This window comes from Typha latifolia, chromosome 15 (genome assembly GCF_019914945.1).
Source record: "Typha latifolia isolate L0001 chromosome 15, TyphaL0001v2, whole genome shotgun sequence".
In the NCBI taxonomy this organism is placed as follows: domain Eukaryota; kingdom Viridiplantae; phylum Streptophyta; class Magnoliopsida; order Poales; family Typhaceae; genus Typha; species Typha latifolia.
In genome coordinates, this window is record NC_133100.1 from 5,364,935 (window position 1) to 5,432,256 (window position 67,322).

Here is a 67,322-nt window from a genome sequence, read left to right on the forward strand (position 1 = left end):
TCTTTTGTTGAGAAATTCATTTTTTGAGATATATAGGACTATAGCTACCAAATCAATAACAAGTATTTTGTATTTTCTCACAACCATGATTTTTTTTTTTCTCTCTCTGTTTGATTCAAAACTCAACCATGAAATTAAGCACAATGGAAAGAAAAGGAGAATCATCAAAATGAAATAATATTCAAGAAGCATATCTTCATGAGAGTACTAATACTCCAAGTAAGCCAAGATGATTGCAAATCTACCGATCAAAACCAGGGAAGAAAATCTAAAGAAAGTGCATTTCCAATGAAGTCCCGTTATCAAAATTTTTTTTTAAAAAGTAATGATAATTATACTAAGAACTCGTAAACTATTACCCATTTCCAAGAACCCCTCATTTTTTTAAGTACACATTAAACCTATAAACTATGAAAAATCTCATCCCTAATATTAACAAAAAAATATCAAATAACTAGTTTACCACCAACTTTAATCTCTTTTCTTTTCCTCTAAAATAAGAGTAAAATATGTTATGGGTGATTTAAAACTTATGTAAGGGCATACTTGTCCAATTTTATTTTGAGGGCTCTTTGATTATTCCCCAAAATGAAACGCCCCCGCCAGGCATAGGCACGTGCACGCCCACGCACCCACACGGCACGCACGGCGCACGCGATAGGACGGGCGGGGCCCGTCACGCACAAATACACTCCTATGCACATATAATCATGACATCATCAAATAATACATGCTAACATATTCATACTCACATAATCCAACACCAAATGAATCATATTATCAACCACATAAATCTGTTAACATATGAATATCTAAGTCCACAATAATATACACTAGACCACTACCTAATCTGGCAGGATCCACACAGGCCACAATAAACCATCAAGATATAACTAAACAAATGATACACGAGTGCACTATAATCTGACATGTACTATACAAATCATCGTCTGATACAATAAAGTACAAATATAACAAACAACGATACAACTCAATATCTAGTTAAACTAGCTTCTATACCACCTCACGTCTATAGCTCACCTCATCTGCACTCTAAAATATCTTATCAGAATATCTCAAGTTGGTGTCATGTACTATAATATCTGTGGGGGTTAGAAAAGAAATAAAGAAAGTCATGAGCAAAAGGCTCAGTGAATATACCTTACCCCAAATAAGTGATGCTAAATAGAGAGTAAATCATGTACTAGATAATATGAATTAGAAAGCAACATGATGTCATGTATGAGCATGTATATATGTATCTTCAATGACATATATATGAATGAAATTAATTCTCATGAATGAGCATATTATATCCTCAACCAAAACTATATCACATAATGAAATTACCATATAACATCACCGAATATAACAACATATCATGTATAACAATCATGATCTAATGATACTAGTCACATCAATGATGATACATGATGCATGCCAATCACTAGATAATCGTATATGTCAGAGGCAGATATAATCCACATATCTCTCACAATCACAATCATCTGTCTCAACTCTAAATATCATCCACCATGCTGAACTACGGTACCCAGCCCCAAACTCGATACTCATCATGCCACAAGCTCAGAGCATACCCTGTCATACGCTAAGAGTACCTCTGTAGATAATTCATACACTGCCATACGCTAAGGGTATCTCTGTAGATAAATCATACCTTGCCATACGCTAAGGGCATCTTAGAAAAAGTAATTATACCCCTGTCATACGCTAAGGATATATCAATGATAGTTGTACCATATTATACGCTAAGAATACAACCATCAACCATCACCATACTCTGCCATACGCTAAGAGTATGTCTAGTACCAGTCCGAACTAGATACTATTCCATTCATCACATCATATCACATCACATCACATACACATGTACTTTTATTATTTTCTATACATGATAAATCATATGCATATATCCAGTATTACAATTGATTATACAACTCAAGAATTTAGGTGGTAAAAAAGCCAAGAGAAAAATGATGTAATGCAGACTCCAACTATGTATCTAACACATGCATACTCCTGCTAGTCATGCACACTCATGATAGAGATCATCTCGATATAAAATCATAACAGTATAATCATCTCCAATCATCTCTATATATCACCAATGTACTCATATCTCGGATCAGCCTAATTAAATGCATGATAAAATATGCTTGACTCAAATCATCTCTAGATAAAGTCATATAATTATGCTAAAGGTTAAAACATGCATGTATATAATATATAATATATCCTAATTCGAGAAAGGCGTCTAGGGAATAAGGGAATAAGACTACTCATAATTTGATCAGAAGACCCAATACACATATCCCTCACATCCGCTAATCAACCGAGTGACAACTCATTGCTAGTAAGGTCCACGGGGTCTCACATAAGGGGGTTCGAGATCTGAAAATATTCAAGTAATATTAATTAGTCGTTTATCCAATTAGAATTAGTTCAAGCATAATATAAAAGTTTATTAGGTTTAAAATCACTTCTTTTATTTTGTACATAACTAGATTCACATTATAGGTATGATTCAAATACTATAACATACTATTATCATAAAATGCTAGTTATAACATTAGGAGAAATGTTTGTTTCTTTTTATTTATAATATTCTAAATATATAATTATAAAGTAAAAGCTAAATAATTATAAATGAGATATAAGTATAGATAAGACCTATTTATAATAAATTTATAATTCTTAGTCTATTTTGATTAATTAGAAGTTATATAGTATTTACTTAATTATGCAAAATAAATAATTAATTAATTAATAAGACTAGTATCTTATTCTACACACGGTGGTATATAATAAATTGTTAAGATTACTTAAATTGCATATATTATGAATATCAGTACATAAATCTAATAATTATAATTTACAACACTATCTATTAATCTAATAAAAATATAAATACATAACTAAATAAAAATAAGTATTACCTATATTTATGCATAATAGTTTATAACCTAGTTAATCATTAATTATACTAATTATAATTAATAATCATCATGTTGAAGAATATACATTATTATTAAAATAATTAATGTCTAAATAATTTATCAGCATTAATTAAGAAAGTAATACCTAATTAAATAAATAAACAAACATAAAATAAAGTAGATAATAAAAACAATGTCACCAGTGCTGGGCTCGGCCCAGCATTGCTTGCTACAGTGCTGGGCCAAGCCTAACATTGTTCTAGAAGCAGAGGAAGGGGCTAAGAGAGAAGAAGAATGGAAGAAGAAGAAAGAAAAAGAAGAAAGAGAAAGAAGAAAGAAGGAAGAAGAAGAAGAGGAGAGGAATAAAGGAAGGGAGGAGGAGGACTTGGCACCGGCGGGAAGGGCACCGGCCGCTGGTGGCCAGCCCGTGGCTGGCCTCTCGCCGGCAGCTCAGCTCCGGCAAGCCCGAGCTCAAGAGTGCAAGCGAGAGAGAGAGAGAGAGAGAGAGAGAGAGAGAGAGAGAAAGAGAGAGAGAGAGAGAGGAGCCTCACCGTGTCAATGGAGGCGGCGGCGGCTGCAGGCCGACGTCGGCAGAGGGAGAGAGAGAGAGAGACTGAATAAAAGAGAGAGAAAAAGAGAGATTTGGAGGGAGAGAGAGGCGATGGGGGGTTTGACGGCGGTGCTGGGGCTCACCGCGGCCAGCTGGTTGCAGCCGAATGGCTGCGGCAATGCTAGGGGGTGAGTGGCACCCCCATGCTGTGCTCAGTTGCATGGGCACGAGGTTGGCCATACTGTGGTCGGCCATGTCGTGCCCATCACAGAACTTAAATTTTTTTTTTTAAGGATAGGTTGTTACACAAAATTTATAATAGGGTTTTCTAACCCATCCCCTTCTTGATGTCTAGATAGAGAGGATTTTCTCTTTTAGGACTTGGGTTTTATTAAGAGAGAAAGAAAGAGCGAGAGAGCTTGAGTTTTGGGTTTTCTTGAGTTAAAGGGATACTATTAGTGTTCAAGGTCTTGAACATAATCTTCTTATTTGGCTATTTGAGGAGGAGATGGTGGCATTGTCTCTTATGGTCAGAAACTTTTCTCATTCTTATAATCTATGAGCTCTATTAGAAGGATTGAAGGCATGTAGTGAAATTGAAGAAAAAGTTTAATATCTCCATCTCTTGATGTGAATGGTTAAAAATTCATCAGGCGAGGTGGAGTTATTAATGTTTATAAACAGGCTCTAGTTGTAATGAAGAGAATCCAGGTTGGAAATTTATATAAGTTATTAGGAAGCGCTATTGTTAATGAAGAGGTAAATGTGAGGATTATATTTATGAAAAACATTGTAGGAGAGTATTCAAGCTAAAGAAACATACAAGCAAGGTATACTTGATTATATTCACTCAGATGTGTAGGGTCCTTCTCCGATAGCTTCCTAGAGGGGTGCACTATATATTACAATATTTATTAATGATTTCTCAAAAAAGTTGTGGATCAAGACTCTCAAGTCTAAGAATAATATGTTTTATGCTTTTAAGAACTTCCAAGCAAAAATAGAAAAGTCTATGCAAGTCAATGCATTAAGGTTCTTCAAACGGATAACGGTGTAGAGTCTATATATATGAAGTTTAATAAATTTTGCAAAGAGAAGGAAATTACAAGATATTATAACAGTTACAAACTAGATCTAGAATGATTCATTCATAGGATGATCCTGAGATTTTGAAAGGTAGTAATCTCGGAAGTTCCGGATCTAATGGTTTTGCAATGAAGTCAATCAGGGATCCGGATGAAATGTTATGGTTAAAATAGTGGAGCAAGGTCAAAGTAGGGTATAATAGTAATTAATCGACATTGCGGCGGTTGTCAGAGAGTGATGGACAACCGTAAGATAGGGTGGCTACTAGAGGAAGATGGTGGCTAGGGTTTGGATGCTTGAATTTTTACGGTTATGATCTACTCATATAAAAATAAAGATAATTTAACGGCTACGATAAAAGATAAGGAAAGAAAATAATAACTTAGCTAAAGTCAGATTCCTTCAATGATAATTATCAAACATGTTCACTCCTATTTATAGGAGTAAAAATTCCTAACATATCGGATCCACATGTGGATTATCTGATTTATTTGAAATTCAAACAATAAGATAAAGCTAACTAACTAACTTGATTCGACTCGACTTGACTCGACTTAACCCATGTGATCGGATCGTAATAAGTGCCTACACTCCTCAACAAAATGACTTGACTGAAAGGATGAATCGCACTCTTATGAAGCATGTTCACTATATGCTAAGCAATCTAACTTATAGCAAGAGCTATGGGCAAAAGCCATATCAATGGCTTGTTCTCTTATTAATCATTCTCTTTCAGTTGCATTAGAGATAAAGACTCCAAATGATGTTTGATATTGAAATTTAAGTGATTATTTAGATTTAAAGATTTAGGGTTGTAATGCATATGCATTTGTTTCAAGTCATCAAACGAACAAGTTGGATTCAAGGTTAAAAAAATGTATCTTTATGGGCTCTACCAAAGGAGTAAAATGTTATAGATTATGGGATTCAAGTACAAAGAAGATAATCACAAGTCGAGAGAGTCCTCCATGCTAATAATAGAGATTGGAAAAAATGGTAATGATTAAAAAGAAGATAATAAATCTCAAGATTTTGAAGCTCATCGAGAATTGTCTTTTGATCATACTCATAAATATGAATGAGTATGATGGGGAAAATGAAGATGATCAAGCAAATGATGATTAGAATGGTTGGCAAATCCAATCCACTCTACTTTTACAATGTTAGGTTTTTAATTATTGGCAATTGTGTATAAAATATTCTAAGTGTATTTTTACATGTATATGAGCTTTATACAAGTCTAGAATATCTCTGGTTTGAAGAATTGTAAGATTATTGGAGAAAAGCTGTTGAGTTCACACCGTGTTCACAAACGCGTTCGAACGCGGTGCGTTCGCAAACGCGTTTGAACGCGGGTATGGCGTTCACACAGACAGAGAGCTGCATTCACAAACGCGTTCGAACGCAGTGCGTTCACAAATGCGTTTGAACGCGGGTATGGCGTTCACACAGACAGAGAGCTGCATTCACAAATGTGTTCGAACGCGGGTACTGCGTTCACACAGATTAAGAGCTGCGTTCACAAACGCGTTCAAACGCGGGTACTGTGTTCACACAGACTGAGAGCTGCGTTCAAAAACGCGTTCGAACAGAACCTGAAGAATTCAAGTTGTCGCGTTCGAACGCACTCGGGCCTATTCGAACGCACCTGAGATCAAGTCATGCCGTTCGAACGCACCCGGGCCGCGTTCGAACGCAACAACGAAGTTTGAAAATTTTGGACTTTCGTGAGTATGGATAAGACTTGGATTTGACTCTATCTTGGAGATCATATATAAGGATTGTGATGCCCTATCTCTAGGGTGATTGAAGATGTATTATTGAAGGAGACTTCTTGAGGCTATATCGGTTCTTCAACTAATAAGGTTCCACTCATCTACAAAACTTAATCTTTCGTCTTAAGGGCTATCTAGACGAAGGATCAATCTCGAGGGTTACTAAGATTGGACTTTAATCACAAGAAGCAGTGAATCGTAGGTTCTAGCGAGCAAGACTGAGAGAAACAAAGTCGTTTGGATCGACGGGTTGTTTTGTAAGTCAGTCTTGTAATTGCTACTATTCTAGTGATTGGTTTTGATTCGAGTTTGGATCCATGATTTCTTTCCGTTTGGGTTTTTCCATATTAAATTCTTGGCGTTCATCTATACTTTCGTTCTTAATATTTCTACGGACTTTTACTTAAGCACAAACGAGTGATATCATTGCCTAATATTTAGATACATACTTGTGTCTAGGAGTTTTTCATGCAACATTCTTTAATAAAAGTTCATGCTCCTAAGTGGCATCAAAACTATGTAAATTCTATTACTTTGTGTGCTTTAACTATTGAAAATGAAGATTTCATATCTTATATTGAAGCCATGAAATGAGCTAATTCTAGCCATTAGAAAAGGGCTATAGAGAAAAATAATTAGCACTTTATAGTAACAAGACTTGGGACTTAATTTAGTTTCCAAATGTGGAAAAGCAATTGGTTGCAAGTGGGTGTCCAAGACAAAAAAAAAGAGGACGGATGGAAAGCTTGAATGATTAGCACAAGATTAGTAACAAATGGATCTTTTTGATACGTTCAAGCTCGGTTAGGAAGAGCTCGATTAGGGTAGGTTAATGGCGATGTGGTCGACCCGTGGATGGTGAGGGTGGTAGTAGTAGTTAGCTGAGATGAAAATGATAATGGCATTGCTGGTATGTTGGTGAAGTAATAAAGTGACTGAGGAAGAGAAGAAAACAAAGAAGAAGACCATTTCTAAGGGACTAAGTGGGTTCAGTCAGATGGAGAAGAAGGAGGTGGCTATGCTAGTGCTTCCGTAGAGGAGGGAGCGAGGGTTGAGAGAGAGAGAGAGAGAGAGAGAGAGAGATAGTTAGGTCAAGATAATCTAATAATCGACAATAACCCCGAACCACACCATAATGTTTCATAGGTGGCTACTGGTCATAGTTGGTGTGGCTAGCCCAATCGATTGACCTGACTTGACTCATTCAAATAGCAATAAGCAATTAACTGAAACATAGATATTGAAGTGCAAATATAATAATCAAATGCAAAACAATAGAAGATAACTAGGGACTAATGCTATCCCATCCGACGTGAGGTGGTTTGTCCTCAAAATTGACGAAGACTACTTTGGCACCTCATTTTAAATTGTCCTCAAAACAATGTTGAAAGACTAAAAAGATGAGCAAAGTATGGCGAAAATGTCTTATACTAGTATAATTGGATGTTTAATATTTGCAATGATATATACAAGACCCAATATTAGATATGCGGTAGGTGTGTTGAGTAGATTTATAAAAAAAATCCGGTAAAGCACATTGAGAAACTATAATATAGGTGCTTCTACATTTAAGAGGTATTAATGACTATGCTATTACATATAGAAAGTGTTCATTTTCTATGTATAGTTTTGTTGATGCTAACTTTACTGATGATCTTGATAAACGGAGGTCAACTCGAAAATTTGTATTTCGGTTTAGAAATGGATCGATAAGTTAGATGTCAAGATTGCAAAGCACCGTAACTTTGTCAACCATAGAGACGGAGTATATGGCGGCTACAGAAACATACAAAAAAGCAATATGGTTTTAAGGCTTAATAGGTGAGATTAGTTTTGTATGTAACCCTGTAGAGATATTGGGTGACAATATGAGCGAGATACATTTAACTAAAAATTTCATTCATCACAACACTATTGGTGCAATTTCATTACATTAGTCAAGTTATAGAAGATAGAAGAGTTCAATTAGTGAAAGTGAAGATCGAAGATAATTTGGCAAATATGCTTATGAAGCTGGTGTAAGTAGAGAACTTGGAGCAAATCATTACTTCTCTTGACTTCAAGAAAATTTGAGCTAAATGGTAGAAAGGCAAGCATGCATTTTCAATCAAGGTGGAGATTATTTTGGATGATTTAAAACTCATGTAAGAGCATGCTTGTCCAATTTTATTTTGAGGGCTCTTTGGTCATTCTCCAAAACTTGTAGTACGGTTTTCTAATCCATTCCATTCATAATGTCTAGATAGAGAGGGTTTTGTTCTTCTAAGGCTTAAGTTTTAGCAAGAGAGAAAGAAAGAGGCAAGAGCTTAGGTTTGGGTTTTGTTGGGTTAAAGAGAGACTATTGGTACTCGAGGTCTTAAGCATAATCTTCTTGGCTATTAAGGAGGAAATAATGGCATTGTCTCTTGCCATGATGAAGCTTTTTCATTCTTATGATCTCCAAGAAAGTAACCCTAAATACCATATATGTAAAAATTCTCCAATTGATAGTTGATATATTTGTCGATAGACTTTTGATGTAGCCAAGATATGGTTGAACCACGTAAATCTTGTATTAAAATGGTGTCATGATTCTCTATTGGTATTCTCTTTCAATTATTATGTATTGAGTGTGATTCTTGGGTTCTTAATTCAAATTAGTTTGTTCATAGTATTGTGGCAAGTCTAGTCTAAGTGGGCTAAAGATAAAATATCTCTTCTTTTTCACAAAAGATTTCTTAAAGGGCCAAAATTAATCATGTGGTACATATTATATTTAATGAATAAATTTGTTAGGTTTTTAATTGTTGGCAATTGTGTACAAAATATTCTAAGTGTATTTTTACATGTATATAAGCTTTATACAAGTCTAGAATATCTCTTGTTTGAAGTATTGTAAGATTATTGGAGAAAAGCTGTTGAGTTCACACTGCGTTCACAAACGCGTTCGAACGCTGTACGTTCACAAACACATTCGAACACAGGTACTAGCGTTCACACAGACCGAGAGCTGCGTTCACAAACGCGTTCGAACGCGGGTACTGCGTTCACACAGACTGAGAGCTGCGTTCACAAACGCGTTCGAACGCGGTGCGTTCACAAACGCGTTCGAACGCGGGTACTTGCGTTCACACAGATCGAGAGCTGCGTTCACAAATGCGTTCGAACACGAGTACTGCGTTCACACAGACCGAGAGCTGCGTTCACAAACGCGTTCGAACGCAACCTGAAGAATTCAAGTTGTCACGTTCGAACGCACTCGGGACCGTTTGAACGCACCTGAGATCAAGTCATACCGTTCGAACGCACCCGGGCTACGTTCGAACGCACCAACGAAGTTTGAAAATCTTGGACTTTCGTGAGTACGGATAAGATTTGGATTTGGCTGTATCTTGGAGATCATATATAAGGATTGTGATGCCCTATCTCTAGGGTTATTGAAGATGTATTATTGAAGGAGACTTCTTGAGGCTACATCGGTTCTTCAACTAACAAGGTTCCACTCATCTACAAAACTTAATCTTTCATCTTAAGGGCTATCTAGACGAAAGATCAATCTCGAGGGTTACTGAGGTTGGACTTTCAGAGCAGGTTGTGTCTAGGGGTTTTTCAATTGGTATCAGAGCAGGTTCTCTCACCCTTTGAGAGAGATCAGATAGGCATGGATTTTCATAGAGATGGACCATCATCTATTAGACCTCCTATCCTAGATGGATCAAATTATGGATATTGGAAAGCTAGGATGAGAGCTTACTTGAAGTCTATAGATGAACGAGTATGACTTGCTGTTATGAACGGTTGGAGTCCACCAATGTACATGGTGGATGATAAACTTGCTGAAAAATTGATAGAGTCATGGGATAGGACAAATTATGAAAAAGTTGGATGGAATAGTAAGGAAATAAATGTAATTTTTAGTTGTGTTTCCTCGGAAGAATTTTAGAAAAATTTCTACTTGTGAGATAGCAAAAGAAGCTTGGACAATCTTTAGAAACTACTCACGAAGGACTATGACCGTAAAACTTTTGAAACTTCAGAGATTGACTACTAGTTTTGAAACTCTACGTATGGAGGAGAATGAGACATTTGATGAGTTTTATGCAAATCTGAGTGATATAGTCAACTCCAGTTTCAACCTAGGAGAGAAAATTCTTGAAAACAGAATTGTCTGTAAGATCCTTAGGTATCTTCCAGAAAGGTTTCAAGAGAAAGTTACAGCTATTGAGGAAAGTAAGGACATCGATTCTATGAAAGTTGAATAATTGGTAGGAAATCTACAAACATTTGAGTCCAGCCTTTCAAGACCGAGAAAGTCCAAAGGGATTGCCCTATCCACAATTGAATAAAATATAGAGGAGTCTGATGATGAAGGTGATTTAGATAAAAACTTGAGAAAAGTAAAGTCTTTGTGAAAAAGAAGAATACTCTGAGTTCGAATACAGGTGTGAGCAACAATAGTGTCAAACAGAAAAATAAGAATTCTGAGAATAAAGTTCGATGTTTTGGTCACATAGCACAAGAATGCCCTAATCGCCTTAAGAAGAAGGGTAAAGCTATGAAAGTTACCTGGGATGACTCAGATAAATCTGATGATGATTCTGGAAAAGATGAAGAAAACTTTGTAGCTTTTGCCTCTTCTCTACTTAATATTGATTCTGTTGTTGATACTGATAGTACAGATGATCAGGATATATTACCAGCTGAGGAAGATGAATTTGAAATTTAAAAGGCATATAATGACCTATACCTAGAGTCGTTTAAACTCAAGAAAAATAATCTTAGACTACTTCAACGACTCAAGGTAATCGAACCAGAAAGAATTCAATTTGAGGAGAAGTACAAATTAGAACTTGAACGTGTCAAAGACCTTTCTGAACAACTTGACAATGCAAAAAATAAAATGAAGGCTGATGAAATTGAACTAGAGCGATTGCATAAGGAAGTGACATTTCTTAAAGGGAAGAACAAACTTGACGAGATTCTAAAGGCTCAGATCTCTGGAAAAGATAGGTATGGTGTTGGATACACTAGTAATTCAAATAATAATAAAACTATCTTCGTTTCTGCAAGTATACAAAAGGAAGAATATCTGAAAGTCATCAACCACATTTACAAAGCAATCCTGGATGAATGCTTCTAAACTAAAGTTTAATCTATAAACTGATGAATCTTCAATGGCATCAAAGGTAAACTTTAGTCACACTCTTCGACAAAAGATGAGTAGAAAAAGGTTTGTTCTGACATGCTATCATTGCGGCATTCTAGGGCATATTCGATCTCATTGCAAATTTTTGCAAAAACCTAGAAGTGTTTTCATTTATGGGATGAAAACAAAGGCAATATGGGTCAAAAAAGTGATTTGAAATGTTATGTTGTGCATACAGCCTTGAAAGCTTTAAATTCTGATTTGTGGTATTTAGACAGTGGCTATTCAAGACATATGTCGGATGACAAGTCGTTATTTTCTAATCTTGAAAAACATGAAGGGGGAGTTGTGACATTCGGAGATGGTAATTCATCAAAGGTAATAGGTAAAGGAAAGATAAGTTCTCCGGGGTTCCTATTCTTGAAAATATTTTTTATGTTAAATGCTTGAAAGCAAATCTTCTAAGCATCAGTCAATTTTGTGATGAAGATTATGATGTAAAATTCTCCAAAAATGATTGTACTATTATAGATCATGATGGTAATATTATATGTTATGGATCTAGAACATTTGATAATTGCTATGTTGTTGAAACGTCACATAAACTGAAATGTAACAGTGTCTCTTTCGACATTGCAGATATTTATCATCAACGTCTTGGACATATAATTCACAAGGAATTATTTACTCTGTCCAAATAAGAAGTGGTAAGAGGAATACCTAAGATGAAAGAAATGTCAAAAAGAGTGTGCGGTTCGTGTCAAATTGGAAAACAAATTCAGATCTCACACAAGAAGGTAAATGCAGCTACCACCGACCGTGTGCTTCAATTAGTTCACATGGACTTGATGGGTCCAACAAAAACGGAAAGTCTTGGAGGTAAACACTATATATTTTTAACGATCGATGATTACTCCAGATATACCTGGGTTGCCTTTCTACGTGAGAAGTCTGAAACCTTTTAAATTTTTAAATTACTATGCTTAAAATTGAAGAATGAAAAATCTACTACCCTAGTTAGGATTCGTTCTGATCATGGTAGAGAATTTGAAAATAAAAAATTTTCTATATTTTGCGATTCTCTTGGTATTCAACATGAATTTTCAACTCCTATAACTCCACAACAGAACGAGATTATGGAAAGAAAGAACCGAGTTGTGCAGGAAATGGCTAGGGTTATGCTTCACGCTAAAAATGTTACTCAAAGGTTTTGGGCAGAGGCGGTCAATACAGCGGTACATGTGATAAATCGTGTTTATCTAAGACTAGGTACAAAAATGACTGCTTACAAAATCTGGAAAGGTAAGAAACCTAGTGTTAAATATTTTCAAGTTTTTGGTAGTAAATGCTATATCTTGCGTGATCGAGAATATTTGACTAAATTTGACACTAGAAGTAGCGAAGGCATCTTCTTAGGGTATTCGAATAATAGCAGAGCTTATAGAGTATTTAATCTTGACACTTCTACTGTTATAGAATATGCTAATGTTATGATAGATGAATCCACGACTGATATAACTGAAGCTACTCCTATTTTTATTTCTGCAGATACATATGACGAAGAAATAGGAAAGGAGCTTGATTTGGAAATTGAGAATTAGGACGAGGATAAAGTTGAAATGATCAAAGATGACTGCAACGTACCGGAACCATCTGCCAGAGTGAAAACAAATCATCCACTGTCACAAGTGATTAGAGATGTGAATGAACCAATTAAGACAAGACGACAAATCCAAAGTGAGGTATCATTTACTTGTTATATATTTTCTTTTGAACCTAAAAATGTGAAAGAAGCATTGTTAGACGATTCTTAGGTTAATGCTATGCATGAGGAATTAGAGCAATTTTCTAGGAATGATGTTTGGTATTTAGTTCCTAGACCTAAGAATATGACTGTCATTGGAACAAAATGGATTTACAAGAATAAAAGTGATGAACATGGCAATATAGTTCAAAATAAAGTTAGACTAATAGCACAGAGATATACTCAGGTTGAGGGTATAGATTTTGATGAGATATTTGCTCCTGTTGCTAGATTATAGTCTATTCGTATACTGCTTGCTATTGCTTGTCATTTAAAATTTAAATTATTTCAAATGGATGTTAAAAGTGCTTTCTTAAATAGTACTCTGAATGAAGATGTTTATGTGGAACAATCGAAAGGGTTCGAAGATCAAAAATTTTCTTCTCATGTGTTTAAATTGAAAGAGGCCCTCTACGAGCTAAAACAAGCTCCAAGAGCTTGGTATGAGAAGTTGACCACATTTTTAGTGGATGCGGGGTTCACTCGAGGGGGAGTGGACAATACATTATTCATTAGACGGTTGAACAAGAGTTTAGTTGTGGCACAAATATATGTGGATGACATTGTCTTCGAGGCAACGAGTCAATCTTTAGCTAAGGAGTTTACAGATCTCATGCATAGTCATTTTGAGATGAGCATGATGGGTGAGTTGAAATTCTTTTTGGGACTTCAAATTACTCAATTAGAAAGAGGGATATTTATCGCTCAAACAAAGTATGCTAAGGATCTTGTAACTAAATTCGGTTTAGAAAATGTAAAACATGCTAGAACTCCTATGAATACAACTACCAAACTAGGTAAGGATATTTCAGGAAAAAGTGTTGATCAGACATAGTATAGGAGCATGATTGGTAGTCTTTTGTACTTAACTGCTAGTAGATCAAATATTGCATTTAGTGTCGGTGTGTGTGCTAGGTTTTAGTCTGAACCTAAAGAGACACATTTGTTTATTGTGAACCGTATCATAAAATATGTCGGTGACACAGTTGATTTAGGTATCTAGTTTACTTATGACTCGGGAGCTATCATATTTGGATACACCGACTCTGATTGGGCAGGTTTATGTGATGATATAAAAAGTACCTTAGGTGGATGTTTTTATATTGGAAACAATCTGGTTGCTTGGCACAGTAAAAAACAAAACTCGATATCTTTATCTACTGCAGATGCCGAGTATATTGCAGCGGGAAGTTGTTGTTCTCAATTACTATGGATAAAACAGATGGTCAAAGATTACGGCATTGAACAAGATACTATGGTGCTTTATTGTGACAATATGAGTGCTATTAATATATCAAAAAATCCTGTTCAACACTCGTATACAAAACATATTGATATCCGACATCATTTTATACGCGAGTTAATTGAAGACAAAACAATAGCACTAGAACATGTTGAGACGAAGAAACAGTTGGGTGATCTATTTACAAAACCTTTGGATTTATAGAGATTTGAGTATCTTCGTACTTCTTTAGGGATTTGTGCTTTGGATTGATTTTTGTTTTATTTTGGTTTGCGTGTTTTGGTTTGCATGTTTTTTTTATTATTTTTTTTCTTTTATTTTTAGGTTTTCTTTTACTCTGAAATTTTCTCTTTGGTTTTAGTTTCAGATTTGTCGAGAGTTTTTTTGTCATAAAAAAAATTGATGCACTCCTAGATTCAATAATATATTCTTGACATAAAAATATAATTTTTCTTTTGATTATGAGTTATTATAGTCAATTTTGTCATCTTGTAGTATATTGTATCATTTCTGATTTATTCACTGTCTTGACTTCTATGATAATTAAACTAAATTTAATGCACTCATAACGTGTGTATATTCTTGAGTGAGCATGACATCATGAATTTTTTTTTAAATAGCTCAATATTGACTTTGATTTGCACAATATGACCTCATGCTTAGTCATCACAAATGTGTTCATAAAAGATCAATGAAAAGGGTTACAATGAGTTAGTGTGAAAGCCATCTTGTTTAGAGTCCAGTTTGACTCGATAAATTGCTTATAAATTAAATAAAAAATAATTTGATATATGTGAATATCTACTTGCACATTGTTTGATATGTACTACAAGAAAAGGGCTACCTACTCATGTGTGAAAGCTATCATTGCACCTATATGGTTTATGTATAAAAAAAATTACAGAAAAAATTCCTGTTCTGTTATGGAGAATAAGTCAAAAAGTAAAAATTTGAATACCAAGTCGGTTGACTACTGTGTTGTATCATTGTTTAAATAGGAAAGTTTATTTAAGAAGAATGTTTAATGTTATCTATGCTCAACTTGCATATGCATATTGTTATGATCAATCAAGATTAATTTAATTTTGAGTGATGCATTAGAATTGATTATAATATGCTTTTGATGATTTGATTGATCTATGTATGACTTATTTCATTCGATTGTCATATTTTATGTCTTGAATCTATTTTGAATTTCCAGAAGTGCATCTCCAAAAAGATTTTTGATTTTCTCTTAGACTTTTTATTTTTGAAAAAAAGAGCGTTCGAACGCAAATTTTTGAGTTCGAACGCGGTGACTGGCGCATTCGAACGCACAGACTGGTGCGTTCGAACGCACTCGATGATTCTTTATATATTGCGTTCGAACCCAAGGGTTTTCATCTTCCATCTTCCAAACCCTAAAAACCCTTCATTTTCTCCCTCTCAAATCTTCAAGATCTTGGTCTTTTTCATCAAATTTCTCACTACAAACCCTTTTAGAGGGTAGTTCTCCTCCGAATCTAGCGTCTTTCGGTCGAATCTCTTAGTTTTTCTTCACTTTTGCGAGGTATGATTATCTATCAATTTTCCTATTTTTTATTCAATTAAGTCTCTTGATCTTGATTAATTTCACGCGTTTTCGAGTTTTGATCACGTTAACGTTACTATCTTGATGTTTCTTGTATGATTGAACGTGATATCTTAGCGTTTTCAAGTGGAAAATTGATTTCATTTAGGGCCTTCATGGTTTCTTGACTTTTTTGGATTTCTTGCTTTTTTTTGTTTGCTTTGGGCATGTATTAAATCTTGCATCTTGTTTCTTTCTCAAGAATGCCTAGAAAAGCTGCAGTTTCTAAGAAACCAAGGCCGCCTTCCTCACCTACTTTGGCTCCCAAGTTTTTTATACCTACGGCTGCAGGGCGATACAAACATAATTTTGGCACTCGACCTGTTATCTGTGAACGGCCCGTGATCATTTCTGATTTTTCTACCTTGGGGATCGAATAGATCTTTACTAAGCGAGGATGGTTATCCATGTGTCAAATGAGCGGGACTGCATATGTGGAAGTTGTTAGGGAATTTTTTTAGTAATGCCACGGTTTTAGAACACTGTATACATTCTACTGTCCGTGGTGTTTCGATATACTTGGACTCCGATGTTATTCGTGCTAAACTCCAACTTCCTGATGGTGAGTTCCAGTATCCATCGTCTGCTCCACTTCTTGATGTCAATGAATATGCTGGTACTGTGTTAATCAAAAGGGAACGTTGGAAGGGAAACATAATGCCTCATGCGAAACTGATATTAGTGGCTCGCATGCTTCACCTGCTTTGTTTGTACAATGTCACCCCGAAGACTCGACATTCCAGTATTAGTTGGATCGTGCCTTCCTCCTTCATGCCATGTTGTCGGGAGTTTCTGTTGATTTGGCTGCAGTGATCTATGATTCCATTCTGACAGCTGCATAGAAAGAAGCGCCTCGTGAAGGGTTGCCGTTTGACATTTTTATTATCAATTTGTGCACTCAGAGTGGGGTGCGAGTGGATGTCTCAGAACCTTCCCTTACTTCGCAAAAATCGTTGGATCGGATAACTCTTAAGCGGAGTCAAGCTCATGATCAGTCGTCTCCTCTCAAGCCGTCCTCTTCCACCGCTGGACGTTCATCACACCTCGATATTTCTGATGACAATTTTGACGATGACTCATCTCACACTGAGGGGGATTTATCACAGCTCTCTGACCGTTTTTATCAACTTAGCACTCAGGTATAGGATCTCCATTCGGTCGTGAATGATTTACGAGCTGAGCAAGCTCGTCAAGGGACCGTACTCGACTCTGTGTTGTCGATTCTTCATCGTCAGTTCCCTCCGAGTTCCTAGTCTTTGGCATTTGTGTCAAAAAGGGGGAGAGTGTGTGTGAGTTTAGACGTGAGTTTAAAGTTTAGGAGTTTACTGGTGTAGAGGGAGTGTTAGCATAGGGGGATTTTATTAGAGTTTACTGGTTTATGTTTACTGCATAATAACTTTGCTTGAGTACTTGTGAACTTATGCTTGCTTGATAACTTGTGTTTGGATTGTTATTCATTTCTAGTTATTTTCACTTGATCTTGGATTGGTATATTCTTATTGGCAGGGATTGATGTGCTAAAAGTACGACTTGTTGAATGCTCATTTTGAATTCTTTGTAATATCTTGTAAACTAGATGTTTTGTCATAAATTGTCAAAGGGAGAGATTGTTAGGTTTTTAATTATTGGAAATTGTGTACAAAATATTCTAAGTGTATTTTTACATGTATATGAGCTTTATACAAGTCTAGAATATCTCTGGTTTGAAGAATTGCAAGATTATTGGAGAAAAGCTGTTGAGTTCACACCACGTTCACAAACGCGTTCGAACGCGGTGCATTCACAAACACGTTCAAACGCGGGTACTGCGTTCACACAGACCGAGAGCTGTGTTCACAAACGCGTTCGAACGCGGGCACTGCGTTCACACAGACCGAGAGCTGCGTTCACAAACGCGTTCGAACGCAACCTGAAGAATTCAAGTTGTCACGTTCGAACGCACCTGAGATCAAGTTATGCCATTCGAACGCACCCGAGCTACGTTCGAACGCACCAAAGAAGTTTGAAAATCTTGGACTTTCGTGAGTACGGATAATACTTGGATTTGACTCTATCTTGGAGATCATATATACGGATTGTGATGCCCTATCTCTAGGGTTATTGAAGAAGTATTATTAAAGGAGACTTCTTGAGGCTACATCGGTTCTTCAACTAACAAGGTTCTACTCATCTATAAAACTTAATCTTTCATCTTAAGGGCTATCTAGACGAAAGATCAATCTCAAGGGTTACTGAGGTTGGAATTCAATCACGAGAAGCAGTGAATCGTGGGTTCTAGCAAGCAAGACTGGGAAGAACAAAGTCGTTTGGATCGGTGGGTTATTTTGTAAGTCACACTTATAATTGCTACTATACTAGTGATTGGTTTTGATCCGAGTTTGGATCCGTGGTTTTTTTCCCGTTTGGGTTTTTCCACATTAAAATCTTAGTGTTCATCTCTGCTTTCATTCTTAATATTTCTTCGGACTTTTACTTAAGCGAACGAGTGATATCATAGCTTAGTATTTAGATACATACTTGTGTCTAGGAATTTTTCAAAATTTAACAGATAAATAAGAAAAAGGTATTCCAGAGGGCTTTCATAATTAAGGGGGTCATTCTTTGATGGAAAATAAATGATGGGGTTCACGTAGAAATGAGCAACAGTTGAATATCTAGGTATTATTATCCCTAAAATATATGTCAAATCCATTTCCATTAAGAAATATTGTGCCTCTAGAATTAACGCATCACTCTAGCACTTCATAAAAATCAAACACTTAACAGTATGATTTATATTCTTCCAAATTATCATTCTGTGTCAAATTGGAATAAGTTACCAAAGTAACAAGCCAAAGACGAGACCAGCCACTAATTAGCAACTTGCTAATGAATGCAAGGAGTGTAAAATCTCAATATGATACGATTCGATCCATATTGGCTCTATACGTGGCATTGGGTTCATTGGGATAAGTCTATTTATTTAGTTGAGTTTGTTAGAAGTAATAAAAGTATTTTTGTCAGGGCGCGCTCGAACGCAGGGACCGCGTTCGAACGGGGATGCGAATGCCTACACACGTTCGCAAAAATAGAAAACGCAAATTGCACGTTCGAAAAGAATCTGGTCATTCGAACGCGGTCGTTCAAATGCCTACATACGTTCACATCGACAGAGAACAGAAATTCCGCGTTCGAATGCCATCAGGCTCGTTCGAATGCACCGCGACAAAAGTGTGGGTTTTGTTAGGATTGTTTAGAGTTATTTAACTCAGTTAATGAGTTCTTAAGATGAGCCTCTAAAAATATGTAGAGGAAACCCTCTCCCACCTCCCTTCTTCCTCCGCCCAAGTCTTTGGTCAGCCTCTTCCAGCTTCTAACCCTCTTCTTCTACAACAACTTCTCCCCCTTCACATCAAGAAGTAAACCTAGCATCCATCTAGCCATTGGAGGGCTATCAAGCTAGGATCTAATTGACCTTCAACCACTGTTTGGTCAATATCTTATTATCTAACCATCCGAATCAGTAATCTTAGATTCATTGGAAAGCTCTCTCCAAGAGCAACAACATATCCAAAATTAAGGAGGATTCGTCAGTTAGATTATTTGTAGATCGCTTCGAAAGTTACGAGCTTTATCAAGTCTAGAACCGTTGTAGATCGGATTAGGCCGTTTCGTAACAACTGGTATTATAGCCAACGTTCCTCAGACCATCATGGATACAACAAGATCAAAGGCGGCTAAACAAGTAAGTAATCAAGGCTTGGAGATGCACCACATGGATACGTCAAGATCTCCATCCTCTCTAAGTGCAAGAGGAAGGACAGAGGCACCTCTTGATCTCGCGCAAACCCTAGCGCTTATGACGCAAACAATGTTGGAGATGAAGGCCACCATTGCAGACATAAGCCATCATCTTAGGCGTACCCCTGATCAACATTGAAGACATGAAGAATGTCCCTTATCTAGAGAAGGGAATCGACGAGGACCGATCCTAGAGGCATCGTGGCAACAACATGACGAACCACATGGGCGCCGCCCTGACTTACTTCCCTTGCACCCCTATGGTCCCACATCTAGAGGAGTCATGGGATGAGTGGGAGGAGACACATCAACCAAGGGTTCGACAACAAGAGCAGTTCCACCGAGGACACGAGAATGGATGCGACCAAATGCTACATCCTCACATCGTTCGAGTCGAATTTCCTAAATTCAGCAATGGTGATCCGTTGGATTGGATTTATAGGGTGGAGCAATTCTTCACTTATCAAGGGACACCTAATCACCAAAAGGTGCTTCTGGCCTCATTCCACCTTGAAGACGTAGCGGTGAGATGGTATCAAGCAGCGCATCACGCACTCCCTTTCGCCACTTGGGAGGAGTTCACCGACGTACTTTGTGTGCATTTCAGACATTCCAACTATGAAGACTTCCAAGCCACCTTGACGAAACTAACCCAAAAGACTTCTGTAAGAGCCTATCAAGAGGAGTTCGAAAGAATTAGCAATAGAGTCCACGGGTGGTCGGACTCAACCCTCAAAAGCACTTTCATCTTTGGGCTTCATCGAGATATTCAAGCGAAAGCCAAGGCATCTCGTCTTACTACCTTGTTGGAAGCCTTCTTAGTGGCTCAAATGATGGAAGAAAAGATAAAGGAGTTGAAGGCTACTCACCATCCCACATGGAACACTACCGACCCGCGCGTTAACCCTAGACCATCGGTCTCGGGTGTGGCACGTTCGGGGTAGGTTCGGCCAAACCTCAATCGGCCACCCCCATCATGGACAGGCCTTGACCCTAGGAAACAGCCACGGGTGATGGGACGACGCCTCACACTAGCAAAGGTCGAAGATCAGTGCTCGAAGGGCTTATGCTTCTATTGCAACGAGCGCTTCACACCGGGCCACAAATGTGACAAACAGCCTGCAGCCATCGTGCTCATAGAAGAGATGATAGAGGATGATCCTATTGAAGATCTTGAAGGGCAGCAAGAGGAAGAAGTGGGCCACACTGAAGATGACAAACCGCTTGAAGTTCAAGTCGAACTCTCCTTTCATTCTCTTACTGGCGAGTCGCCTCCGAAAACTCTTCGGGTCAAAGGTATGATCAAGAAGAAAAAAATCATAATTCTTATTGATTTAGGAAGCACCCACAATTTTATGGATTCAAGGATGGTGAGGCGGTTGGGATTAGAGTCGGAGCCTTCTAGCGGCTTTAATGTGATCATCGGAGATGGCACCATGTTGAGAATGGAGGGCATATGCCGCAAGGTCCAGCTAAATGCTGAAATATGAATTTGAGCCAAATTTCAACACAAAAGTAATAATCCACCAATCATGGAGCCTATTTTGGCATCAGGGTTTTGGTTCAGTTCTTTAAAATCCCATGAAAACAACTTAGGATCCCTGTCCATGAGAAAGAAAACCTCTTCAATATTCTTATTTAGCTCTATTCCCTCCTAGAGTGTCCAAGTAGAACTCATTCCACCAATCCCAGTTAACTATTTACTCTAAATTGACTATTACATAGCGTCAAAAACCATCGTACCAGCTAGAAAACTATACTAAAACAAGAGGAACAAAGACCATTCAAGAAAAATAAAAGATGGGAAGTGAGGACTGGTTGTGCTCTCATATTTCGCTCGATTCTGGCAAACTCGAGATAGCAAGAGAGAAGAAAAAAGAAAAAAGAAGAAGAGGAGGAGGCTCATGGATGGCTCGGCAATGGGGGCGGGTTATAAGGACGGCGGCGACAAATCAGAGGGAGAGAGAGAGTTGATATAGTGAGGATGATGGTGGCTGTGGTGATAATGGTGTTCGCCGCTACCATACACAAGTTTACTATAAATTAGCACTTTAATTTTCTTTTTTTTATCATTATAAACTATAACTGAAAAGAATATATTGGAGATTCTTCACATGTCTAGTATTACTGTTGGTATTGAAATTGGTTGTTTCACTTATTAGTTCCATTGAATAGTTTGGTTAGACAATAATCTTGATCCATTCATATGTCTTTTTATTGTTATAAGTGGTCTGAAGAGGTGCAGAAGTTAAACTTGAACAATGCTCGGGTAATTATTGGAAATGTTTTGTAATGGATAATTATTGAGATATGAATATTAATGTTCATGATTTAAATTTTTTTCTGTTTCTTTATGAGTTCTGAGTTTGGGAGCTAAATATTCCTTCTTATTTTAACCTTTAAGATGATTTATACTTTTATAGAACATAATTCATATTGCTAATATGGAAGATAATTTTGTATTCATATTAATTGTTTTCTTTTACTAACTTATTTTTAATTACTTGTAGAGAAAGATAGTACTACTAATCAAGGTTTATTAGCGTGAAGTGTAATAAATTAATTGCTTATTTTATAACCCTTGTGGAAATTTTTTAAGCCATTACTTCAATATATATTGTTTGTAACTCTTGGGGAATAATTTTTAAGTGATGAATTGAACTAACAGCAATGAGAGGTCAGGATAAAACAATTCAAGTGCTTACCGAGATCAGATGACATTCTAGAGGATATTATCATCGTTACTTTTTGTTGGTTTTGATTTATTGATTTTGTAATACTTTTGGGTAGCACTTACCATTAAAAGTTTGTTGTTTCTTACATAGATGGTTTTGTACGGATATTAGTTTTCTAATCCTTGTAGGAATACTTATCGGTTTTGTAATTCTTGTATTTAATTATATAATTATGGTTAAATTAAGCAAACTATAACCTCCCAAAAGTAATAAAATATAGGCTCGGGCACTACATCCGAATTGAAAAATCTCGTGTTTGTAGTATAAGGTGGAGTGACAACTGCACCATGAGCATGCAAACCCATCAGTATCGCAGATCCTGCAAAGTCATCCTGGCCTTTCAAACCTATCACCGTGAAATGTGTTTCTCGTCTCCAATACTCAACTAAAGCTGTAATCATTATTCAGTCAATAGTAATCTTTGCCGATCTACTTTGAGATATCAAAGTCGATATAAAACGATGTTGACGAGTGAGGTTATCTAGATATTACAATTTGTTAAGACAAAAATAGGTAAATCATATAAACCAAATGTTATAGCAACTTCATTTCCACCGGGTTATAATATTCTATCCACGGGGAAGGGATCAAAGTAGAATATCAAGCTCCTTACGTAAACCATGCATGTTAAAAAATATTAAAGAAAGCTGTTGGAGGATATGAAGATACCAAAGATACTAAATAAAAATAGCTTGCCGAAACATCATCTGAGCAACCTTATGTTTCAAATTGCTAGAAAATTTGAATCCATTAGAAAAGAAGTTTTCTTTTAATTCACACTTTGTGTTTTGTGCTTAGTGTTGCTTATATAATTATATTATAATATTTTCTGATTTCTTATTAAATTATCAAAATATTTCAAAATAATTATATTATAATATGACTAATACAAAAATTACAAGAAGTAAACAATAATAAATACATTAAACAGAATAACAAATTAAAAAAAAAAGGGTAACTAATTAATCTCGTGGAGAATTATATACCCAAATAAAAAATGATTATTACATTACAAAATTATGGACAAAAGGGGCTCATATTATTTGGTGCCCCTTAATCCTTATAAGACAGTAACTACTTCAGCGATCAATGGTGACTGGAATAATTCTTATAAGACAGAAACTACTTAAGCGACCAATGGTGATCGGAATCGGCCGCATATGTTCCACCAAACTAAATGAACTCAGGTTCAAATCTCGACAGCACCGTTTAACTGGGATACTTTTAAAGTTCTCATTACTTAAACAAAAAAAAATCAAAATGAAATTGTGGAAAAAAAAAGGAAGGCATTATAATTGTCACAATGAGTCGTCTATGTCTATGGATAGTTTCTCTAAAAGAAAAAAAATTATCACAAAGAAGAGGTCTTAAATCATAAAAATATCGGGTGCTCTTTGAAAGTGTCCTAAAAACCAAAAATAAGAACCTTCTCACGTGCATAACACGTGCCATCTATTTTTCTTTTTTGGTCCTTCCCTTAAACCCTTTCCGGCCCTCTCCTCCCCCCAGCCGTAGCTTTTGCTTCTCCTCCTCCGCTCTCGGATCTCATTCCGAGGTAATAAATTAACCTCTTCTTCCTCCTCCTCCTCGCGTTAATTTTTCCGTTTGTTTCGATCTCCAGATCTAGATATTTCTCTTTCCTTGATTCGAAACAAATGCTCGATTTACACTCCTCTTTGGGGTACCTGGTCTCGATCTCATTCCAAGTTTTAAGAGATTTTCTCAATATTCTTTAGTTTGTTTAAATCTACTTATCTTTCGAGATCTCAGTCGATCGAGGAACGGCCAGCTCGTCATAAAATCTTGATATTTTTCTATGATTTTAATTCCTAATATCGGGTTGGAGATGTGAATTGATAAGACCAACTGCTTTAATGTTTCTTTTTTCGTATTGTTCTGCTCTCTAATTTGTTTTATTTCAGGTTTTTATTATAGACCACATGATTGCTTAAAGCAAGAAAAAGGCGATTTTTGGTTCATTGGCGTAAGGAGGGAGTGAAAGAGAAATGGCTCTAATTGGAGGTTTGAGAAACATCATCGCTCGACAGTTGACGGCCGCTCGTCCTCTGCCTCTTTCGTTGCTATTCTTGCAGAAATCATCTCCGACGCCATTTGATTCAATTAGCGGAGGTCCTGGAAAGTTCTACTTTGGACCTCGGCATGGCTTGTCTTCGGAAAGATATTTTTGTACTTCCCCACTTGGCACTGCATTCAATAGCTTGACTGAAACTAGATTCCCAAAGAGAAGGCCTGGGATGAAGTCTCGAAGGAAAAGAGCGAGCCTCAAACCGCCAGGTGTGATCTTTTTGTTCTTGTTGATTCTTGTTGGCAGGGATGGTATCTTGCGTTTTGTAATATCTCATTTGGCATGCTTTTGCTTATTTATCATTCTTGGCTATTTTAATTGTGCTATTATTTTAGTATTCTTGCAGCTAAAGGATCTTATTGACTTCCTTTTAGCTCAAGATTGACTTTCTCACCATCATTTTTTAAAAGTAAATAGGTCCATATGCTTGGGTCCAGTATGTGCCTGGAGAACCAATACCTACAAGCCGACCCAATGAAGGAAGTGTCAAGAATAGGAATGAAAAGAAGCGTATCATGCAACGGAAGGCATTCATACTGGTATGGTTGTATGATATTTTCATCTCACACCCTGTTCTTTTTCATGTTAGGAATATGAGACTTCATTAAGAGTGCTAATTTGTTCTACTTTGCGAGTCCCTTTTTGGGCAATGTTTTATAAAAGTTATGTATTTAAACAACGATGAAATGTTTAGTTTAGTTGGCCTTGTTTAGATTTTGTCTTCGACGAGAGTTAGATCTATTATAGGGAAGTTATTGTCATAGTTTCCAATTTCGACCAATCCCGAGTGGGATCAGTCGAAACAGATCGGGATCGGCTATAGTTGGTTGGCTGGTTTCGGCCCTGCAGCAACAACAGGCAGTTGTCAGCTGCTGTTGATGCTACTAGCTACAGCTGTCAACTACTGCTGACAGCAGTAGCCGGCAGCTAGAGAGAGAGAGGGAGAGAGAGAGGAAAAGAGGAGGAGAGAGTCAGGGGGAGAGAGAGAGAGAGAGAGAGAGAGAGAGGAAGAGAGAGTGAGGGAGAGGGAAAGATTAAAAAAAAAGAGGGTGAGGGAGAGAGAGAGAGGGAAATATAAAAAGAAAGAGAGAGTGGGAGAGAATGGATGCTTCAAACTAACAGTTAGAGGAATAGAAAAGAAGAGAGGGAGGAAGAGAGATTTTTACTTTTTAGGCTTTATATGTGAGTAATTATTATTTCTTATTTTCTTACAAATTTTTCTAAATTTTTAAAAAAATTTCAACATTTTTAAATAATATTTAAAATTTATTTAATTAAAATAGTCTGATCTGATATAGGCGGCCAATACGGCTGATACGTATCATTTTTTCCGACAGCCGATCCCGATCCCGATACCGATTTTTGGAACCTTAGTTATTGTAATTACATCTGTGTCAAATATAGATAAGTACTAATTAATCATGAAAGTCTACAGTTTGTCTTTTCTTGGATAAGTTAAGTTACCTTTCTATGAATTAACTTCTTTGTGCATATTGCTTTTAGCATTCCCAGCATGATATCAGAGTCCAATAGACATCCTTAGTTCCTCTTTACAACTTCCCCATGGTGTTTGTATTAATTTTTGGATTTTCTTTCCTCCTATTACTCATTTCAAGATGCCTTTGGACTTCGAGTCATTGCTCCTTAAATAACTATTATTTGTTGAGAATGATTTGGATAATGATGTTTCCATACGCATGTTGCAAACCTGAGGCATGGTGGTAATTAATAAGTAATTGTTTCTCTCGATTCTCTTTTTCCTTGCTCTAGCACAATATAGTGTCTGGTATAGAGTAAACCAACATTTTCTTTCTTTATTCATGTCTTGGAGCTCCATTGGAAGATTTCATAGTTGACTTTCGTTTTCTTCTTCAGTATTTTCTTTTCTTTTTTTCATTTGTTTTGTTTTTTTCTAGTGTCCTATATTATGAAGAAATTGAATATACACATATATACAGATCAGGCTTAATAGTTGTTTTTCTCTCCTGAAAGTCTTCATAGCTTCAGCAAGTGTATAAGAGTTCATGTAGTGAAATGAAGTTAAAGGGAGAGTCATGTGAAATAGACAATTCCCTCTTTAGAAGGTTAGGATATATAGCAATCAGCAAGCTCTATTGAGAAATTTAAGTACCGGGATCTTGCATCAGTCTGTTAGTCCATCTTAGCAAAAGATGACTAGTTTGTTGATGGCACAACATTTACCAATTTAGATTCTACATGTTTTGACTTTTATTCATCTTGAATCAGAAATTTTTTATCCTATTAATGGAATTAAAATCCTTATTCTATTAGTAGAATTTAGGTTTCTGAGTAACTAGATGATGGCTTCATAGCTTGATTACAGATGTTGTATCTCTTGATTGATGGCAAATAGGTTTTTCTTGGCTGATATATTTTCTCTGTATGGATCTATCATATATTACTGTCTACATGCATATTTGACTAGCATAAGAGAATTGAACAACGTACTATCTTAACTCTTAGCCAATCTACTACTTCTGTTGGATTTTTTTAATCAACAGTCTGAGAAAAAGAAACGCAAAGCTCAGTATGCAGAGTTTCGAAAGAAGAGAGACATGGAGAGGATAGAAAGAAAGATGGCTGCAGTGGCAAGGGAAAAAGCTTGGGCTGAAAGGTTGACGGAACTACAGCAGCTTGAGGAGGCAAAGAAGGCTGCAATGTCTTGACAACTACGGTGGCTTACAGTGATGAGCTCATTTTGTAGTTACTGAGAGTGGCTTCTTCTACAGGCATTATCTAAAGAAGGTTCAATATGATACTGTTTAAACAAATTGATTATTGATTGTCATGGCACAGCATTTAAACTTCTCAATTACTAATTTGCCATAGGCACTAATGCTGTTCAGATGCTTTAGGGTACCAACTAAAAGTAATTATTCAAATCTTTTGTCCTGAAATACTCAACCTTTTCAGTTTGTAACACCATGTAAAGCCATAGTTCAGGACCTGTGTTACTATATTAAAGTGTGATTCAAATTTAATTATCTATGGACGATCCATCAGTAATGAGCTAACTAGAAAAATGTATGTCTCTGTTGGCTTTATCTCAAAATAGAAGCTTTGCCTGCCACATATTGTACCTTCATTTTGCTTCATATCTAGTTGGATTTTTTTTGTTCTGCCATTTTACTAAGAATAATGCATCCTGTTCTATTTGTTTGATTCTCTTCACATTTTGCAGCTTTCATAAAGTTTGGTGCGTTAAAGAAATTTCAAATGGCAGTCTCAGAAGTCAAAATCAAATACTGTAGAACCCTGGGAGGTTTCATATTATAGAGAACACTTTGAACTCTGATCGTCTGCTAAATAAATGTGTACTGTATCTTTGTTCAAATATTATCTGAAAAGTTGAGATTCGACTATTTTTGAGTTGCCTAGTTTTAGATACAATGTAACTTACCTTTATTGCTAATTGCTGAGTGGTAATGCTAATGCTATGATGATCAAATCACTTTATTTTGCCATGAATATACTTGCAGCAGTATGAGGGCATGCGTGTAGTCCAACAACATGGGATGTGCGGCAGCATGAGCACATAGCATGCTGACGCTCAGCTTGATTATCCGGCAGAGTCCCTTTTAATGTGTTTGCATGCGATGCATTAAACTGATACGGAGCAGCTACGTCCATCGGCAAGACAAACAATCCATGTATATTTAGATGCAAAGTTCGTGGTGGTTACAATGCTATCTTGCGAAATTTTTATGCAACGTGTTTTGAGGGAGTGCAGATCTGTTTATCCAACACTGCAATTCATGATTTGACATGGCTTAATAGGATATTGAATGTTTTGAAATTTAAATCTCAGCGGTATCCATTTGACTGCAATATTACTAAGCCCTCGTTTCTCTCTTAAAAATAAAATAAAAACAAGTCATGGTTCCATATGATTGGTTTAGAACATGAGGTTAAAAAGTATATTATTGCAACACTAATGGACTAGTGCTCAATTGATTAAAAGGGTTTATGCATTTCTGAGTTCAAATTTCAGTGGTATTGATATTTAGTTAGATATCATTAAGTTTTTACTCTTTTCTAAAGAAAAAAAAAAGAAAAAAAAAAGAAAGTATATCGTTTACTGTTCTATGCATATTGTGTTATAAACCAGTCTAATCTAATTTGTAACGGTTTTGGATTCGATGAAGCTCGTAACTTCCAAAGGAATCTGCGAATAATTTAACTAATGGATCTTTCTGAATTTCGAATATGTTGTTGCTCTTGGAGAGAACTTTCCAATGAATACAAGATCATAAGATTTGGATAGTTAGATCTCAAGATATCAACCAAAGAATGGTCGAAGATCAATTAGATCCTAGCTTGATAGCCCCCCAATGGCTAGATGGATGCTAGGTTTACTTCTTGGTGTGAAGGGGGAGAAGTTGTTGTATAAGAGAGGGGTTAGAAATTGGAAAAAGCTGACCAAAAACTTGGGTGGAGGAAGAAGGGAGGTGGGAGAGGGCGCCAATGGCTACAGACAAGTTGAGAGAGTGATAAAGGCTAAATCTAATTCAATTATCCAAGATAAACTCAAATTATGGTTTCCTTCACATATTTATAGAGGCTCACCTTAAGAATTCATCAATTGAGTTTAACAACTCTAAACAGTTCTAACAAACTCTACCAAAACCCACACTTTCGCTGCAGCGTGTTCGAACGCGCCCGATCGCGTTCCAACGCAGAATTTTCGTTCTCTGTCGATACTAACGTATGTAGGCGTTCGAACGACCGTGTTCTAACGGCCCGATTCCGTTCCAATACGCAATTTGTGTTCTCTATTTTTGCGAATGTGTGTAGGCGTTCGCATTCCCGTTCGAGTGCGGTCTCTGCATTCCTATGCAGGGACCACGTTTGAACGCACCCCGGTAAAAATGCTTTTATTACTTCTAACAAACTAAACTAGATAAATATGCTCATCTCAATAAACTCAATGCCACACGTGGAGCCAATATGGATCGAATCATATCACTCCACCACGCTTCCGTTCACCTTGCCCTCAAGATGTCAACTTGGGATATCGGTCCATGAAGTCAGCTTCAGGCATCCAAATCACCTCGTCCACTGTGCGTCCTTGCCACTCCACCAAAATCTCGGCCACCACTCGTCCTAGACTCGAGTGCATCGACGAGCTAGGATTCGAACTAGAATTGGAGTCCTTTGTTTGGAATCAGACTCATCGGCTTCAGTCATCGTTGGCTCGGGTGGAACAGGTCCAATGGGCTCGGTAGGGGAAACTCGAGCCTTGAGGCTTGAGACGTGAAATACTAGGTGTATCCATGCCTCCACAGGTAAGTCTAGGTGGTATGCCACATGCCCAATCCTCTTGATCACCTGGTATAATTTATAAAACCTTGGAGCCAACTTTTGATTGGGAATGAGTCTAACCGAGCTTTGCCAATATGGTTGGAGCTTGATATAGACCTAGTCCCCAATCGAAAAGGACCTCTCTTGGTGCCTTTGATCATAGACTTGCTTCATCTTGTTTTGGGCAGCCGCTAAGTGCATCTTGAGTCTTCTCAACACCTCATCACGATCTCGCAAAACTACATTCACCTTAGTTTGGTCGGCTCAGACCGATGGCAAGTATGTTTGCAAGGTTGGTGGCGGCTACCCATAGACGGCCTCGAACAGGGTCATGCCAATGGCCAAATGAAAAGCCGTATTGTATGACCACTCAGCCCATGGCAAATAAGATATCCACTATCGCGATCGCTCACCAACAAAGCTCTAAGCAACGGTTCAGCACCTCGGATTGGCCGTCGGTTTGAGGATGATAGGCTAACTAATTCGGAAGGTAGTCCCTTGGAGCGCAAAGAATTTATGCTAAAATTGACTCACAAATATAGAATCACGATCATAAACAATCGATTTTGGCATACCATGCATCTTGGCCACGTCGGGCACATAAACCTCCGTGACCTTCTTTACCGTGTAAGGATGCGCCAAAGCTGAAAAATGTGCATACTTGCTGAGGTGATCTACCACCACCAATATTACGGAATGTCCTTTGGCTTTGTACAGATCGTCAATGAAATCCATGGCGACATCCTTTGAAACCTTCATTGGAATCAGAAGCAGTTGAAGTAATCCAACAAGTTTTGCCGACTCTGTCTTTGCTCTTTGGCACACTTCACAAGCCTTGACATAGGCCTGTACATCTTTCTTCATCCCAGTCCATGTGCAATTTTGACTCAACCATTTGTAGGTGCGCAACACCCCTTCATGTCCCGCCGTAGGGGAGTCATGGAAATGGCACATCAATTCCAAGCGCAAGTGATGGTCAGTTGGAACTATGATCATGCCCTTGTCCACCAAGAGTCCGTCCTTCACCACCACTCCTTGTATACAGCTGGGACCTGCAGCAAGATCATCCATCATCTTCATGGTGTCTGGGTCATTCTTGTAGGCCTCCCATAGCTGCTAGAAAAGGAAAAAATCGGCGCTGAAATCACCGACAACTCGGCTAGATTCGGGCACCTAGATAAGGCGTCGACTGTGCTGTTTCCGGTCCCCTTTTTATACACTAACTCGTAGTCGTATCTAAGTAGCTAAGACACCCATATTTGCTGGGCTAGTGTGTGTATGCATTGCCTAAGAAAGTATAGCAAACTCCTTTGATCAGTGCAGATCGTGAAGCGTCGCCCGATGAGATAAGGCCTCCACTTGGTGATAGCATGAATGATGGCGAGCATCTCTCTTTCATAGGTAGATAGCAGCTATGATTGCTCAGATAAAGTCTTGCTCATGTAGGCCACGGGTCTGCCTTCTTGCATTAAAACAGCCCCAACACTGACTCTAGATGCGTCGCACTCAATGGCGAATGGTTTGGTAAAATCTGCTAAAGCAAGGACCGGGGCTGAGATTATCGCCTTTTTTTAAGGCTTCAAATGCTTCCCTTGCTTTGTCCATCCATGTGAATGCACCCTTCCGCAACAAGGTCGTGAGGGGAGCCACAACCTTGCCATAGTTCGCCACAAATCAACGATAGTAGCCGGTTAAACCGAGGAAACCACGTAGCTTCTTAGTAGTCTTTGGCAACGGCCAATCCACCCTGCTTTGGATCTTCTTAGGGTTAGCTTCCACGCCATCTTTAAATATGATGTGGCCCAGGTAATCGACCCTTTATTGCCCCCATGAACACTTGGAGCCCTTTGCTTTCAACTCATGTTGCCACAATAGGCTAAGTACCGTCCGAAGATGTCCCAAATGCTCCTCTCATGTACGGTTGTATACCAATATATCATCAAAGAATATCAGCACATATTGCCTCAAATGAGGCTTAAAGATATCATTCATTAAGCTCTGAAAGGTGGCGGGAGCATTGGTAAGACTAAAAGGCATAACAAGGAACTCGTAGTGTCTGTCATGAGTTCTAAACGCCGTCTTGTGTATATCAGATGGTTCGACTTTGATTTGATGGTACCCAACCCTAAAATCTAGCTTTGAGAAGTAACATATACCCACCAATTCATCAAGCAACTCTTCAATCACTAGTATGGGGTACCAGTCTTTGACGGTGTTGGAATTGAGAGCTCGATAATCTAGACAAAACTACCATGAACAATCCTTCTTCCGCACGAGTAAGACCAGTGAAGAATAGGAGCTTCGACTTAGTCTTATCACCTCACTGGACAATATCTCCTGGACCATCTTTGTTATAGCCTCATTTTGGATGAATGGATAACGGTATGACCTCATATTTGCTAGACCCGCCCCGGGCATAATCTCGATGCGATAGTCTTGCGCCCTAGGTGGTGGCAATCCTCCATGTGGCTGCCAGAACACATCTTTAAATTCCTACAAAATAGCCTTTAAATCAGCAGTTAAGTGTGCTAGATCATCCATGTCTTTAGCCCCTTCGATGAGTTGCATGAGGAGCCCGCGGCACCCCGATTTCGGCAACCCCTCTAGGGATTGCAGTGCCCCTTTTGTTTCCATGTTTGATGCAGCCAATAACTAGATCAGTTGACCTTCTTGACTGAACTTCATCGCCATGGTGGTGAAGTTGAAGGTGACCGGTCTAAGATTCTGAAGCCATTGCACCCCAAGCACTAAGTCGGCTCCTTGTAGAGCCAACTGATAAAGATCAATTCGGAAGATATGACCCTGAATTTGTAGCTGGACCTTGCGGCATATGCCCTCCGTTCTCAACATGGTGCCAACTGCCTCTAATCCCAACTGCCTCACCATCCTTGAATCCATAAGGGTGCTTCCTAAATCAATAATAATTATTCTTCTTGATCATACCTTTGACACAAAGAGTTTTTGGAGTCGACCGCCGGCAAGAGAATGAAAGGAGAGTTCGGCTTGAACTTCAAGCAGTTTGTCATCTTCAATGTGGCCCACTCTTCCTCTTGCTGCCCTTCAAGATCTTCAATAGGATCATCCTCTATCATCTCTTCAATGAGCATGACGGCTACGGGTTGTTTCGCACATTTGTGGCCCAGTATGAAGCGCTCGTCGTAATAGAAGTATAAGCCCTTCAAGCGCCGATCTTCGACCTCCGCTAGTGTGAGGCGTCGTCCCATCACTCGTGACTGTTTCCTAGGGTCAAGGCCTGTCTATGGTGGGGGTGGCCGATTAAGGTTTAGGTGAACCCACCCTGAACGTGCCACACCCACCGATGGTCTAGGGTTAATGCGAGGGTCAGTAGTGCTCCATGTGGGACGGTGAGTAGCCTTCAACTCCTTTATCTTTTCTTCCATCATTTGAGCTGCTGAGAAGGCTTCCAACAAGATAGTGGGACAAGACGCCTTAACTTCTGCTTGAATATCTCGATGAAGCCTAGAGATGAAAGTGCTTTTGAGGGTTGAGTCCGACCACCCATGGACTATTCTTCCGAACTCTTCTTGATAGGCTCTTATAGAAGTCTTTTGGGTTAGTTTCATCAAGGTGGCTTAGAAGTCTTCATAGTTAGAAGGTCTGAAACGCACATAAAGCACATCGGTGAACTCCTCCCAAGTGACGAAAGGTGTGCACGATGCGCTGCTTGATACAATCTCATCGCTACATCTTCAAGGTGGAATGAGGCCAGAAGCATCTTTTAGTGATTAGGTGTCCCTTGATAAGTGAAGAATTGCTCCACCCTATAAATCTAATCCAACGGGTCACCATTGCTAAATTTAGGAAATTCGACTCGAACGATGCGAGAATGTAGAATTTGGTCGCGTCCATTCTCGCGTCCTCGGTGGAACGGCTCTTGTTGTCAAACCCTTGGTTGATGTGGGGCTCCTCCCACTCATCCCAAGGCTCCTCCTCTAGATGTGGGGCCATAGGTAATTAATTCATTACGCTCCATGCTAATAAACCTTAATTAGTAGTGCTATCTTTCTCTACAAGTAATTAAAAATAAATTAGTAAAAGAAAACAATTAATGTGAATACAAAATTATCTTCCATATTAGCAATATGAATTAGGTTCTATAAAAGTATAAATCATCTTAAAAGTTAAAATAAGAAGGAATATTAAGCTCCCAAACTCAGAACTCATAAAGAAATAGAAAAAATTTAAATCATGAACATTAATATTCATATCTCAATAATTATCCATTACAAGATATTTCCAATAATTACCCGAGCATTATTCAAGTTTAACTTCTGCACCTCTTCAGACCACTTATAATAATAAAAAGACATATGAATGGATCAAGATTATTGTCTAACCAAACTATTGAATGGAACTAATAAGTGAAACAACCAATTTCAATACCAACAATAATACTAGATATGTGAAGAATAATATAACGAGTCAATATGAAGATCCACTTCTCCAATATATTTTTTAAATAAAAATTTTTTATCTTTCAATTATAATTTATAATGATAAAATAAAAAAAAATTAAAGTGCTAATTTATAGTAAACTTACATATGATAGCGGCGGGCACCATCGCCATCGTAGCCATCATCATCCTCACTGTATCAACTCTCTCTCTCTCTCTCTCTCTCTGATTTGTCGTCGCCGTCCTTATAACTCACCCTTGCTACCCGAGCCATCGATGAGCCTTCTTTTCTTCTTCTTTCTTCTTTTTACTTCTCTCTCTTGCTGTCTCGAGTTCGCTGGAACCGATCAGCGAAAACACAACCAGTCCTCACTTCCCATTTTTTATTTTTCTTGAATGGTCTTTGTTCCTCTTGTTTTAGTATAGTTTTCTAGCTGGTACGATGGTTTTTGACGCTATGTAATGGTCAATTTAGAGTAAATAGTTAACTGGGATTGGTGGAATGAGTTCTACTTGAACACTCTAGGAGGGAATAGAGCTAAACAAGAATATTGAAGAGGTTTTCTTTCTCATGGACAGGGATCCTAAGTTGTTTTCATGGGATTTTAAAGAACTGAACAAAAACCCTGATGCCAAAATAGGCTCCATGATTGGTGGATTATCACTTTTGTGTTGAAATTTGGCTCAAATTTATATTTCAGCATTTAGCTGGACCTTGCGGCATATGCCCTCCATTCTCAACATGGTGCCATCTCCGATGATCACATTAAAGCTACTAGAAGGCTTCGACTCTAATCCCAACTGCCTCACCATCCTTGAATCCATAAAATTGTGGGTGCTTCCTAAATCAATAAGAATTATGATTTTTTTCTTCTTGATCATACCTTTGACCCGAAGAGTTTTCGGAGTCGACTCGCCAGTAAGAGAATGAAAGGAGAGTTCGACTTGAACTTCAAGCGGTTTGTCATCTTCAGTGTGGCCCACTTCTTCCTCTTGCTGCCCTTCAAGATCTTCAATAGGATCATCCTCTATCATCTCTTCTATGAGCACGATGGCTGCAGGCTGTTTGCCACATTTGTGGCCCGGTGTGAAGCGCTCGTCGCAATAGAAGCATAAGCCCTTCGAGCACTGATCTTCGACCTCTGCTAGTGTGAGGCGTCGTCCCATCACCCGTGGCTGTTTCCTAGGGTCAAGGCTTGTCAATGATGGGGGTGGCCGATTGAGGTTTGGCCGAACCCACCCCGAACGTGCCACACCCGAGACCGATGGTCTAGGGTTAACGCGCGGGTCGGTAGTGCTCCATGTGGGATGGTGAGTAGCCTTCAACTCCTTTATTTCTTCCATCATTTGAGCCGCTAAGAAGGATTCCAACAAGGTAGTAGGACGAGACGCCTTGGCTTTTGCTTGAATATATCGATGAAGCCCAAAGATGAAAGTGCTTTTGAGGGTTGAGTTCGACCACCCGTGGACTCTATTGCTGATTCTTTCGAACTCCTCTTGATAGTAAACTTACATATGGTATCGGCGGGCACCATCGCCATCGTAGCCACCATCATCCTCACTGTATCAACTCTCTCTCTCTCTCTCTGATTTGTCGTCGCTGTCCTTATAACTCACCCTCGCTACCCGAGCCATCGATGAGCCTTCTTTTCTTCTTCTTTCTTCTTTTTACTTCTCTCTCTTGCTGTCTCGAGTTCGCTGGAATCGATCAGCGAAAACACAACCAGTCCTCACTTCCCATTTTTTATTTTTCTTGAATGGTCTTTGTTCCTCTTGTTTTAGTATAGTTTTCTAGCTGGCATGTTGGTTTTTGACACTATGTAATGGTCAATTCAGAGTAAGTAGTTAATTGGGATTGGTGGAATGAGTTCTACTTGGGCACTCTAGGAGGGAATAGAGCTAAACAAGAATATTGAAGAGGTTTTCTTTCTCATGGACAGGGATCCTAATTTGTTTTCATGGGATTTTAAAGAACTGGACCAAAACCCTGATGCCAGAATAGGCTCCACGATTGGTGGATTATCATTTTTGCTCATGCCCCTTAACATATGTTATGTTCCTATGTGTTTATTACTTGAAAGTTGCATATTCTCTGAATTTATAGTGTACAATCCATCTAATACTGAGGTCAAGAATGTGTTCAAAATAAATTTGATTAGGATATGCGAAATTTTCCATAAACATTCAGAGTTCAGATACTGTTTGGTCTGGTTTAATTCTACCTACTGGAAAATTTTCTGAAAACCAAGGAAATGTGTGACATTCTTTCTTGCAAATGAACTTTGTATTTCTTTTCCTATATCACAATTGTTTCATTCTCATGTAGATCAGTAAGGGGACTTCATCTTTCTTTCAATTTCTTGTAGGGACTGTAATCTATTTCTTGGTTTCAAAAGTAAACAGTGAATTGTCCTTCTGGGTCAAAGTATTATTTGTATGTTGCAATGCCTTTTTGTTTTTAACTGAGAAGAAATGGGGATGAGACCGCAATTAAGCTACTATCCCGCCTTTCGAATGATTCAGTTAGTATTCTTATCTGGCTAATACTCTACCTAATACTCTATAGTCATTTAATATCTTATTCGTATTCAATTTATATTAATATTCCTTTAGCTATGATATGTGAAAAAAAAATAATAAGCATGCGTATGTATCTAAATCCTATGCAATGATATCAACCTTACGCAATAAATACAGAATAAATATCAAAAAGTAAAGCAAAGATGAACACTAAGATTTTTACATGGAAAAACCCAAATGGGAAAAAACCACGAATCTAAACTCGGATCAAAATCAATTACTAGATTTGCAGCAGTTACAAGACTAACTTAGAAAACAACGTGTCAATCTCCATAACTTTGTTTCTCTCAGTCTATCTCGTTAGAATCCACGATTCACCGCTTCTCATGATTGATCTCCAATCTCAATAGCCCTCGAGATTGATATTTCGTCTAGATGACCATTAAGACGAAAGCTTAGTGTATTTTAGAAGAGACGGACTTTGTTAGTGGAAGAACGTTGTAGCTCTAAGAAATTCTTTTCAAAAGCAATCACCAACCCTCTAGGGTTAGGGCATCCAAGTCAAAACAGAACTCTTAAAAGTCCAAAAACTTGCATGTTACGTGGGTGCGTTCGAACGCGGCCTGAATGCGTTCAAATGCAGAGTGCTTGTTCCTATGCCTTTAGGTAAAATTTCATACTTCTTCAACTATCGTGACACCATTTAATCACTTCAATAACGATTCTAAAATCATTTCAAATACTTTGACTTCAAAATTAATCTTTCACTTTAATATTCTTCATCAAATATTTCATAACTTGACATAATTATATTAGTACAAATAAAACCTAACAATATGATTTTTAGTTTTGTTATTAGTTCAAAATCTGTATTGGAATTTGTAACCGGAGAAAAAATATAGATATGAGTACTACCCAAATCCTTATTTAATCTATTTTCACCCTTAGGCCTTCGCTTATGGAATAAGGCTTATTCTAGCATAAGTATTCTAATTTTTTAATATCAAAAGTAGAGAGTTAATATTAATATAAACTATTTTATAATTTAGTTTAATACTAATATAAGGAATAATAATTATATTTTAATATAACATTGTTAGGTTTTTAATTGTTGGCAATTGTGTACAAAATATTCTAAGTGTATTTTTACATGTATATGAGCTTTACTCAAGTCTAGAATATCTCTGGTGTGAAGAATTGCAAGATCATTGGAGAAAAGCCATCGCGTTCACACCGCGTTCACAAACGCGTACGAACGCGAAATCTGCGTTCACACAGACAGAGAGCCGTGTTCACAAACGCGTTCGAATGCGGGCACTGCGTTCACACAGACCGAGAGCCGCGTTCACAAACGCGTTCGAACGCGGGCACTACGTTCACACAGACCGAGAGCCGCGTTCACAAATGCGTTCGAACGCGGGCACTGCGTTCACACAGACCGAGAGCAGCGTTCACAAACGCGTTCGAACGCGGGTACTACGTTCACACAGACCGAGAGCAGCGTTCACAAACGCGTTCGAACGCAACCTGAAGAATTCAAGCTGTTGCGTTCGAACGCACTTGAGCCCGTTCGAACGCACCTGAGATCAAGTCAGGCCGTTCGAACGCACACGGGGCCGCATTCGAACGCACCTATGAAGTTTGCAATTTATTGGATTTTCGTGAGTACGAATATAACTTGGATTTGGCTCTATCTTGGAGATGATATATAAGGATAGTGTTGCCCTAACTTGAGGTGGGTGAAGAAGATTATTCAAAGAGATTTTTTGGAGGCTACATCGGTTCTTCAACTAACAAGGCTCTTCTCATCTACAAATCTTAATCTTTCGTCTTAAGGGCTATCAAGACGAAAGATCAATCTCGAGGGTTACTGAGATTGAACTTCAATCACGAGAAGCAGTGAATCGTGGGTTCTAGCGAGCAAGACTGAGTGGAACAAAGTCGTTTGGATCGACGGGTTGTTTTGTGAGTCAGTCTTGTAACTGCTACTATTCTAGTGATTGGTTTTCATCCGAGTTTGGATCCGTGGTTTTTTCCCGTTTAGGTTTTTCCACGTTAAAATCTTAGCGTACATCTCTGCTTTCGTTTTTAATATTTCATCCAATGTTTACTTAAGCAAACGAAAAATATCATTGCCTAGTGTTTAGATACATACGTGTGTCTAGAGGTTTTTTCAAACATAAAATTAATATTAAATAATTAATGAATAATGAATTTGTATTGGAAATTGATAATATTTTAAACCAAATGATAAAAATACCTTTGAGTAGATGTTAAACTAGCAGTAGTAATTAGTATTTTTCTGAAATGATATTATATTTTATTACAACTGCATATTTAATGAACTCCATATACCTACATTATATTGTATTTAATAAGCACTTTCCTCCATTGTCGGCAAGAAATAATATTTGTAAATTTTCTTGCATTTACTATCACAAATTTCTCAGCACTAACACCATTTCTCCACATTTCTAAGTACCTCTACACATTATATCTTTTACTTTTTTTTCCTTTTGTGAAAAAGATTTACAATCGAGCAAGCCCTACTTCTCTCCACCAACAATTTTGTCGCATCGCCCCCAACCACACACGGCGAGATCTAGCCCGACAACCTCGGTAGCAATGACACCATTTTATTCGACAGCAACAACACTATTTTATTCGGCAGCAACCTCGTCGCGATCGACAAGCTCTTTCCTTTGGAGAAGATGAAAAGGCGGCCACAAGGTCTTTTCGAAATTGCCATCAACTCGAGATCTTAACTGTCGCCCACGATCAAATGAGAGATGCGGAGGCTAGTATTGTGTTGCGGTTTGCATAACCAACTAGAGGCAAGGAGGCGGGTAGTGCATTGCAGTTTGCATAACCACTTTTTGCAACTACCACAATCGTGGATTTGCACTACTTTGAAGTCTTCTCCTTCCAATTATAACTACTACCAATTGTAACGGGCAAGAATTTAATCCTACCTGTTTTCTTCCCTATCAATAACATATCTACATCGCTTAAGAATATTGGAAAATACTTACCGTTAGAAAGAAAGCAACTAGGACATAATGGAAAGAGTCAAAGATACATCAAGCCCTGTGTTTCATGTTCTTCTTAATATGCTCCCAAATCAGCAAAAAAGCTATCATGCTTCCGTCTATACAGAGCCTTCTGGAGGAGGGATGTAGAACTTAATTATTTCATTTCTTTCCATAAAATTGTCTATTACTAGCTTATCATGTTTGGGTTTTGAAATAATAAGGTTTAGAAAAACCTACTTTTGAAATCTAAATAGATAGGTAGTACACCTGCATCAATTAACCTCTGTTTAAGATTTCCACATAACAGTTTAGTTTGCTAGAACTACATGAAAGAACTTAAGAACTTACAGGCCAACATGCATATATACATTTGATATTTCAAATTTCTGTTATCTTAAAATATGCTCAAATATCCTAAGTTCTTAAGCTTATCCTTATCGCTTAATCAAGTTCCCCTTTTCCAGTAACAAAATGCGCACATTATACATTATATCAACTAGGATGTATCACAGAAGGGCAAGAAGTGAACACAGCAGAGCCAAATACTACTCATGAAAGGAAGAGAGAAAGATAAAAGATGTAAAACATAATTAAACTCATCAATTGATATAAGAGACAAAAGGTCAATTCAACACAATAAAAAGCTAAAATTTTGGTCAAAATTTGATGTGAAATACAAAAGATTGAAAATTTTGCAGTTACAGTATTGCAAAAACCCAGAAGACGGCTGAGAGAATAGTAAAATTTGATGTAGGTTTCTCATAATATTTTCGAGGCTTAATATCTATGTGATTTTAAATTTTAGATAGCTTAAGTGAAGTTGTAAAATTCGATAAATTCTCAAATGCATAAATCTAAATCCGGTGAATGCTCAATGACTAATTCAAGCAAAATTTTTCTCTCTATCTTATATCTTAGTTATTTATATTCTCTTTTTTTTTCTTTTTGATAGGGTCATGATCTTTGGACAATAAAATGGAGGGCTTAATATTAGTGTTTACTTATTTTAAAATATTTGTAATTTTATATAATGGACCGTAAACTTTTAACTTTGTTCTAATTGTTATGTCTGATTGTAATATTTGAGAATTGGAACTAAAACTTTGTTCTAAATTTTGTTTTATACAATTTGTCTGTATTTGGGCTTAAGAGTTTGAGCTTTGTTCTAAACTCCAAACTTTGTTGTATGGACTTTTGTTATGGTGAGTTATTAAAATCGTAATTTGATGTTGTATGAGTTTTGAGTTAAAAATATATTATTTTGTTTGTATGATTAACTAAATAATTTTTAAATTTTATATAAAATTTATTAAACATATTAAACGTATCGTATTAACGTGCCAAGTTAACACGACTCGTTTATTAAACGGGTTAGATGGGTCGTATTAACGTGTTGTGCTAACACGATCTGTTTATTTAAACGGGTTAGACGGGTTGTGTTAACACATCCCATTTATTAAATGAGTTAAGCGGGTTGTGTCATATTATCCATTTAATAATCGGGTTGTGTTTGTGTCCTTGACTTGACCCAAACTCGACCAAACCCGGTCGTGCCCAAACTGATATATTGCCGCTCCTAGCTTATAGAATTGGTGGCAGAATTTATTAGGGTTTGAAGAAGGGTTGAATCGTAAATCAATAAAATTTTAGGGTGCAAAATGTAATTCCAAGACCACGTCACTTCAGCTTCAAGCTAAAACTGATGGAAATTTTCGAATTCCCTCCCCTTCCTTTCCCTTTCCCTCTCTCCTATTTTCTCAATCCCTTCTTCGTTCCCAATTCAATCTCCGATTTTGCTATTAAGGAATCATGGCGGTGACCTCTTCCCCCAATTTGGACGACGACGACTGGGAAATCTGCAACGACGAGGGCTTCATCTACAAGCGCCGCCGGAGGCGGGATCCGGCGGCGGAGGTTCGGCCGCCTTCTCCGGCGCCGGGCGATGCCGAGGCTGACATCAGGCGCCGCCAGAGATCTCGCCGGCGCCGGTGCCTTCTCTCCCTCAGGGACAAGTACATGAGAGAGCTGGAGCAGTGGGAGTCCCTCTCCTCCGCCTTGCTCCGCCTCACCACTACGACCACCACCTCCGCCCCCGCCGATGAATCCTCGTTTTATCCTCTTCCGAAGACGTTAATGGGTGTGGCCGAGGTCCGATCTACCCAACCATTGATCGACGAGCTCCTCTCTCAGGTAGAAGAGTACTTTCCTAATGTTAGGGTTAGGGTTAGGGGTTGTGCGCTGATGGGTGTTCGTGATGGGTTTTCAGGTGGAGGCTCAAGAAATGGTCCTCAAGAAGCTGTCGGAGATTTGTGATTACGTGGAGTCGGTGTGCAAGGAGCAAGAAGAGAGCTTGATGGAGTCTCTCGTTGAGCTGCCGATTTGGGGAAGTCCTCGGTCTCTTATGGCCTCTTTGTCAAATTAATTTCTGAATTTGCTAGTTCTTAGAGGCATGAATACGTGTGCTCATGTACCTGTAGTTTTTTGCTCAATTGGTTGGTGTATCTGTCTGTATGTATGAACATCTGTTTTTCGTGTGAAGGGAATCAACATAGCTGTACTTCTGGTTAAGAATTTTAAAGTTTAGAACTTTTGAGTTCTTTGAGTTCAGGAACTCAATTGGGTACACGAAACCTTTTTAACCAAGCCAGAATTAATGCAAAAGGAGATTGAGCAAAGTAGTATTTTCTAGAATTTATGTTTTCCTTTGTCTACAATGCTGACTTATAGAGAGTAGTGAACTAGGTAGGCCAACTTTTTTTGTATCATTCCTTCTGGGTTCTCTTGGGAGACATTTAAGAATTTCAAGGTTTTAAAGATTGTTGTTAAGCCTGAATAGTCCCATGGGTTATCACATATGGTAGACAAAAGTTATTAGATTCAAATGCGACCTTAGAAATTTGAGTCTTGCCCCATCTAATGACTTAGAACTTGTTTATGAGAAGGCCTCATGCAGAAGGATAATGACCCAATTAAAGTTATGGTCCCTTTTCACTGGATTTGGCATCATTAGACCCTTTCTTAGTTCTTGAAAATCAGCCTTGAATGCAATTTCTGAATTTAAAAACAAAAATTATACTTTCAGGCTGAATTAAAATTTGGGTGGCTTACGAGGAAAGAAAATTTTAATAACAAGTTTAATTATACAAATTCAACATTGTATCACCCCTTGGTTATTTACAGATAATAGGTCAAAAGATAAAGACTTATGACATTCAGGTTTTGGGTACTAAATCACATAATTGCTTATCCAAAAGCTCACAATTATCAAGTGATGGCACTTAGTGTGTGATAATTTTGCACTTGAAAGTAGTCCCATGGAACTACAGATAAGTTCTTTTTGAAGACATGTTTATTCACCTATTACTTTCCATGCACGTAAGATACCTCAAGGAGGAGAAACCACTGAGACACCTCTGATGACTAGCAACCTTAGTGGTATCCAAGATAAGGAAATTTTGATGTAGTATCTCTAGTCCAAGTATCATCTGTCATCTGACATGTCTAGTATTTACCCTTTCAAATGGACAAGACCACACGCATCGAGGCGATTCTCGTCTAAGATATGATGTAGCTGACCCTAGTTAGTGGCCATTCTTTTTCAATAAAACTTTCTGATCCTGGCATGTATTGGCATAGAATAGAAATTTCACATATGTAAGTGCCCAAAGGGGTCATATTACAGGCATGTTGAGTGAAGACTTCAATTCATGTTTGATTAATGGAAATCTATTGCAACTTTTGCTCTGAGATTCATTCAAGTGAAACCTCCTTCATATGAAATATCTTTGATACCAAACATCATTCCTAGAAAATTGCTCTAGTTCCTCATACATAGCATTGACCCAAGAGTCATCTAACAATGTTCCCTTTATATTTTTAGGTTCAAAAGAAGATGTATAACAAGTAAATGATACTCACTTTAGATTTGTCGTCTTGTCTTCATTGGTTTATTCACGTCTCCGATCACTTGTGACAGTGGATGATTTAGTTTCACTTTGGCAAATGTTTCTAGTATGTTGCAGTTATCTTTGTTCATTTCAACCTTGTCCTCGTCCTGTTTCTCAATTGGTAGATCAAGCTCATTTCCAATGTCTTCGTCATGTGTACCTGCAGGAACAAAAATAAAAGAAGCTTCAGTTTTGTCAGCAGTGGATTCATCTATAATAACATTAATAGATTCCATAACAATAGAAGTGTCAAGATTGAATACTCTGTAGGCTCTGCTATTATTAAAAGGATGAATAACCTTAAACAAATCCTGGATACCTGATGGACTGGTAGGACTACATTCTTTCTCAGATAGAAGGCATCCATTCTTAATAGCGCATTCATTCTTAATAGGTTCCATATTTGTAGCCTCACCTTTGACTATACTATCTATTAAAGCAAGCTCATCTGCAAAAATAAATAGTAATGAAGTAAGCTGGGAGAAATCAAAGGCAAGAATTAACTATCCGAGATAATGCCGTCCACCTAGGAACTGAGTAAGTGGACAAGCATAATTTGAAATTTTAGATCTTTTTTGCATTGATAAAGATGGTGGAACTAAACCTCTATACTTGAAACCATTCTTTGTTATCTTCAGAAGGTCCATGACATCATCATTTCCAGACGATGCTAAAACTAGGTTCTTGGAAAGGCCCCAACGACTTTGCAAGCCATGTAACTATTCCATATTTAACTGCATCTTTCCTGCTTTAACTTGATGGTACAAAGATGCAAGTTGTCCCTTAAGATTCTCAGTTGACTGCAGTATTATATCAATCACATTCTCTGGAGCACAAAATAGTTTATTTGCAGAATGCAACAAAAACAACAGGCTCAGGAGAAGAACTTCATGAGATGAGTACTGCTCTCTCTGAAACTGCTGGATGATAAAAGACAACGCAAAGCCTAATTTTTCCTGATCAACATTAAATCATCAGAAAATTGTATATCTCCCTGGGGTATTTCAATGGACTGCTCATCCTCTTCAAGATCATCTTTATAAGGTTCACCATAAAATGTCCTATGGTACTCACTGTCCAGCTTGGCAGCTTGTAACAGTTGTCTCTGTTTTTCTCAAGATGAGCTACTGTCTCTAAATCAATCTTTTTCCTCTGGAAATTGCTGCTAAGCTCCATGACGGCATTTTGTTGACTTAGTTTGGCATGAATACAATTCGTCTGTTTGATAAGCTCTGAATTGGGTCTGAAGGACATCATAAAGAAGGGATTTACATAGCATTCAGCAGCTAAAAGTAAGGCATCTATTCCTCTGGAGTAAAACCATGCTGAGATTGACAATTGAACAGGAAAAAACATGCATGAAAGCAGACATTGTAAATAGGCTAGATCAATGAATTAGAGTAAATTACCTAAAGAGGTTGCTTCTCTTGCATCATCTGCTTTACAAAAACTAAATCCCATCGGCTTGGTGCAGCTAACCCAATATCAGACTTTAATTCTTGGTGTTCAAGAGTTGGCATCTCAGATATCAAGTAACAATAGCAGATGCAACTATCTAAAGAATATCATTATAAATGTGGACTGATCAATTTGAACCAAACAGTCTCTTACATCCAAGAAAAAAGTTACTTCTAATCATCCTGAACTCTTGCCTACAACTGACTGCAAACATCAAAACTCCTAATGCAGATGTCTTACAAGGTTTAACATCTTATTAAATTTGTATCCATGAAAAATTAAGCTGGTTTGCTCTGTTCAAGATTTTACTCCAATTTAGGGTAGTGCAACAGTGCATATGTCCTTATACTGTATAGGTCAATGTTAACATTCACGAAGTCAAGAAAATCTGATTTTTTTTTAATGCAAACAGCTCAATTCTTAGTACTGGGGCAACCTAAGCTTATAAGCATAAAATGCTTTATCAATGCAGCATATCCAGATTCAACTAACTGAATAAGCTATATGATAAAATACAACAAATTCTCTCCTAACTAATAGCACAGTGCACATAACACAAGGTGCAATTAAGCTTTCTGAAAAAAAAAATGCATAATTTAAGCCTGGATCCACACCATAAGCATATAGAATAAGAAGACTAACTTTCTGTAGCATAATATTGAGGTGCTAGTTCAGGCAACCACATAGGATCTACTATTGTCAAGTTCGTAACATAATTTTGATTTGTTCGAACTAACTCATTGAAGATTATGCAATCCGGCTTCGTCAGGAAAAGCACTGAAGAAGGATGAATTTGCACGCTCTGACCAGTTGCCATAGCCCTGTCAAACATTTTAGAATGAGAAAAGATGTATCAGCAACCAAGAGTATTTATCAAGCAAGAATAAAAACATGTATCCAAAATTGGGCTAGATATCTGTTGTTAAAGCTAAGGCATTTCAAAATGCGACTAGCTAAATAGATCAATACATAAAGGTAAATTATATAATTTAGTATTTACCTTTTGCATCAGACATGAGCACAATAGCTCAATAGCTTAATAGATCCATTTCCTTGAAAATAATTTCAATTACTAGAATGCATATTATAAATGATGCCTGTATGATCCATCTGGTTGCCTCAGTGCTGCATTCAGAAAGAACGAGGCAGTAAGGCATCTGCGGAATTGGAGCATGTCATCCCCACATGACAACGGAATTAAGCCCATCTGCTCTACATGCCCTTGAATTTGGCTGCAATAATAAACGATGGCAAGTTAGGGAAGGCATGATACAATACAGAAAAGAAATTTCTTAATTTTGAGTTTTAGTTTCATGAACTTCCTATGATGATATTACAAGAATGATTGTAAACTTTATCTAAACATTATGTGAGAACAGCAATTAATTAAAAGGGGAAACATGAGCTATAATAAAATTCTTGGTTTTTGAATTAATTGTACTGTTTATATCTTTTGAAAGCTATAAACAGAACGCATCAAAGTGCACAAGGTTCCCAGTCTCCCAGCAATGGAGGATATAGAGGGCAAGATATATGTAGGTTTACCCCATTATTTAGAGGCTTTTCTATGGCATGGAACCACAACCAAGTGGTTCATGAGGGAAGCCTCACCACCCCATTAAGGCACTAAGTGATGACCTCTTTCTGAAAGTTATCAACAACTTCTGATAAAAGAGAATATATCTATCTTCAATTATGTCCTTGCTCTCAAAGACAAGGAAATGAATGGATAGTTCATCGAAGAAAAACAAAAATGTGATACAACTGTGTAGAGCAATTGTGAGTATAGACAGGACAAATCATGGCACCTTTCCTCTAGCCAAACATCGGTCTTTTTCCCTTTTTCCATCTGGAAAATGCTTCTCAAAAACATGTAATAGATTCAAACCCATGTTTGATAAAACTGTGATACTGATGCAAAACTTTCATTTTTTTTTTGGTCAACAAAATGAGTATGCACTAACCTGTGAACATCTCTTGAATGTCTTAAGGACCGGTAGTTGATGAAATTATCTCTGCACCATTTATTGAGAGCCTTTTCCATTGTCCTTTCTTTAGCATTTGCATTTTTGCTCTTATTAAAGCATTCTGCAGAGGCCCGATATACATTAACTAGGGTAATATGGTCCCCTTCTGAGCTCGAAAAACTCTTCCTTGCAGCTCTTGCCTGAGCAGAAACAGTAGATATAAGAACCACAAGTAAAAAAATAATCTTACTGAAATATAATTGGAAGTTATCTTTTTTGTAAAAACATGTGCTTGAGGTAAAGAATATTAATAACAGGTTCTATCAGCATTTTTAAGGTTGTGGTTTACTTGGAAGTTGCAACTTTGTGCCTAAGAATAAAAAATTAATAGGAACTACAACTAAGAAATTTATCATACTGAAGTTCAGTTGGATGATATATCTTTCTTGCAAATAAAATAAAGCATAAAGTATAAGTCAATTATACAACAATTAGAACTACAACTTAGAAACTTCAAGCCTAATATATTGTACTGCTGCAGATATTTCTTTCCTAACCACAAGTACTATTACTCTTATTGTGATTCCCAAATCCCAATGTATGGGTCAACAGGTACGATCCATATCACATGTAGAAAAGGAATTGATAGTTTATACCATAGTTTCCGGTCTAGAGAGAGGGAAAGAGGAAGAGAGAGTGAGGGAGAGAAAGGGACAGAGAGAGAGAGAAAAAGGAAGAGAGAAGGAGAGGGAAAGATAAAAAAAAGAGGGTGAGAGAGAGAGAAAAAAAAGAGGGTGAGAGAGAGAGAAAAAAAAAAGTGTGAGAGAGAATGAATATTTCAGACTAACAGTTAAAAGGATAGGAAAGAAGAGGAGGAAAAGAAATTTTTACTTTTTAGGTTTTATATGTGAGTAATTATTATTTCTTATTTTCTTATAATTTTTTCTAAATTTTTAGAAATTTCTCGACATTTTTAATAATATTTAGAATTTTATTTAATTAAAATAGTCCGATCTGATACAGACGGCCGATACTGAGGATACGTATTCTTTTTCCAGACGGTCGATCATGATTCCGATACCGATTTTTGGAACCTTGGTTTATACTTCTGTGAAATATTTGAATCAGATATGATTTACTACTAATTTTTAATACGCATACATACAAATAAACTGAGAATGGCAAGAAAGTACCGCATTGAGTTGCATATTCTCATTTACCTTTCAAAAATCTATTGCAATGAGAAGAAGATGTCAAAGCAGATGACTAATTATATAGTATAAATATATTATTTTCATTCATGGCAAGAGATTCTAAAAGGTAACTCATGGTTTGGATGTCTCATGTAGGCCAGCCAAGGATTAGTGGCTGGTTAGAAGGTACCACTTCATGACACAAAGAAGACTAAAAATGATGTGAAATAAAGCTTGAAAACATGACTTGATTACTCCCAGATTTACAAAAGAGACCTAAAATACAGTTGCATAATGGATCATTTATAGATGTAATAAGCCAGCCTAAGAAAGAGATTTAAGCCAATGTTTCTCTGCCTGTATTATAAATATAAGTTTACTTGAACATCTTGTTATCTATCTATATATGCAGTACTTTTCAATTTATATACTTTCATATTCAAGATTTCTAGTCTGTAAACCAGAAAAAAGGAAAGTGCAAAAAAGAATATTTGCAGATTTCCACTATATACAACAGGACACAACATGCAAATTGCACAATGTCATCCATTGCAGAACTGATTTTAAGAAACAGTGCAAAAACCTAGAAATTAAATTTTAAGTGCATACCTCTTCCAACTTTTCACGAGGAAAGTAAAAGATAGATTCAACTGAAAGCATTGAAACTACTATCAACATTTCTTCCAAGCACTTGAACTCACTGGCCAAAATTAGTGCCTTACATTGGGTCCAAGGGCAACCTGGCCATTTGATGCCCAACTGGATCGGATAGCTTGTAGTCATAAGTTAGAGCTCCTAGTAAGAATAACTGCTCCAGAGATTTAATAATAGCCATCCTGTCAATAGGCATAAAAATCATATATAGAGAAACAATAAGTTCAAAGAAAAAACAGAGAATAGGATTTCTGACACCAAGCTATGTTCACCAGAAAATGTCAATGAAATAAATAGAAGTTCTAAACAGAAAAATTTACTCTTGGTTCTTCCTTGTAGAATAGATATTTAAAAACAGCTCTATCATGATAAGGCCATCTCTCTGATTGCATATTGATGTTTCAAGCTTGTTAGGTTATTGCTCAATAAAGATGAAAAGAAGTACACCTTTGGACTTGGTCCCTTACGAAGTACCAAGAGAAAAATGTAAGAAGACATGAAGACAAGTTTTATTTATTGCATGATTTTTAGAGAACATCCAAAAAACTAAAATTGCTATATCACTTAGGTTCAGAAGCTGAAGCTCATTGTTCTTCAGTGTTCAGGGATCATTAGGTGTACATTATGTCTATTATCATTCAATCTAATGTTTTTCAATAAACTGTACTGCGGACAATATATACCTTCAAACAAAAACACACCAAAATTTACCTTGTAGGCTTTTCCATGAAATCAAACCCAATGATATCATCAATTCCGAGGGCTTTGAGCTGTAGCACAACGTTTGAAAGGTTGCATCTTTTGATCTCTGGAACAGTTGAATCCATAAGTTTGCCAAACTCACTTTCTGGATATATCGGAAACATTTCCCAGGCCCCTCCTGTCCAGCACGACCACTACAGGTAACATGAATAAAGTGCCGTAAGAGAAACTATATCTTATGTTTAGATACAAATATTGATCTTTAGTTCAACATTTCGCAAAGACATAAAAAGTGACTAAATGCAACCATGCAATAAACGAAAATGATAAGAATAGTAGTAAATAGTTGCTTAATGAACATAAGGCATCTGTTGTTTCACACTACAAGTACTCAAAGCATGCATTTGGATTGAGTTTAAGTTTTTTCCTAATAAAGGTTTTCAACCTACTTAAACTTGTTCTCCTCTCTCCTCTCTCCTCTCCCCATCCATCAATTATTTTATATTTACCAATAAAGTCCAATTACCATATTGCCCTTGAAGAGACATCATTTCAATCACTCTCTGTCACGACCCAAATTAGGAATCATAACCGGCCATGCATCTCAATATGCTTGAGATGCACGAAACCTTAACAATACTCTCTACGTATACGATGATAAGATAAATAATTAAAATGAGAAATTGCTTATTTTAAAAAAAAAATACTTTATTACTAAAATGCAATAAAAAAAAATAAACAATGTTAATGTTTTTAAGTCTCTAAACTAAAATAAACTAAAATAAAACTTCTATATCTAAAGCACAAAATCTAAAAGAGCGGAAAGGTAAATGGGTGGATCCTAAGTGGAGGTGGAATCCGGGTACATCACGCTCAGGCGCCCCGCTGACTATTACCTGAAATAAATAAACAAATACAAAAAAAAAACAATAGAACTCGTGAGCCAACAACTATAGCTCAGTGAGTGGAATCCACTCGAACCAAATAAATTTTTACTGCATATTAATGCTGAGTAAATTAAACAAAAAGTAACAATATCATAATATGCAATATGCATGCTCTCTAAATAATAACAAGATAACAATAGAGAAATGTCACAATTTCTAACCTTGCATGTTTTCCACATATCAACATCCTTTTGATATTTAAAATGTCATATGTCTCAATGGGTTTAAACCCTGTGGATCCACATCAACTAGAAGTCACCTCGAGATGACGCTCGGGACTTTTCTTCGTAGCTGACCCGGTTAGGGTCATCAGAGGGTATCACCCTGTGATCAACACACTCTGTCTTTTCCTCTAACCGTTGAGAGAAGTTAGAGTCACCTAGGAAATTTTCTCATTTTTCCTAGGACTGTTCCCTAACCCCGCCAGAGTCACCTAAGAAAGTCACCGCAGTGATCTAATTTAGAACTTTCCCCTGGACTTCCAAATAGACTTGAGTCACCACGGAAAAACCGGGACTGTTCTCTAAGTCATATCAATACTAGTCTCATTTTCTTTTCAAAATTCTCAATATTAGCACGAAGTATGGTGATGCATTGAATATATTAATTAAATGCACACAGAAAATAAAGCAATTAAATTTTTACACATGAGGGTGAAATAAATAATTTGCGCGTAGAAGATTTGCATGGTCTGGCAAAAATACAAAATACAATAAAATAAACACGTGAGTGAACCCACTCACCTGAGTCTAGACAAGACAACCAAAATCTCAAATCTCTAGCCCACGTACTAAAAATCACCACCTTAAATAACAAATAACAATATCATTTTTTTTTTAATCAAAACAATTATTAAAAATGTTTATACAATTTAACCTAAGAATAATTAATTTGGGCTAAAATAAGCCCAAATCAATTGGGCTGGGATGCTGGCCCGACCCAATCCAAAAGAAATCAATTAAATCGGATTGGGCCGAGGCCCAGCCGAATTAATTGAATTGGGCTCGGGCTAACCCGCAGCCCACCAACTTAAGTGGTTCGGTTCGGGTTTGTGGATCCGAAATCCAAACCCGAACCGAACCCGACTTAAAAGGAAAAGGTGGTTGGCTCGGGTGAAACCCGAGCCCACCAAACCCTTTCTCCCCCCTCGCGACCGACGCGAGAAGATGGCTGAGGGAGAGGGTGACCGCCGGCGACCCCTTCACGACCACCTTCAACCTCTCCTCTCCCTCTCACCCTTCCTCTGTCGTCCTCACGAGGTGGAGGAAGACTCAGCACCGATGGCCGACGCGAAATCCAACGCCGATCAGAGCCACGAGGGCCTCGTAGAAGACATCTCCGACACCTGGCTTGAAGCACGAAGCCTCCGGTGACGATGCGGTTGCGACTCGAAGCCGCCAGCCGGCCAGATTTGCCGACGAGGCCGAATTCCGCAAATTAGGTATTTCGGATTTACCTATTTAATCTTTAATTAAATTAGAGGGGTGGAAGAGGGCTTACGGGGGAGTCGTGTGGTGGTCTCTGCTGGCTCCGGCGATGCTCCGGCTGGCCGATTCCACGGTGACGACTCCGTCGGTGAAGGAGGAAGAAAAGAGGGAGAGAGAGAGAAAAGAGGACTTCCCCGGTTCCAGAGAGAGAGGATTAGGGCTAAATATAGATTAGGAGAGGATTAAATCTAATCCAATTCGGATTAGATGAAATCCCCCCAAATCAGCTGCGTGCTGGAGAGGGAGAGGGGAGGGGCTGCACGTGCAGAGCACGTGCACCCACCTCTATTTTTTTTTTTTTGTTGGTTTTGACACTCTCCCTCTTTCTCTCTCCTCTCCCCTGATCGTTCATCCATTCACTATAAAGGTTATTTTGGTCATTTGACGTAAAAATATCTCCAAAACCGACTATCTTGTTATGCCACATCAAAAGTAATAATGACATCATTATTCTAATTTACAACCAAACACCCAGTTTTCCAAAATCCGTTTAAGGTACCTTATTCAAGGTTTAAAAATGGGAATAGTTAACTAGGTTTTGGAGTTAAACTATATCAAAATGTTACCTAAAGGTTCTTAAGAAGATAAAAGGTTTACAGGTGCAGCAGGATAAGGACTGTTACATTCACTTCCCTCATAAGCATCCACTGTTCGAGCAAACTACTAAATAGTAGAGAAATTGTAGTACCTTGTACCCATATTAGAAATGCTGAACTATTTACTAAGTCAAGATTCAAGTCTGAGAAAAGGTCTTTGTAAGTTAACCAGGGGAAACCAAAAGAAAGAAGAAAAAAAAAAAAACCTTATCATTAGAATAATATTACATACAGCCATTACAAACAAATTTTGCCAAAAAGATTTTTATTAGTTAACCAGGGGAAACCAAAAGAAAGAAGAACAAAAACTTTTCATTTAAATAATATTACATAGTCATTACAAACGATTTTTCCCAAAAAGATAGAAAGTAATCTTCAATATATAAGAGTTGGTATCTAATTGATAATCTCTTTCATACACAATGCTACAAAATATTCTGGATACCAATAATTACAAGTTATAATAAAAAAGATGATAAAGAACTTGCTCTAGCTATTTGACATGGTTACTTCGCAAGATACAACAATAAACAAATATCTATCCTCCAAAACAAACACTAAGTGCAAACAATAACAGCAGCAAAAAGGGCATAGTTTCACATATACGTTATGCCTAGAGAACAGAACGATACACTAAGATATCTCTTCATGAACTTGTAGAGTGAGCACAAACATGCCTAATATCCTTACCTCCTTTGAATAGCCTGTGCTTTTGAGGTCGGAATGATGATTAATGACTCCATCCCTGTCACTGGGTTGTAAGAACGTGCTTTCACCAATCCAGGATCTATGTCGTACTTTATACCAGGTATTGTCACAGAAGTCTCGGCAATATTTGTTGCTAGAATAACCTGGCCAATCAACAAATCATGTAATATCATTGCCATAAATCGTGAACAAGCAAGTGAAAAATCCTGATAGAAGACAACTAACAAGGAAAAGAAGCTCAAGAGTTGAGACAATGCCAGAAATGACAGAATGCATTAAGTAAAACCTAGCATATGGAAAAATGTCAACATAGACTCGAGATCTAACAGTTGAAGATGTCCAAAATTCATAAATGTTTTCAATTTTCTAAAATTAAGTTCAGTATCCCAGTTTTATTAGACTCATGTATTGCCTTAGGTCTAGACAATAATGTACATTTAAACATTCTTTTTTCCTTTCGCACCCTACCTTATCAAAATATTGTGGTTTACACCCCCTAACTTTTCACTACTTTTAATTCAACCAAGCATTAAAATTATTGAGAACATGCTGGGTATCTAAATGGTGAAGACACCAGGTCAAAAAGGACCTCTTTAGAGGAAGTTTCACCAACAAATACCTAGGTTAATATACATGATAGAGAACTTTTTCAAACATATAGAAGGAAATGTTGAGGACAACAATCCATCTGGAGGTCTGATGGCTTAGCAAAACCTCCATCCTTGGAAGAAGAAGTCAGAAGGCAAAGAGATTGGGGTAGTTATAAATTAGCTTTAGACTTACCAAGTAATCAATGTACACAAGAAAAGTAGAGAAATTAGTCATCACAATTCTATAATTACACAACAAAATAAATAGGTGAGACTAGCTCTACTATACTAGTTTAACAACAAAATCTATTAGTTAGAGAAGCAACAAATGCTTGCAGCAAATGTTACTATAATATTCAAAAACAAAACAAATCTTTTGGAAAATAAAGATTACGCTTACTTTGCGGAAACCAAAAGGAGCTGGCTTAAAGACATTCATCTGCTGCTCTGAGGGAAGAGATGAATAAATAGGAACAGTTGTTAGTTTGTTACTGCCATCTGGGAGCTGACGAAGTCGCTCATGAATAAGTCTCTCCACTGATTCAATCTCCTCTTGGTCGGTTAAAAATGCAAGAATATCATCAGGTCCCTCTTCCATGTGGACATAAAAGATAAAAGGAACTTTTGAGCAAGAAATTGCGGACACAAAGCCAATACTCATACATAAAGCACATGCACTTTGGAGATGACATATCAAAGGTCATTTATCATTTTTATACTTAAAAGTGATATCGAGCAAACAATAGATTAGAGTAAGCACATTTCACACTCTTCTTCATTGTTATATTTTTGTCACAGTGGAGTGGAGGTGTCTCAAGATGAATGGTTGCTTTTCTATTGACCAACATGGACAATTCTATCAAAAATTTCACCTGAATTCAGCCATAAGGAGCAAAACCAATCTTGCAAAACATAAACAATGAACTTCACAAAATAATTTGGCAACATAAAGACTTAATCAAATATAAGACAAAGAAGACAAACAAAAAAATAAAGATGGTCGTATAGTAAAAATCGAATAACCTGAAAGATAGAGATAAGAGTTGCATCCAGATGATCTGGTTTTGGTTCATATGTATATAGTATCTCTCCAGGGTATTGCCGCCCTTGAATGTGTACAGCTTTAGCGCCACCAATATACTCTCAAAAGCCTCTAGCATCCAAATTAGCAGACATTACAATCAACTTTAGAGGATTCCGTTTAGCAACCTGACATGACTTCGTAATGAAGCTTTGCTGGTGATCTTGTCTATGAGACAGTCTTATCATTATTGTCTTTTCCAAGATTATGTTGCTTAACTGTAGAACTTGACCTAGTAATTTGTACATTTCTCAACAAGCCTAATAAGATATCCATGCGCACTGTTCTTTCATGAGCTTCATCAACAATGATGATGCTGTATCTCGAAAGGAGTGGGTCCAACAGTGCCTCCCTGTAGTTTAAAAACAAAAATAAATAAAACCTTACATTGGTTAATACAGACATCTCAAGCTCTCAACAAATAAAAAAACACAAAAATGACACCAAATTTTAAGTTAATGAAACAAGGAACCAAACTACTTACAAACTAATCATAAAGAAAGAGTGTGCAAGTCACAATACAATTTATAATAAAAAAGGAACTACCTTAGCAGCAAATCATCTGTCATGTATTTAATCCTTGTTGAGCTGGATGTTATATCTTCAAATCTAATTGAATAACCAACCTTTTGGCCCAATTCAACATTACATTCTTCAGCCACACGCTTTGCAACAGTAACAACTGCAACTTGCCTAGGCTGAGTGATGCCAATAATTTTTCCATCTTGAGAAAGTCCAGCATTCCATAAATATTGTGGCAACTCCGAAATAAAACTAAGTGAGCATTACTTTTACAGTATAACATCTTAAAGTCTAAAACTACAGGTAGCAAAAAAGAATATTGTCATGAAATAGTACATCTCTAGAAAGACTTTCTACCTAACAAAGAAAAGTTAGTCTAAAATAAAAATCTGAAAACATGAGCTAAGTTAAATATTGTCATGAAATAGTACATTTCATGGTAGCATTGCAAAGGACTAGCAACCTATAATTTGCCTCTTTTTCTAGGATAACTGATAACAAGAAAAGGAGGCTTCTTTGTGTCATACAATGTAATTGGTGTACTTTTTTTAGTTGAGAAGAGGATTGTGGAGGATATATGTTAGTAAAATACATTACTTGAAATTTCATTAAGGTGGGGCAAAGCTGATGCGATCGGTAACGATTTCCTCTGTTGTAAAATGTAATGATGGTCATGCTGATCAACACAGGGCATGTCGATCGACACTTGAGTACCGGCACATGGCAACAAGGGTGCTGCATGGCACCCCTCCTCTTGTGTAGAAAGCATCATTGCTATCATCATCACAAAGTTGCCACGATTCTCGTCGTCACCCTTGTCACCTCTCCATCGTTCGCATGCCCTAGGTGAGAATGAAGAAAAAGATGGCAAGATCACATCTAACAATTTAACATAGAAATAGTGGCTGAAAGTAACCAAAGGAAAAAAGAAAGTTCATGTCAAGCAACAATATTGTGACCCTATTTTAAATAATAATATAACAGAAGAGAAGCATGGTTTCTATATAGTGGAATGAGACTAGAACAGTCAATGTTTCGAAAGACGGCTAGCAGGTGGTGGGGCGGTCACCCCACCGCCAAGTACCTAGGCAGAAGACGGGTGACAAAACAATCTAGCATTTTTAATATAAAAATTAAAATATAAATAAATAATTACTGTTTTACACTTTTACTTCCGCCACCGGTTATCTCATATTTTAAAAAATAAAAACTAAAATTACTGCATAGAATCGGAACACAGTAACTACAAAGTACTAACTAATTACTGATTAAATCGATAACTAATTGCTGATTACTAACTCTAGTTTATTTACATTTCAAAATCCTCTAATCAGCAACTATATACTTAATTAGAAGAATTTAGCAGGTAATTAGTAATTCTTCCGATTAATAATGCAAGACAGTGAAAAAACATAAAAAATTCAGTAATCTTAATTCAATAATTCATAAACTAATTAGAAATTAATTCCTCTAATTAATTCCTTTAGCCGCTTACCATAGCAGATTAAGAGTAATTGAACATTGAAGCTTGGGGTAGTTAAAATTTAAAAACACTAAAACTGTAAGAGAGCAGGAGTGAGTGAGAGACTGGGAGAGTGTGCAAGAGAGTGGGAGAGAGAGAGAGAGAGAGAGAGAGGTACCGTCCGTTGTGGGAGAGACTGAGAGAGAGTGGGAGAGAGACCGCCGCTGGTCGCGACTTTGATGTGGGAGAGAGACCTCCGCCGCTCGCGACTGGTCGCCGCCTTCGCCGCCGCCGGCTGAAGAATTTTTTTGTTTTTTGTTTTCCTTTTCAGGGTTTCGGTGTGAAGAACGGAGAAGCGAGCGAGCGCGCGAAAGAGCGAAAGAGCGAGAGAGAAGCGAGCGATGGGTTTACTTATATACGTGAGTAATTATTCATTAAAACCCGACCCGCGTCAAGAAACGGCGGGCCGAAGCGCCGCCGCCGTTCGTTTTTATAATCTTGCGGGTGAAAAGAAAAAGGTGAAGATAGGATCCGAGTTTTTGGCCAAACTAGCTTCTTTTTTTCTTTTTTTTTTTTTTACTTTTTTTACCAAAATAGACTCTCTCTCTCTCTCTCACGTATTTATTGCCAAATACGATCTAATTTTATTATAGTCCTAATAAAAATGCTAAACTAATTAGTATTTTTAAAAATACTAATTGTTTCAGCATTTTTATTTTTTTCCTTAAGTGCTGAAAAATTAAGTTAAAAAAATTTATATACATAAAATGCTAAATTAATTAGCATTTTAGGACAAGACACAAATGCTAAACTAATTAGCATTTTTATTATGACTACAGTAAATTAAACCTTATTTAATAATAAATTTGAAGAATAATTTACTTAGATAAAAATAAATTTGAACAGGACTATTCGGTAAGAAAAACTCAGGATATAACTGCAGTTTCAAATACCGAAACCAAAATCACTCAACTTTATATCAAGCAAGAGCTTCCTCCTGCATTCTTCATATAACTAACTGAACAAATAAACCTAATCCTCTTTATTAGCAACCAAAACTAAGTAATTACAGCAAAGAAAAAACTAAAAGTATATAACATCTTTTTAAATTCCATTTGTATCCTTTTCTATACATTAATTATATATGTTAGTATATAATTAGTTTCACTAATTAATTTTTAATCAAAAAAATACAAAAGTCTCATCGAGATTTTCAAAATTAGCCTAATATTAAATTATTTTAGAATTATATTAAAATTTCAATTTTTAATCTTTTATTCTTTATTCTTTATTATTTAGAATCAAAAAATGTCCTGAAAATTTTCGAAAAATAACCCAAATGTATACTCCAAATATAAGCATGAAATACATTAAAAAAAATATATCAAAAAGTTATGTTATATTTATTCTCATGCATCCATCATAATGTTCAATCAACGCATTCCGTTGCTCCGTAGCTCAGTGTTTCATTTCTGTTATCTTATCCTTAAAATATTTATCCTCTTGCAGACATTGAATTTCTATTTTACTATTTGTAAAAGCTTTATTCTCTTGCATGCAACTAATAAATTCAAATATAGATAGGGCTATTAATATAGATGAGCGGCTCGAGCTTGGCTCGGCAGAAGCTCGAGTCCAACTCGACTCAGTTAGTGTAACGCCCCCGCCCGGCACAGGCACGTGCACGCTCACGTGCCCACACGGCACGCGCGGCGCACGGGACAGGTCAGGCGGGGCCCGTCACGCATAGATACACTCTTATGAACATATAATCATGACATCATCAAATAAAACCTACTAACATATCCATGATCACATAATCTATCACCAAATAAATCATACTATTAACCAAATAAACCAATTAACATATGAATATCCAAGTCCACAATAATATATATTAGACCACTACATAATCTGGCAAGACCCACATAGGCCACGACAAACTATCAAAATATAATTAAAACAACTAATACAATAGTACACTATGATTCGACTTGTATTATACAAATCATCGTCTAATACAAAAGAGTACAAATATTAAATACTAGTATAATTCAATTTCTATATAAACTATCATCTATACCATCTCACATCTATAGATCACCTCATCATCGTTATAAAATATCTTCTTAAGATATCTCAAGTGGCTATCACGTACCACATATTTGAGAGGGTTAGAAAAAAAAATAGAGTCATGAGCAAAAGGCTCAGTGAATAAACATTACCCTGAATCAGTGATGTCAAACAGAGAGTAAATTATGTACTCGATAATATGAATCAAAAAGAGCATCATGTCATAAATGAATATATGAATGTATCCTCAATAATATATAAATGAAAAATAGATAACATGTCATAATTGATAAAAGTATATAATCCTCGACAATGAGTAAACAAATCTCCATGTCATACTATCATCATAACTTTCTCTCAAATATGACAAATGATGCATGCCGACCATGACCATACTATGATATCAAATACAATTATATATAATATATATTGACCATTTGATAATCAGATAATCAGATGATAATAAAATCATATGCATTTCTCAATATCTCAGTCATCAATTTCATCTCTATATGTCATCATCATACTATACCACTGTTGCATAGTAAAAAAACCCTAGACACACGTATGTATCTAAACACTAGGCAATGATATTTTTTGTTTGCTTAAGTAAACATTGGAAGAAATATCAAAAACGAAAGCAGAGATGAACGTCAAGATTTTAACGTGGAAAAACTCAAACGGGAAAAAACCACGGATCCAAACTCGGATCAAAACCAATCACTAAAATATTAGCAGTTACAAGACTGACTCAAAAAACAACCCGTCGATCCAAACGACTTTGTTCCTCTTAGTCTTGATCGCTAGAACCCACGATTCACTACTTCTAGTGATTGAAGTCCAATCTCAGTAGCCCTCGAGATTGATCTTTCGTCTAGATAGCCCTTAAGACGAAAGATTAAGATTTGTAGATGAGAAGAGCCTTGTTAGTTGAAGAACCGATGTAGCCTCCAAAAAGTCTCCTTGAATAATCTTCTTCCCCACCTCAAGTTAGGGCAACACTATCCTTATATATAATCTCCAAGATAGAGCCAAATCCAAGTTATATTCGTATTCACGAAAATCCAATAAATTGCAAACTTCATAGGTACGTTCGAACGCGGGCCCGTGTGCGTTCGAACGGCCTGACTTGATCTCAGGTGCATTCGAACGGGCCCAAGTGCATTCGAACGCAACAGCTTGAATTCTTCAGGTTGCGTTCGAACGCATTTGTGAACGCTGCTTTCGGTCTGTGTGAACACAGTGCCCGCGTTCGAACGCGTTTGTGAACGCTGCTCTCGGTCTGTGTAAACGCAGATTTCGCGTTCGAACACGTTTGTGAACGCGACGGCTTTTCTTCAATGATCTTGCAATTCTTCACACCAGAGATATTCTAGACTTGAGTAAAGCTCATATACATGTAAAAATACACTTAGAATATTTTGTACACAATTGCCAACAATTAAAAATCTAACAATTTCCCCCTTTGGCAATTTGTGACAAAACACCTAGGTTACAAGATATTACAAAGACTTCAAACTGAGCAACCAACAAGTCTAGAGTATTTTGCATATCAATCCCTGCAAAGAAACATATACCAATCCAAGATCAAGTGAAAATAACTTGAAATAAAAAAAATCAAAACACAAGTTATCACAAGAGCAAAAATTTAAACAGACAAAGATTAAACACACGTTATCACAATTACTTCAAGTTAAGTTCAAATGCCAACGACACTAAGACAATGCAAGGTTTCAACATTAAGAAAACTCCACTAAACTGCCCCTATGCCCATACTCCCCCTACACACCTAGACACCTAAACACTAAGACACTATCTAAGACACTCTCCCCTTTTTGGCACAAATGCCAAAGATTAGGAACTCGGAGGAAACTGACGATGAAGAATCGTCAACACAGAGTCAAGTACAGTCCCCTGACGAGCTTGCTCAGCTCGTAATTCATTTACTGCCGAATGGAGATCCTGCACTTGAGTACTAAGCTGATCGAAACGGTCCGAGTTCTGAGGTAACTCCCCCTCAGTGGGAGATGAGTCATCGGCAGAGTTATCATCAGAACTGTCGAGGTGCGATGACCGACCAGCGGCGGAAGAGGATGGTTTGAGAGGGGACGACTGGTCGTGAGCTTGACTCCGCTTAAGAGTTATCCGATCCAATGGTTTCTGCGAAGTAAGAGAAGGTTCTGAAGCATCGACTCGCACCCCACTTTGAGTGCACAGATTTGTAAGAAAAATGCCAAACGGTAATCCCTCACGAGGTGCTTCTTTCTGTGCAGCTGAGAGAATCGAATCATAGATCACGGCAGCTAAGTCAATAGAGACACCCGATAACATGGCATGAAGAAGGAACGCACGATCGAGACTAATGCTGGAATGTCGAGACTTGGGGGTAACATTGTACAGACAAAAGAGGTAAAGCATGCGAGCCACAGATGTCAGCTTTGCATGCGGCATCATGTTACCTTTCCAACGTTCCCCTTTGATTAGGACAGTACCGGCATATTCATTGACATCAGGAAGTGGAGCAGACGTTGGATACTGGAACTCACCATCAGGAAGATGAAGTTCAGCACGAATAACATTAGAATCCAAGTAGATAGATACACCACGAACAGTAGAACGTATACAGTGATCGAAAATCATGGCATTACTAAAGAATTCCCGAACAATTTCCACATAAGCAGTCCCGGTCATCCGACACACTGATAACCATCCTCGTTCAGTAAAGATCTGTTCAATCCCCAATTCAGAAAAATCAGATATAACCACGGGTCTTTCACAGATAACAGGACGGGTGCCAAAATTATGTTTGTAGCGACCCGCAGCCGCTGTTGAAGAAAACTTGGGAGCCGAGGATGGCGATGAAGGCGGCCTTGGTTTCTTGGTCACTGTCGCTTTTTTAGGCATTCTTGAAAAGAAAACACGTTGCAATATTCAATACATGCCCAAAGCAACCAAAAAATAGCAAGAATTCGAAAAAAAAACTGGTAGAAACCATGAAGCCCCAAAAGGAAAAACATCTTTCACTTGAAAAACGCTAAGATATCACGTTCAATCTCACAAGAACCATCAAGAGTTTAACATTAACGTGATCAAAAGTTGAGAACGCACAAAATCACTCAAGATCAAGCATGTTTATTGAATAAAAAACTTGGAAAATAATGGATGATCATACCTTGCAAATGTGGGGAGAAACTCAAAAATTTTGTGGAAAGACACTAGATCCGGAGGAGATCTACCCCCAAAATGGATTTGAAGTGAAAAATTCGATGAAAAACACCAAGATCTTGAAGATTTGAGAAGGGGAAAATGAAGAGTTTTTAGGGTTTGGAAAATGGAAGATGAAACCCTTGGGTTCGGACGCAGTATTTAAAGAACCCACGAGTGCGTTTGAACGCACCAGTCCGCGCGTTCGAACGCGCCGCGTTCGAACTCAAGAATCCTCGTTCGAACGCCCTTTTTTTATTATATATATATTTTTTATTTTTTATTTTTTATTTTTAAAACTAAAAATAAGTTAAAAATCATTTTGGAGATGCACTTCTAGAATTCCAAAATATATTCAAGACATAGAATATGACAATCAAATGAAATAAGTCATACAAGATCAATCAAATCATCAAAAGCATATTATAATCAATTCGAATGCATCACTCAAAATTACATTAATCTTGATTGATCATAACGATATGCATATGCAAGATGAGCATTAATAACATGAACCAATCTTCTTAAACAAACTTTACTATATAAACAATGATGCAACACAGTAGTCAAACCGACTTAGTATGTAAATTTTGCACTTTTCGACTTATTCTCCATAACACAACAAGAATTTTTCCTGTATTTTTTTTTTTTTACTAAAACATATATGTGCAATGATGGCTTTCACACATGAGTAGGTAGCCTTTTTCTTGTAGTACAAATCAAACGATGTGCAAGAAGAAATTCATATATATCAATTTTTTTTAATTTGCAAATAATGTACTGAGTCAAACTGGACTCGAAACAAGACGGCTTTCACACTAACTCATTGTAGCCCTTTTCATTGATCTTTTATAAAAATATATTTGATAACTAAGCATGAGGTCAAACTTTGCAAATCAAAGTTAATAGAGAGCTATTTAAAAAAATATATTCATGATATCATGCTCACACAAGAATACACATACGTTATGAGTGCATTAAACATTTATAATTATTGAAGTCGAGGGAGTGACAAAATTAAAATTGAAACAATATACTACAAGATGACAAAATTGACTATAATAACTCATAATCAAAAGAAAATTCATATTTTTATGTAAAGAGTATATTATTGAATCTAGAAGTGCATCATTTTTTTTATGACACAAACTCTCGACAAATCTGAAACTAAAACCAAAGAAAATTTCAGAGAAAAAGAAAACCTAAAAAAAACGAAACGATACGAAACTCGCAAACTAAAAAGAACTCAAATCCCAATAAAATCAGTCCAAAGCACAAATCCCTAAAGAAGTACGAAGATACTCCAATCTCTGTAAATCTAAAGGTTTTGTAAACAAATCACCCAACTGTTTCTCCGTCTCAACATGTTCTAGTGCTATTGTTTTGTCTTCAACTAACTCGCGTATAAAATGATGTCGGATATCAATATGTTTTGTACGCGAGTGTTGAACTCATGTTGTCATAATAAAGCACCATAGTATCTTGTTCAATGCCATAATCCTTGACCATCTGTTTCATCCATAGTAACTGAGAACAACAACTCCCTGCTGCAATGTACTAGGCCTCTGCAGTAGATAAAGATATCGAGTTTTGTTTCTTACTGTGCCAAACAATCAGATTGTTTCCAACATAAAAACATCCACCTGAAGTACTTTTTCTATCATCACATGAACACCTTGTCATCGAATCCGTGTATCCTGATATGATAGCACCCGAGTCATACGTAAACTAGATACCTAAATCAACTGTGCCACTGACATATTTTATGATACATTTCACAGCAAACAAATGTGACTCCTTAGGTTCAGACTGAAACCTAGCACACACACCGACAATAAATGCAATGTCAGGTCTACTAGCAGTTAAGTACAAAAGACTACCAATCATGCTCCTATACACTATCTGATCAATATTTTTTCCTAACATGTCCTTACCTAGTTTGGTAGTTGTACTCATTGGAGTTCTAGCATGTTTTGCATTTTCTAAACCAAATTTAGTCACAAGATCCTTAGCATACTTGGTTTGAGCGATAAAAATCCCTCTCTCCAATTGAGTAATTTGAAGCCCTAAAAAGAACTTCAATTCACCCATCATACTCATCTCAAAATGACTGTGCATGAGATCAGCAAACTCCTTAGCTAATAATTGACTCGTCGCCCCGAAAACAATGTCATCCACATATATTTGTGCTACAACTAAGCTCTTGTTTTCACGTCTAATGAACAATGTCTTATCCACTCCCCTTCGAGTGAACCCAGCATCCACTAAAAAAGTGGTCAACTTCTCATACCAAGCTCTTGGAGCTTGTTTTAGCCCGTAAAGAGCCTTTTTCAATTTAAAAACATGAGAAGGAAATTTTTGATCTTCGAAACCCTTAGGTTGTTCCACATAAACTTCTTCATTCAGGATACCATTCAAGAAGGCACTTTTAACATCCATTTGAAACAATTTAAATTTTAAATGACAAGCAATGGCAAGCAGTATACGTATAGACTCTAATATAGCAACAGGAGCAAAAGTCTCATCAAAATCTATACCCTCAACCTGAGTGTATCTCTGTGCTACTAGTCTGGCTTTATTCCGAACTATATTGCCATGTTCATCACTTTTATTCTTGTAAATCCATTTTGTTCCAATAACGTTCACATTCTTAGGTCTACGGACTAAATACCAAACATCATTCATAGAAAATTGCTCTAATTCCTCATGCATAGCATTAACCCAAGAATCGTCTAACAATACTTCCTTCACATTTTTAGGTTCAAAAGAAGATGTATAACAAGTAAATGATACCTCACTTTGGATTTGTCGTCTTGTCTTAATTGGTTCATTCACGTCTCCGATCACTTGTGATAGTGGATGATTTGATTTCACTCTAGCAGATGGTTCCGGTATGTTGCAGTCATTTTTGTTCATTTCAACTTTGTCCTCGTTCTGATTCTCAATTTCCAGATCAAGCTCCTTTCCTATTTCTTCGTAATTTGTATCTGCGAAAATGTAAAACAGGAGTAGCTTCGATTAAGTCGATCGTGGATTCATCTATCATAACATTAGCAGATTCCATAACAAAGAGAAGTGTCAAGATTAAATACTCTGTAGGCTCTACTATTATTCGAATACCCCAAGAAGATGCTTTCGCTACTTCTAGTGTCAAATTTAGTCAAATATTCTCGATCACGCAAGATATAACATTTACTACCAAAAACTCAAAAATATTTAACACTAGGTTTCTTACCTTTCCAGATTTCATAAGCAGTCATTTTTGTACATGGTCTGAGATAAACACGATTTATCACGTGTAACGCTGTATTGACCGCCTCTGCCCAAAACCTTTGAGTAACTTTTTTAGCGTGAAGTATAACCCTAGCCATTTCCTACACAACTCGGTTTTTTCTTTCAACAATCCCGTTCTGTTGTGGAGTTATAGGAGCTGAAAACTCATGTTGAATACCAAGAGAATCACAAAATACAGAAAAATTTTCATTTTCAAATTCTCTACCATGCTCAGAACGAATCCTAACTAGGGTTGTAGATTTTTCATTCTACAATTTTAAGCATAGTGATTTAAAAACTTCAAAGGTTTCAGACTTCTCACGTAGAAAGGCAACCCAGGTATATCTAGAGTAATCATCGACCATTAAGAATATATAGCGTTTACCTCCAAGACTTTCAGTTTTTGTTGGACCTATCAAGTCCATGTGAACTAATTGAAGCACACGGTTGGTGGTAGCTGAATTTACCTTCTTGTGTGAGATTCGAATTTGTTTTCCAATTTGACACGAACCGCACACTCTTTTTGACATTTCTTTCATCTTAGGTATTCCTCTTACCACTTCATGTTTTGACAGAGTAAATAATTCCTTGTGATTCACATGTCCAAGATGTTGATGCCAAAGATCTGCAATGTCGAAAGAGGCACTGTTATATTTCAGTTTATGTGAAGTTCCAACAATATAGTAATTATCAGATGTTCTAGATCCATAACATACAACATTACCATCATGATCTAGAATAGTACAATCATTTTTGGAGAATTTTACCTCATAATCTTCATCACAAAATTGATTGATGCTCAGTAGATTTGCTTTCAAGCCCTTAACATAAAGAACATTTTCGAGACTAGGAATCCCTGGAATACTTACCTTTCTTTTACCTATTACCTTTGATGAATTACCATCTCCGAATGTCACAACTCCCCCTTCATGTTTTTCAAGATTATAAAATAACAACTTGTCACCCGACATATGTCTTGAACAGCCACTGTCTAAATATCACAAATCAGAATTTAAAGCTTTCAAGGCTGTATGCACAACATAACATCTTAAATCACTTTTCTTGACCCATATGGCCTTTGTTTTCATCCCATAAATGAAATCATTTCTAGGTTTTTGCAAAAATTTGCAATGAGGTCGAATATGCCCTAGAATGCCGCAATGATAGCATGTCGGAGCAAACCTTTTTCTACTCACCTTTTGTCGAGGAGTGTGACTAGAGTTTACCTTTGGTACCGTCGAAGTTTCACTAGTTTGTAGATTCAACTTCAGTTTAGAAGCATTCATCCAGGATTTCTTTGTAAATGCGGTTGATGGCTTCAGGTATTCTTCCTTTTGTATACCTGCAGAAACAAAAATAGTTTTATTATTATTTGAATTACCAGTGTATCCAACACCATACCTGTCTTTTCCAGAGATC

General features: G+C 37.1%; 2 protein-coding genes and 1 pseudogene across 2 annotated transcripts; 2 read left to right on the forward strand and 1 right to left on the reverse strand.

Moving 5' to 3' along the window:
- Positions 1-24,090: 24,090 nt before the first annotated feature.
- Positions 24,091-28,222, forward strand: LOC140802272 (uncharacterized). Its single transcript, XM_073157737.1, has 5 exons — positions 24,091-24,219; positions 24,587-24,959; positions 25,168-25,289; positions 27,273-27,516; positions 27,953-28,222. Exons 2-4 carry the CDS (start codon positions 24,671-24,673, stop codon positions 27,435-27,437), a joined length of 576 nt encoding a protein of 191 aa, XP_073013838.1. The 5' UTR covers positions 24,091-24,219; positions 24,587-24,670; the 3' UTR covers positions 27,438-27,516; positions 27,953-28,222.
- Positions 28,223-41,743: 13,521 nt separating this feature from the next.
- Positions 41,744-42,610, forward strand: LOC140802282 (uncharacterized). Its single transcript, XM_073157751.1, has 2 exons — positions 41,744-42,229; positions 42,306-42,610. The coding sequence occupies exons 1-2, from the start codon at positions 41,849-41,851 to the stop codon at positions 42,459-42,461; spliced, it is 537 nt and encodes a 178-aa protein (XP_073013852.1). The 5' UTR covers positions 41,744-41,848; the 3' UTR covers positions 42,462-42,610.
- A 1,137-nt stretch (positions 42,611-43,747) lies between these two features.
- Positions 43,748-57,830, reverse strand: LOC140802283 (pre-mRNA-splicing factor ATP-dependent RNA helicase DEAH10-like; annotated as a pseudogene).
- Between the last annotated feature and the right edge of the window lie 9,492 nt (positions 57,831-67,322).

Coding starts and splice junctions, on each gene's coding strand:
- LOC140802272 (XM_073157737.1), top strand. CDS start 24,671: ATGGCTCTAATTGGAGGTTTGAGAAACATCATCGCTCGACAGTTGACG. Junction 24,960..25,167: donor AGCGAGCCTCAAACCGCCAG/GTGTGATCTTTT, acceptor AAAAGTAAATAG/GTCCATATGCTTGGGTCCAG. Junction 25,290..27,272: donor AACGGAAGGCATTCATACTG/GTATGGTTGTAT, acceptor TTTAATCAACAG/TCTGAGAAAAAGAAACGCAA.
- LOC140802282 (XM_073157751.1), top strand. CDS start 41,849: ATGGCGGTGACCTCTTCCCCCAATTTGGACGACGACGACTGGGAAATC. Junction 42,230..42,305: donor TCGACGAGCTCCTCTCTCAG/GTAGAAGAGTAC, acceptor ATGGGTTTTCAG/GTGGAGGCTCAAGAAATGGT.